At 39.0% G+C, this 60948-nt stretch overlaps 1 protein-coding gene across 4 annotated transcripts; it reads right to left on the reverse strand.

The window, feature by feature from the left end:
- Positions 1 to 14705: 14705 nt before the first annotated feature.
- Positions 14706 to 53858, reverse strand: LOC115921002 (protein Aster-B-like). 4 transcript variants are annotated; one of them, XM_030977887.1, is made up of 20 exons: positions 53739 to 53858; positions 50027 to 50662; positions 47480 to 47518; positions 41123 to 41285; positions 33361 to 33445; positions 32341 to 32444; positions 30180 to 30275; positions 29324 to 29404; positions 28272 to 28412; positions 28052 to 28111; positions 26443 to 26551; positions 25597 to 25743; positions 24887 to 25005; positions 23460 to 23605; positions 22494 to 22597; positions 21665 to 21805; positions 20161 to 20251; positions 18676 to 18789; positions 17397 to 17517; positions 14706 to 15035 (listed from the first exon to the last, which is right to left on the reverse strand). In XM_030977887.1, exons 2-20 carry the CDS (start codon positions 50638 to 50640, stop codon positions 14907 to 14909), a joined length of 2604 nt encoding a protein of 867 aa, XP_030833747.1. In that variant the 5' UTR covers positions 50641 to 50662; positions 53739 to 53858; the 3' UTR covers positions 14706 to 14906. The 4 variants fall into 4 exon arrangements, with proteins under 4 accessions (XP_030833747.1, XP_030833745.1, XP_030833746.1 ...); XM_030977885.1 differs by lacking the exon at positions 28052 to 28111 and having other exon boundaries at positions 28212 to 28412; XM_030977886.1 differs by lacking the exon at positions 28052 to 28111 and having other exon boundaries at positions 28212 to 28412; positions 53734 to 53858.
- Between the last annotated feature and the right edge of the window lie 7090 nt (positions 53859 to 60948).

Consider the following 60948-nt stretch of genomic DNA (forward strand, 5'->3'; position numbering starts at 1 on the left):
CCTACATACTCCGAAATTGAACTTAGGCTGTGTTTTGATACCATGTACCTTCATATTAAATTTTATTAAAATCTGTCAAACAAGTTATCGAACGGAAACCAGATTTGTTATAGAAGTACGAAGGTACGAGCGGACAGCACGGTTACTATATTCCCTCCGACTTCGTCGGGGAGGGGATAATAATAACAAGGAAAAGAAGAACAACAACAACAATGTCATTAGTTGCGATACGAATTGGTAGGTATTTGAATACCGGTAATACAAGAATTATATTATAATGAAAACAGTCACTATGAGTACATGTATAATTTCATATGAGAAAATCATTGCGTTATAATCCCGGGGGGGGGGGGGCGGGGGGAGGGGGAACTTTGATTTAGTTTTGATGGGGTGTGCCGTTTTGAAACCCCTACCCATTTTTAAGGATCATTAAGGGGAAATTTTTCTCAAAAAAAGGCCCATTTTTGACAATTTTCAGGTGTTTTGCAATTTTGCAAATTTTTGACGTTTTGAAAAATCAGACCCATTGTTAATGGTATTTTTGTGAAAAAATGACCCATTAGAGCAGCACGCCCCCATATGTCTTATCTTAATATGTGAGTTATATTAACTTGCCAAATAGAGGACATTATAAATTCCAGACAAAACCTAACTTCCAACAGTAAGTGCCCCCCCCCCCCCCCCCCCCCTCATCAGCCAGTCATTACATTATATATTTTAACTCACCTTGGACAGGTTTCCTTCTTTAGCAAGAACTACATAGAAGTTATTGTGGAAGGATGTAGATTCCAGTGTAACATCCTTTAGAGAGGGCGCAGAGCATATAATCTTTGCCACACCATGTGATATAGATGGGCCACATTCTCCAGCTACCCCAAGCGACTTCTTTAAACAAAAATAAAAACAAAAACAAAAAACAATAAAACAAGAAAGTCAGATTACATTGCTTAAGTTTAAGACCACCTGGGATTTTGTTGATGCTTCTGTCACTGGACCTGCACCCTGATTGTCTCATTGAAAGATTACAGAATGTGTATTTTTAATTGTCCACATCATCAGAGCAGTGCTATGATCCTTTTTTTTTTGCAAAGAAAGGTCTTGGATAACATTTTGTACATGTATGTAATGTAGCATGGCAAGAAAATATGCCTATACCATTGATGGGTACATGAAACTATATTGCCAAAGTATTATCACATTGCCTAACCCCCCCCCCCCCACAAACAAAAACAAAACAAGTAGCTGGTCAATACCATCATTAGTATTGAGCCACTTGGAAAGATCATTAGTATTAATTATATCTCAGATTATCAGGTACAAGGCAATAGATGTTAGAGAATGGGAAATATGTATATTATTAATCCATTAACTCATATCCTGCTACAAGGCTGCATGCACGCTACTATTATAGTGCTTAATTCACGCGAGCGAGCCACAGCTTAGCTGCTTCATGCATGCTTGCTCGCATTCGTAATAGCAGTTATTGTTCATGTTCATTGTACTGTGCTGAGTGCTTTGCAGGTGCTATTGATCGCACCATCAGATTATCTCAAAATAAACTTGGCACAGGGGGATCTGTGGCTTGGCACAATGGGAATTGGCCCTGTGGCACTGGGTTGTATTCATTATGGCAGGATAAGATTTAATAAAACATGTGTGTCTATAGATACACAATGGATTTGTGCTTACTTGTTAATGATTGTATACATGTACTTACCATATCTAAATGTATTCCAGTGAACAAATAACCTGCCACTGTGTGTGCTTTTATCCTGCTGGTAATGTTCAGATGTGAAATTCCACTCCTCACCAATGCTGCAGTATCTAGGTCCTGACTCTCCAAGGATACATCAACCAAGAAATCCAAATCCAATTGGTATTGGGTGTTACCTGGTACCATGCATTTCATGACATGGTTTGCAATGGTTTTGTCCTGTGATACAGTGAAGTACAGGAGATACCTAAACTCTTCCCTCCTAGGTAGCACTACTTGCTCAAGCAGCCTGTTGAATTCACTGTGATCTAATTCATACAGGGAAGCAAGATGGACCCCAGCCATGTACTCTTGAAAGAGCTTGTGTGAAAAGAAGAAAGTAGACTGTAGGAACAGATTACTCTTATCATATGTAGAAGACAACTTTTTCTCCTGAGACAACACCCCTACTCTGCAAGCTGTTTCCATGGAGCCTAAGCACTGTACAAAAGCATCTTCTTTGAAAATAAGGGTGTTTTCTTGGAGCCCGATGAAAGCAACTTTGGCAACTGGTTCCATGAGCTTCTCAATTTGAGAGAGATAGTCTATGAATGATGTGCTGCCTAAATCTGTGATCTTTTTCTGAGCATAATGCACCTTCAAGAATTCAAACATTTCATCAAATATTTGAGAAAAGCATTGAAATGACTTAAACTTTTCTCGTTTTTCGTCACCAAGTTCTCTCCACATGTGACAGAGCATAGCTATGTAGATAGGATACGGGGCCATATTCTCAGATATGATGTCATTGTCTTTGGTTAATTGGATAAGCTCATCTGCTGTGACCACATCTTCTTCAAAGTACTTGTGAATGTAAACCTCTACATTCTCCTTGCTAAAACCTTCCACATGAATGAAAGTGTACAGTTTCCTTAGATTATCATCCCATCTAATCTCTGTGACCTTCCATGGACGACTTGTCACCAACACCGGGCAAGTGGCAATTTCATCTGATCTAAGAATGTCTCCCAGTACAATTTCACCTCTCTCGGAAGAACTTCCTCTTGCCTTAGTTTGATCTGCCGACTGTGGCTGGAGACATTCTGACTTTGAACTAGATTCAAGCTGTACAATCTTGCCACCAAACTCATCTAATCCATCAAACGCAATGAATACATCTTTTGGATTTGAACGGATGTACTCAGTGATCTGGCAGGCTGTTGCTGGGTTGTCCTTGGAGAGATACGACTTGGCAATCTCACCAATAGTGTATTGCTTGGCCTCACGAAAAGGGACAACAAGTACCCACACAAACTTTTGGAGAGGAGGGCTGTCATTTATCCAGTCCCAGGCAATCTTAGCACAGAATGTTGTCTTTCCAGCCCCAGCCTCCCCCTCAATCATGATTCGCTTAGGGAACTCTCCATTGACTTTAAGCTCAAAGAGATCCCTGTACTCAAGCGGTCGCCACTTGCGTTGTCGATATTCCTCTTCCAGGACAAGGTTTACATACATGTCGTCAAATTGCGCAATGGAATCAGGGTCTAGAGGATCAGCTCTGATCTTACAGAGAGTTGTCCGGTACTTAAATTTGAAATCCTCTGCACATCTCTTGATCAGGTCAGGAGGAAGTGGTTGGGTGTGTGATCCTGGCATTGTAGCAGGTGCGTCTTTTAATGTAATAAAATAAGCGTGACAATTTTGTGTGAATATCAAAATGTGTCATTTGATGATATTCATAACATACACATGAACATATAAACAAATTTCTGATGTAATTATTGTTTGTCAACTTAACATTTTCATGTTTTTAGTTCTGCTCTTTGAGGGTGTTAACAATGAATGAATGAATTAGAGCTTTAAAAACAAAGTGATCAAATAGAAAGGACTTCCGGTATTCTTTCTCCATGTTTGAGCTGACATAATGTCACAAAAGATAAAAACAACTATATATGTAATGGAACAATTTTCATAAATTAATTGGTCTCAAAGGATTAGCACGACTTGAAGAAGAAAAAAGAAGTCAGAAAATGGCTGGGCTTGAAATGCCAAGGATTTGAATGACAATCCTTGCACAGCTTCATGTAAAAGTAACTTTAATCATATCCCTCACACAGCACAAAGTAAGTGGGACTGTAACCAAGTATTAATGACCAGATCACATGAGACAGACAGCCCACAAGACACAACACAAGCGAACATTCTGAAAAGTTGTCAGAAGACCCACAAGACCAATGAACCGTGGACTGACAGCCCACACGACTGACATGTTGGTCTTGTGGGTGTTCTGACAACTATTTTGAGAGTTCACCAGACCGGCAGTATCAGTCTTGTGGGCTGTTCGTCTAATTGGAGGTCCTGCTATAAGTAACACTTTTTGAACCAAATAAGAATTGTTGGTTGCCTGCAAGAGCACATTACTATTAATGGCAGTAAGGGCCTTCTTGCAGGCAGCCGACACAATTTCCTTCTTATTCTCACCTGTCCGCTTTAGGAGTAGACTGCCAGCAAGCAGTTCGCCAGAGAGAGACCCTAAGTCACTTCTTTCTAATTCCTCTGCAAGAAGAGCCCTAATTTCTGTGCCTGGAGGGTGTTTGTCTCTCCATCTCGTGAACACTGTCATCAATGCATCACTGGTATTTTGGCTGCATTCCTTGATTTGACCAAGCTCTGCAATGGAGATGTCCAGGTTAATTCCCACATCTTTGTAGTAGCTAGGCTCAATTTGCTTGGACAGCTTCAAGAATTCCTTCTCACTGACAATTCTGTAATAAAAACATATTTTATCAAGCATCTCTCAGAAATCTCTTATCGTGTTGTAACCCCTATTGTACATTAATTTAAGCATTGACTGTTTGTAATTTAGTTTTGAAATATCAAATTTATTAATATGTGATTAACTGTATACATTTTAAAATGCACTTTATTATAGTTCTGGAATTCAAAGATTATATTTCCTTTCTGTGGTCAATGTCCGGGCGTTGTTAGATCACGTTAAATTAAGCTTTGTACGCACTGTACGTACACTGCAAATGTTCATTCAGACTTTCTATGACTGCATTGTGTACGGTTATTATGGTATTACGCGCGGTACCCCGAACCCTCTCCGATGTACTCACTGAGTTTCCTTCGGGTGATTATGGCGGTGTCTGTGTGCTGCCCTCTATATACCCAAGCTTGAACATCTTTGAGCTACATGTACTAATAAGTTTAAAGACATATTGACGCAACCATGTGCCCTTGAGTATGAAAGAAAATTGGCATTCAAGCTTTGATAATAAGAAAAGTACTTCATTATCCCTACTGCTCATTAATATTGCATTAAAGAAAAGAGGAAATAAGCTTCAAATACATATAGACTGACCTGTCTGGTCCAGGGTTAGTTTCAACATCACCAGATCTCATCAGGAGAATCATGAGCAGATAGAGAAGGTAGAATCCATCCATGGCACTAGACGTCCTTCTCATTTGACAGAAATTCAGTCCACTGGAAAGGTACATGAATGATAACACCAGCAAGCCACCCTGTAATTGAAAAAAGGGGGCTTCTGTTTACTATGTAAATACAGTGTGCATAGAATGGTTCACTGTTTCACCTTTTTTTTCCTCATCTAAATATTTGCCTCTCCACTTAAATTGACTCGCATGATTTAATACTGAACTTTTATTCCAAAAAAAAGGGGGCTGAAATGTATTGTAAAGATCTAGTTTATATCTGGGAGGGGGAAGCTAGGGGTGTCCTCATTTCTTTTGCACACTGACAACATATGTATTTAAAGGACTTACGAATCAAAGCTAATCAAAGATCACATTTGGAATATTCTGATTGTGTATAGGGTGTATATATATTAAGAAATAATATAATAGGAATTGACACACAGAGCAAGGTGGTTGCTGATTAATTCTTGTTAAAATCTTTAGTAGATATGAACTCACTTAGCTTACCTATGGCCATCGCCATGAGAGCCGTTTGTATCATCAGGATATGTATTATGGTGCATTAAGGCGGTAGGCCTACTTCGTTATTTATTTATTTGTTATTTCATTTGTAAAGACTGTTATGCAGGACTACAGGACTATAGGTGACATCAAAAAATGAATTCCATATAAATTCTGAATGGTCACGTTCCAGTCAACACAACATTGCCAGCCCACAATTTCAAATATACAAAGTGAGAATGTAAGTATATTTTGGGATGATTGTAAGTATAACTTTTCAGCTGTTGTGATTTGACATGCGATACTATATCTACCAGAGGCAGAGGCGGCAGAGCGACTCCTGTCTCACTCGACTCATTGTCACCCAGGAAGCTCGGCCAGGCTAGGACAGTAGCTAGGCCAATGCATGCCCAAAGTCCACTGCAGTGGCAAAGCCGTGTTGAGCTGTGGCCATATAGCCGTAGATAGTATTGCATGTCTTACAGAGTCTATACTAGCTAAAATCACAACAGCTGAAAAGTTATATCTATAATCATCCCAAAGTATACTTACATTCTCACCTTGTATCATCGATAATCTGCGGCTTGCTGAGCCCGGCGCTGATCAAGGGGGGTGAGCGGGCCTCCCCCCCCCCCCCACAAAAAAAGAAGAGAGAGAGAGAGAGAGAAGGATGGAAAAGAAGGGAAAGAGGAGAGAAAGAAGAGGAAGAAGAAAAGAAAACGGGAAAAAAAAGAAGAACGGGGGGGGGGGGGCAAAAGGGCCTTGCCTCCCAGCTGTTACCTCTCCCCCCCCCCCCCCCATCAAAAATAAGAGAGAAGGAAGGAAAGGGAAAGAACAAAGGAAAAGAGGGGATAAAAGGAAGGAAAGAAGAGGGGAAAAAAGGGAAAGGAAAGAAAAGAAGGGGGATATCAGTTGCAATTTTCCAGCCAACAACAAGTTGTAGTTGGGGCGGGGGCCCAAAAGGGATAATAATAATAATAATAATAGCTCACATTTATAATGCGCCTAATACTACGTTTCTAGGCGCGGAACATATTATTACCCCGGTCATCGGATCCAGGCTTACCCGCACACAAGGTATGCACATTTTCCACTCCCTGGGGAGCATTCCAGGCGTTTGTTGGAAAATGGCAAATTCATGAAGAAAGAAAGAAGGACTAGTAACCTGCCTTTGTCACAAAATAATAAGGTGTCAAAATTTGCTCATCTGCCCCCTGAACCCAACCAATGGCCCAAAGGCGGGCCCCCTGGATGCTCATCTGACCGTAATCTATTGCCTAAAACCCTGGAGCCTCAGGGGGCTCCGCCCCCTAGTCCCACGCCAATTTGTGACCTGTCAGTGTCACGAATAAGGTATCAAAATATGCTCATCTGACGGTAATTTAATGTTTAAAAGCCCTGAGCTTCTGGGGGCTCCGCCTGCTGGACCCAACGCTAATTCGTTAACTGTCAGTCTCACAAATAAGGTATCAAAATATGCTCATCTGACGGTAAATTAATGTATAAAACCCCTGAGCTTCTAGGGGGCTCCGCCCCCTGGACGCCACACCAATTTGACAGTGTCACAAATAAGGTATCAAAATATGCTCATTTGACCGTAATTAAATGCCTATACCCCTTGAGCATCTGGGGGCTCCACCCCTTGACCCCCACAGGGGCTTTGCCCCTAGACCCCACGCCAATTTATGCAACGCTCTACCTGATCCTAAATACCTACCCACCCCCCCCCCCTCCCCACCTACTTAGAGAAACGTTCAGCAGGGCCTGCATGTAAGAGTGGGGTGGTGCGGATTTTGCACAGCCGAGAAAGTCTCGTAGTCAACATGATTCGTTGTCATCCATCTTGGTTTTAGTTGATGAATATTCATATTTTCTTTTTGAATGTCCAATAGCTCTACGTACGAGTCAGCCTTCGTTCCGGGTTTGCACAGGAGACCCTATGGTCGACTTCTGTCTCTAAAGAGATTTTTTTTTGGTCTAGGGCCTAGGGCAAAGCCAGCCCAATTAAAGCAAAGGTAGACTCTGATATAGACGGTTGTTCCTCTGAGATTGCATCTAGCTCCTCTGACCACCTTTATACATAGACTGAAGTACAGCCTATGGGGACTGTGCGGAACAAAAAAATAAAAAATAGTGCGCAAAAAATAGTGGTAACGCAAAGTGTAGACCTATGCGATTTTCATTCACTATAAACCGTCACTTCGTGAAAATAGGGACGAAATGTCAGTTTTATTAAAGAAATGACCCATATCATCAGATGGTTATTTCTGTCTAGAATAAAGCCAGCCCAAACTTGCCAAAGGTAAAATAGAATAGACCTAGATTCTACCCAAAAAACAAATTACGGTTTACGAGGTTGCATGGTAAAAAAGCAAATACTAGGTGTAGCATATAAGGTTGACAAATGTTAGTTTGAGGAGAGATATCGCCTTACTTACCAGATCATAATGGTAAGTTTCTGTGGCTTTATCAAGGTTTTGGAGACCACTCGTTCGTTGATCCATATAGTATACACTTCACTTGTGTGCTGAGTCTGGGATGGTGTGAACCGTGGGAACAGGGAATGGATGATGCAGCGCTAGTAGTAGTAGTACTAGTACCGTAGTTATACTGTCTATGCGGATCGATCGGATGGTGGTCCTATCACGATAAAGCTGTTTCTATCAACAGCTGCACGATGGCAGCTTGTATGATAGAAATCAAAATTCTACGTCAATAGTGAGAAATTAGCTGAAAATACGATGCAACGTGAGTGACTGCGACATTGGAAATGTGCATCCCGCAATGGCATATGCCACCACGCCCTATTAACATGCGTACCGGTACTACACTACACTAGTATACGTCGTGCGCGCGGGCGGGCGCCCGCTTAATTACCTCACGGGGAATCCCCTAAAATTGTATGGCAGCGCGTGCCAACGCTAATTCGCGGTTGAACTTGAAGCGTTGAAATGAGTTGAATCCCCCCCCCCCCGCCCCCCCCCCCCCCACTCCGAGAACGGACGGACCCCAAGGGTGTTACCAAAATGTCCGGTAAAGGGGTAGTTTCGTGCGACAAAGTCCAGCCCAATAATTGTTAAAAAAAAAAAGGGATGTATTAACTTTACACCCGGAGATTTCTTTAAAAAGGGGGTGTTTTTTCTTTTTTCTCTCATCTCTTTGGACTCCTGAAAAATTGTTCTGAATTTAGGGGGGTACATTGAGCATTATTCATGATTTAGGGGGGTCTCCAAGGCAGGAAAAGCCCGCAAAAAGCCCGCGAAAGGGGGGTTCGGAAATGTTGGCAGTCCTCAGATAGGGGGTGCTTGAAAGAGGGAACCGAACAACTTTTATGCATACCCTAAATAACACTGAGTGGGGGGGGGGGGCGGGGTTGCTGAATGAATATTAGAACAGACCCGCGCTACGGCGCGGCGGGGCTCGGGGGACTTGAACCCCCCCCCCCCCCCCGCCTTTTTAAGAAAAAAAGTATGCATGTAAAGAGACTAGAAACCAACCAAGCAAGGCACCGACGGAAGACGAACTGTTCTGCTAATCTGCGCATATAATTATGCAAATTTTACCGAACAAAATTAGTCTCATCAATGGCTGATTCAGGAGGGCACAGGGGGCACGTCCCCCCCCCCCCCCTCCCCCAGTAAAAAAAAGGGGAAGGGGGAAATAATTAAAGGAGAAAAAAGGAAGGGGAAAAAAAGAAAAGGGAAGAGAGAAAGAAGGAAAAAAAGAGGGAGGAGAGAAAAGGGGAGAGGAGAAAAAGGACTCGGGGGGGGGGAGGAGGAAAGGGGAATTAAGAGAGAGGAGAAAAAAGGCGGAAAGGAAGTAAGGGGGAAAGAGGGAGGAGAAAAAGGGTGGAAAAGGAGAATTATGAGAAGGGGAAAGGGGGACGATATTATAAGAAGGTGTTTTTGTGTTCCTGGATCCGCCGGTGCCGAAGAACATCGTTTAATTTTAGTGTCACTGTCACTTACACAGATGGGTCATAATTATACTGTTACAATATGGACTGTTTGGATGTGTAATTGAAATTATATTCAATATATGACGGATGCGAAAATTGATTCTCGTCCAGCTTCTAGAAACCAACCTGGTATAATTTTTGCAAAATTTGTGCGTGAAATTTTTGTTTTTGGTGCGTCCAGGACGCAAAAATTAACGTAGCACTTGTGTCTGCGAGTAACCCTATCCCCCCCCCCCCAGACGAGAATCGGCGGAGCCGGGGGGCATATGGCCCCTTTTTATTTCTAATATTATAGCTAGTAGTCCGTTCCACATTCTTATGCGTGCCTCTACCACCTAGCTCTGATAATTAAGTGCCAATTCATTTATGAAAATTGCCCCTATTAGAATCTGAGAGGTGCTCATTTTACTTCAACCAGTGCCCTATTCTCACCTCTGATTAGTGCCCCTTCTTATTTTGACATGTGCCCCCTTAATTTTTATTTCTAATAAGTGCCCTTTTTTCCTTCTGATAAATGCCTCCTTTCCTTTGTAATACAAGCCACTTCTCCTTCTCATAATGCGATTTCTGACATCCCTGATAAGTGATAGATGCCTCCATTAAGATCTCATAGTAGATGCCCATTTTCTTTCGACAAGTGCCCATTTCCCTTTGTATTATGTGCCCCTTTCAATTCTCAGGTAAAAGAAGTGCCCTTTACCATTTCTGATAAGCGACCTGCGGAGATCAATGCTTGAGACAATCACGAGGGCTGAATAAGACTAGTATCAGGGGCCGATCCATCACCATCATCTTCATTATCACCATTCATCACCATCGCCATCATCCTCATTATCATCATCATCATTAATTAGCATCATCATCATTGTCACCATCACCATCATCATCATCACCATCCTCATCATCACCATCACCATCATCATAAGTTAGTATCATCATCATCCTCACTCATATTACCCTCTTTCCAAATATTCTAATCTTCTTCCGGCCACCCCCTCTCACTCTCTCTCTTTCTCTCTCATAATTGCTTGCTGTGTCTGTATAAATCACAACCACAACATAACTAAGCATATGAAACTGTATAATGTGGACATGCAGCAGGAGAATGTATTACAAGTGTACAAAGGAAAAGGGTGGAAGGAGTGAATTTGTCATTTCATTCGTATCTGATTTGATTCGATATCAAAGTAATATTGATCAGTTAATGTCTTGTTGGCTCTCAGCGCAAATTATTCTAATAAAAGCAAGTCATTCTTATGCCATGTGTGATGAGCATGAAATAGTTAAAACCATCCCAAACTCTTGTTCATATATGACAAGGCGAAACCGTAGCGATTTTTCATGATGACGCAAAGTGTAATACTCTTCACATATCTGTTAATTATAACACAGAGCTCTATAATTGGCTAATTCAGGGTGGATCAATGCACGAATGTAGGTAGACAACAGGGGCGGACCTAGGGGGATTAACCCGCCCCCCCCCCCCCTTGGGCTGGCCGGAAAAAAAAAGTTTTAGATGTCGGGGGCCAATTGATTTTTGTGTAGTGCCTTAAACAAAAAATATTGGTCAGCACTTTTTTGAAATTCGGGGGGCAAACTGAAGAAAAAAATTGAGTACCCCCCTGAGCAAAAAGCTACATCCGCCCCTGGACAAAGAATCAGAAAAGCACACTCTCTTTCGGTTTACCTTTTCATAGCAATCAAATCAAGAAATACCTTTGTAATGTAGTCAACTGTGAGTCATGAATCTCAAGATCCTAAATGTATATTTAACAAGAATGCAAAGAATTTATTTAGACAAATCAATCTAAGAGGCTATTTCAATAGCTTCGAGCGTTACTCTTGAAATGTGTGAACATAACAATGGTTTATTATACAATCTGAACATGATTTCAATATGCAAAACAATAAGCTTGTAATCGTAGTGCCCTTAAGTTAATTTCTTGACAGTCGTTGTGATAGTATAATTTGTACCACATAACGTCGACTGTGAAAGAAAGGGAAGTTCTTCCCCTTTAGCAGTAAAACATTACAAGATCTTTCCCCTTTAGCAGTAAAACATTACAAGATCTTTCTCACAAATAAAAACATCATTTCATAATACAGAAAAAAAAGGAAGGAAAAAAATTACCCTCGAAGCACAATAAACTATAACTACACTGCAGCCAGGTACACAATAACATATCTATATAGTACAATAAGACCTGACGTATATATGCTGTGTATATCATATTGCACTTTTCAAATTTATTTTGGCTCTGTCACACAGCATATACATAACAAAACTCTACAAATAAATCAACTTCAGAAACTGGATAAAGATTTATCTGGAGCGTAGATTTCATCTAAAACCCTCTGCACACCCCTCTGAATATAAGTCATTACATCAGAAGGTGTAATCATTAATAGAGAAACAGGTTCTTTAGGTTCATGTACGTGCATTGGAAAGCAACAAAATACAAAAATAAGCATTATGTACCTTATCCATTTTAACATACTATATAACTTATAATAATAATAATAATATACATCTTTAAATAAATTTTCATTGTCCTTAAGTTAAAGGGGAAGTACACGCTAATATTAAGTCGGTTTTAATAGAAGCAGAAAAATTAGAGGAAACAGTCAGTGACATATTGAGCAATATCCAATAAGGAATAGTAAAGTGTTCAATTTTTGAAGTTGCGATCAATCAAACACAAATTGGCAACACTTGCGAGGCACCTCTCCAATTTGCTCTGTACATAAAATATCATAAGATTTCCTTTCCTTTGTTATTGATGACAGAATTTTTTTTGTTTCCATACAGGGGTTGAACAGATACATATTTGTAATAATTATATTGAGGGTTCATGTGTGCTGATAATTTTCTTGACATGAAAATTATCTTGAAGGAAAATAACAATTTCTGATTATTTTATTACAGAGCAAAAGGGAGGGGAGCTTGCAAGATACATAACAGAGTTGCCAAATTGTGTTTGATTAATCTGTTAATTAAAACCTGTTAATTAAAACTTCTTATCAATAACCAGTTCCAATAACTGTTATAAAACTGTAATCGTGGCATTTGATTGTCTGAGACCTAATTTGTAATGGATTTTTTTTTGTTATTGATAACAAGTTTTTATGAACAGGGCACTGGAAGACGCAGTGAAACCTGACTGAGCGACTTCCAGTACAGAAAGACCAGTCTTTCACGACCAATCTGTTTTCCTTATACAGTGTTTCCCATTGAAATATGCACTATAGGAACCTATACATAGTGTCCACCTGTCTATAACGAAAATATTTTCAGTTTTCCTTATATAGTGTTTTCCATTGAAATATGCACTATAGGAACCTGTACATAAGGTCCACCTGTATATGAAGACCATATTTTTTGTTCCCATTGAAATATTCTCTGAAGGGACCTGTACATAAGGTCCACCTGTTCATAAAGACCATATTTTCTGTTCCCCTTGAATATGCACTATAGGATCGTGCGCATAAAGACCACCTAGAAAGAATGCATTTTTCTCGTATCCCACGAGCAGTCTTTATTTATATGTTTCACTGTACCTCTGATCAACTATTGCTTTAAGTTTCATATCACCTACATGTAAACTGGCATTCATATACATGTGTGTCATATAAAAACTCTTAAGTCACCGACAATATCTACTATTATGCCCTTTGCGCCACAGACGGCTTCATCTTCACGCCACATTTTGCCAAGCTACTTCATGATATGTTATATGTTTACAGCTATGCCACATTAGATGTAACGAGAGAAAATTAAAAGATATACTAATTTTTACAGAGCCTCTAATGAAGACATCGCCCTGCAACTATAATGCATGTTTAATAACAATTTTGGTTTACCCAGGGAAGCCTCATGAGCTTCGATGCTGTTCTTTCTGAGGGCCCTGCGATTATTATTACACCAGGGGGTGTTTCACAAATATCCTAAGTAGAACTTAACACTAAGTTGGACTTATAAATTATGGACAGCCATTGGAGCCTTAAAATGAAATGTATTCAAAAGCAGAAATTCAAGTATTTTAGACCTTTTATAAATTCCACATCCAGAACATGAACTCTCCTTGATGATAGAAAATATGAATGATTTGAATAAACAATTGATGCCTTTCAAAATAACTTATACAAAATATTTTCAAAGATGCTAATGGCTTTCCATAATTTTTAAGTCCAACTTAGAGGTAAGTTCAACTTAGGATCTTTGTGAAACACCCCCCAGCAATTACCAGGTACCCATTTACACCTGGGTAGAGAGAGGCAGATGTGGATTAATGTCTTGCCAAAGGATGTCAGTGCAGGGCTGGGATTCGAACCCTCAACCCTTGGATTAAGTGAATGAACCACTATACCATGATGTCTCCTTATGTAAATGATTTGTACAACGTACATCTTAAATGAACGAGTGCAGACAATTTAAATCAATTATCAATATAAATTATTATTGATTGTTGACAGTGAATTAATAAATTCAATAAATTAAAGCTGTCAACTAAATAGAGCATTCTATACAGTTACGACAACAAAAGATGTAAAATATGCATTTGTAATACAAACAAATTAACTGAAGAAAATTGTCATCAACGTATTTCATCCCCACTTTGAAAATCAGCGTTCAGAGTAATCGGTAACTAATTTTCATCAATGAAAGTAGTTATGCAAGTTAACTCTTGCATGATTGCTATGATGTCTAGTTTACGGCCGTCCCTCCGTTATTGAACATCGCATTTTCAATAAAGCATTACTATACAGTTTCCCTGTGCTAGCTATTGGGTGTTCAAAATTAGCTGTGGAGTAAAATAGCACCATGCATATAGTACTACTATCTTCCCTCTGATGTCACAGTCATGTTCAGTTTTACTGTTGGGCATTGTAGAGTGAAGAAGCTCCTAAATGTTAGGTATGATGAATATATTACTATTTAGTCGAGTCGAGTCGAGTGGTTTAAGCACTTGACTTGAAATTCAAAGGTCGTGGTTTGATCCCCGATACAGCACCAATGTCTTTTGGCAAGGCATTAATCTTCATTTGCCACACTCAACCCAGGTGAGGTAAATAGGTACCTGGCAGGAATTAATTCCTTGAAATGCTGTAGCTCTGTAATGGCAGCTAGGCTAAAGCCGGGGTAATAATTAATGCGCCTCGGAATAGAATTTCTAGATAGACGGCGCTATAGAAATGCCTATTAATATAAAATTAATATCACCTCTCTGCTGCTGAATGTTCAATTTACAGTGAAATAGTTCATGAATGTTGGTCATGATGAATATAATATTATTCTCTCCAAAAAGATAGGAATGACTATCCTCCATCTGCCGTTTGATGTTCAGCTTTGCTGTCGAGCGTTGAAGAGTGAAGCAGTTCCTTGATGTTTGGAATGGCATCAGACGGAGAGATTCCACTGTGTAATTCACCTAACGTAGTTTCCATCTGTAAAGACAACAACAATAACAACAATACCCATTACTGGCTGAGGCCAAGGAAAAGTCATGTGTATTACAGTTGTCAGGAAATATTAGGCAAATAATTACCGTTGGTGAATGTGATGGGACAACTATCACTTCCGAGGCGATCTGGATGTTGCTATCTTTCCGAAGGGAAGCTGAGGAAAGATAGCGTATACATTCAGATGGCCGAAGAAGTGATAGTTTGCCATCACCTGAAAACCTAAAGGTGATTATTTGCTCTATATTCCACATCGGAAACATTTCAATTCTTCCGTTATTTTAGAGCAACAAGTCATCAATTAACAGCTAGCAAACGGTGTACGAAACGAACTGTGTATGTAGCATGGGGTGTGACTATAATTCGCCCGTGACCAAAGTTTGCGTACTAACACTAAAAGCGCTTAAAGAGAGCAATACGCAATGGATACAATTAAAGTGCGTTGCACTGTGTAGACAGGACTTCTATCTTCAGTAAAAGTGCGTTGCACTGTGTAGATAGTACTACTATCTACACAGTGCAACAAACTTTTCTTCTCCCATCAATGATGGGCGAACTATCTTTCATCACGTTATTTACTTTTGACCAATCGTAGAGCAAGATTGTTAGTATATGGAATATAAAAAGTGATAACCTTCATCTTAGACGTATACAAATCTGACAAACAGTGCGCTCTGTAAAAATTCGGATGAACAAGATTCAGTAAGTCGTAAAATGAAAAGAATACATCGATTATGATATTAATCCTTATTATTGTTTTTATTTACATAAAAAATCAGAAAATTATGTAGGATAGAAAGATTTAGGCATTATGGTTTAAAAAAAACAAGTGGACTAAAAAATGGCCTTAACCCTATTTTAACTGGGCTATTTCAGACCAGGTTTTTACTGGGGAGGGGTCAATTTGACCCCCCCTTAAGATCTCGGCCGTTTCACGGCCGATCGCCGCGAAAATTTGCATACATGTCAAGTGAAGTGTATAGAATACTATGGTAATTTCAATTTTTTTTTAAATTCACTCATTTACATATTTATGGTAATTTATGCAAATAAGGTCATAAAATTCACATTTTTGCCCATAAATCATACATTATTGATATTTAAGCATTCTTTTTCACTACATATATTTGTAAGACCGTTTGGAATAATAATACAACACAAAAAATTAGAAGAACCAGGTTATTCCTTATGTTATCTCTTGTTTTGATAATTTCTTATGTATTTCATTGTTTTTTCAACTTATGTATTTTATTGTTTTTGTTGTTTTATTTCATTTATAACTACAATTCAACTATTTTGACCCCAAAACAAACACCCAAACTTTAAACAAGACTAAATAACCAATGTTTTATCTCTTTTTAGGAAAAATGACATTTCCATATGTTTTGTACACAAATCACAAAAATGAGCAATTTTCGGGCTGACATCCAACAACAAAATGTCACGTGACTCCGTAACTATACGTCCGATTTTCAAAAAAATTGTTTTAAAAGATGCGTAAGACTCGAAAGAAAAAAATCATGAAAGGAAAATTCTATATCTGCCGCGGTTTCGGAGTAGTCGCGAAATTTCTACAGGGGGGGGTCAAATTGACCCCCCCCCCCCCCCAGTTAACGTAGGGTTAAGTTGGAAAACAAGCAGTAAATCCCCTGCAAGGATTCAACCATAGACACAAATTTAAACATAAATAATCGGAACCTCACTGAATACTGATCGATCAACAAGTTGAAAATGGGGATTTATGAAGGAACATGTAAATAAATGTATACAAATTTTTATAAATGGATAAAAATTAACCGGTATATAAATGTATACAAATTTAGGGTTTGATACTGTGATAGTACTCCTAACCCCTCCGCGACTTTTGAACACACACACAGAGCATACAAGATTTCAAATGCGCGTTCAAGCCATGCAATTTACGCTGGGCCGCACGCAGTAACTGCATTGCCTTACTGCAGTACCTGTAAACAAGTACAGTATAGATTGGAATTCTGTATGTTGGATTTCTTTTAGCATTGATTTGAAACTGTTTTGAGCTTCAAAAGACTGTAAATATATAACTGTAATGAGCATAATCTCTTGATATTGGATTTATTTTCTAGACCTATTCATGAATCAATGAAAAGCATGAGATACCGGTATATAAAACAAATATGGACTGCTCTGTAATAATCGGATGGTGGAGGAAATTATCACTCCCTCGGCCATGTTCATACCGGCCCTTCTATCAAGGGTGGGTATGAACACCACCTTGGGACTGATAATTCCCACCATCATCCTCATGAGCAGTCAATATTTGTATACTATCTCTCTGGATAGGCTGTGGCCTGACCCATTTCATACCTGTTTTATAAGTTGTATACAAAGATCCACAATGTCTCTCCATTTCTGCATCTCTTTGGCATGCATCTGTTGTTGCTGTTGTAATAACACTGTCCAATCCTTTTCAGACTTTGGTAACTCCCTGAAAAAAATGGAAATATAATTAGGAAATCAATGATTGGGTTGCAGTTTGAGCATTTGAAATTGACAATACGATCGCTTAAAGGCATCGTTTAACAATGTTGAATCTGAGATGCACGGCCCTACGTGTTATCAGTGTCTGTGATATGGTGTAATATTGAAGCCCTAAAGAAATTTCGCTTCAAAAAGAGCAAGAAGTGCCTCAATAAAGTAGAAATCTTTGACTGACCGGTTCTACCATACTTGTTTTCCCCAATAGACTGTAGTGTTATGAAAACGCAAAATTTGATTTCGATTTCCTTTCATAAATATCTTGATAATCAGACGGACGGTCAGCTTGTAAAAATCATGGGGCTCCTGGCTGACCTAAGGGTTTATAATTATCATTGCAGCATGAGCTAAATACAGGGTTTTGTTTCAGAATCTGAGATAAAGTTACCCAATACCCAAGGTTTTCCATTGTTAAAATCCATTCTATCACAATTTGATGAAGAAATAAAATTGTTACTACTGTGTGTAACAGTAAAGTGTCATATTGTAGATCATTAATCTGTTAGAAATTGAAGGGTTTATATTTGGGCAAAAGGCAAACGCGTCCCCCACCCCACATGATGACGTTGTACCAATACTCCTTTGCACTGAAATTGAAAAAAATTGTCTGTTTGGGCCAGAAGGGTGTTAACTCTGTGTTAAAGTATATCAGTAAATGCCCTTCTGGCTCCAAACATATGACAAATGTTAATAGAATAATTGTTTTTAACTTTGAACCAATGTTCTTGCCTTTTTGTAAATATTACGTTATATAATTCTTTATCTTTTATTTTGTGTAAAATACCAAAGCTTTGTATTTAATCACAAAACATATTTACCCTAAATGTAGAATAGCTTGTAGCTTAAGTATGTATTCATAGATATTCATATTTATTCATTACATTCTCAGTCATTGCTGTGATACTTTTGTGTGTTAGTGGTACCAGACACGATTATCATTAAATGATATTTTCTGGTCCCATTCATTCTTTCAATGTTAACCCTTCACATTTGATTGTTATATTGATGTACTTTTGTTTGGATAATAAACTTCAAACTCAAACTCAAACTCAACTCAAACTCAACTCAAACTCAACAGACACAGTGGTGATGCAATGGTTGTGCTTACCCAAGCTTTTGGACAAACTCCGCGCTGGACCAGACCTGCTTTCCCGATGTTCCCTCTTCCAATGACTTCAGTTGGAGGAACAAAGATACATTGAAGACACATAATACAGCCAAGCTGTCACAAACAAAACAAAACAAAAAAAGACATCAAATATTGTTCAAATGGTTGAACCCCCTCCCCCCCCCTCCCCCTCCCCCAGCAAATTAATACAATAAATATCATCCTGAAAAAATAGTTGAGATTAACCCATCCATGCCAAGGGCGCAAACCCCAACCAAGAATATCATGTTTCATTAAAACTAAGACATAGTTATCCTGAACTAAAGGTTCATCCATGCTAAAGGTCGTTTCAATGGACCATACCGAAGGCTGAATTTAACAATGAAACAAAGAAGTACTTGTATACAACTCTAATTTGACTCTTGAAAGGTTATATGGGACAACCGTTCACAATAATAGCAGCACAAAAGGGGCTGTATCCTCTTGAGTTTTTGCTGACAGCAACGCACTACTGTTAGTTCAATGCTGTAAATGTTGGTACGTCGTTTTGCGCCTCATAGAGAATTTTAAACACACGAGAAGGAAAATAATTTACCTCCGAAAATATAACAGTGGACCCCAGCAATTTCAATAGGGACACCCAACATATAATTATTTTGAGAGAAACCTGGTGCATATATACAGATCACAAATTTTCTGCTCTACAACCCCTCATAAAATGCTTGAAGGTAATGAAAAGTCGTGCCACCTATTTGTCCTGGGGCATAATTCAATGTTGGTTTTGTGAAGCAACATAATAATAATGATAATAATATAAATAATACGTCATGTTTACCCAAGGTAGCCTCATCAGTATTCATACTGTTCACCCTGAGCGCCCTGCAATCATATTATTACCCCTGCTTTAGCCGAGCTACCATGAAAATGTGCTCAAGCGGTCAAGTGATTTCATTCAGGTCCCCATTTACCTCACCTGGGTGGAGAGTGGTAAATGTATAATAACATCTTGCCAAAAGACATTACTACCTCGAACCATGCGACCCACAGTCCGGTGACGTAATAATAATAATTATAGTGCTTATATAGCGCCTAACACTTACTTCATCAGAGGTCTCTAAGCACTCTACAAATAATGCAGCATAATTACCCTGGCTTTAGCAGTGCAGCTGTTACGCACGCTACGTTTCAAGGAATAAATTCCTACCAGGTACCCATTTACTTCACCTGGGTGTAGTGTGGCAAATGTAGATCAATGTCTTGCCAAAGGACATAAGTGCAGCAGCGGGACTCGAACCGCAGACCTTGTGATCGACACTCCGGCGACTTATCCACTCGACACCTCTATAATACAGTTTTTATTACAATAACTCCTGCTTGAAAGGCTCTACAGAAGAAAACTGCATCAAAGTGTATACAAATTGGCCAAGGCTACCAAACCGTACTCATATTTGTTGGTGGAAAAAGCAAGGAATTGTAAAGCCTTACATGATAGATATGAAAGCCATGGTGCTGTGTAGACTGAGTTTAGTCTCTGAGTTTGGTTGGAACCATACCGGAGTGAGGTTAGATAGGAACCCTGCAAGGAAGAGAGATGAATACTTCATTAGGAAAATAAATTTGTTTTTCAATTCAATTCAATTCAATTTTGCTTGCATTGGCAATAAAACGCATGACATATCAAATTAAAATACTTATATCCTCCTAAGTGTTCCTGTTGAGATGCCTCAAACATCTCTTTACCTTCCCCCCACCCACATTTCGCTATCTTTCTCCCCCCCCCCCCCTCTCCAGATCTTGCTCCCTCTCTCTATCTCTCTCTCTTCCCCTTTCTCTCCCTCTCTCATAACCCCTCCTGCTCTCTCTCTCTTCTTCTCTGTCTCTATCTCTCTCCTTCCCTCTCACAATACCTCCTACTCTGATCATTTGAAGTGTACAAGAGGCTAACACTCTTAAAACCTGTTAAATTCACAAACTATTTTTAGTACTGGATTGCGGTAATACCTTTGCTCTCTTTTCTTTTGTCTCCGTCTTCAGATGCTGTGATCATCTCTTTTCCCCCTTTCTTTCCTCCCCCCCCCCCCTCTCTCTCTCTTTCTCTCCCTCTCCATCTCCCTCTCCCTCTCCCTCTCCCTCTCCCTCTCCCTCTCCCTCTCCCTCTCACTCTCTCTCTCCTCTCACAATACCTCCTACTCTGACCATTTGAAGTGTACAAAAGGCTAACACTCTTAAAACCTGTTAAATTCACAAACTATTTTTAGTACTGGATTGCGGTAATACTTTTGCTCTCTTTTCTTTTGTCTCCGTCTTCAGATGCTGTGATCATCTCTTTTGTTCCCTTTCTTTCCTCCCCCTTCCCCTTTCTTCCTCTCTCTCTCTCTCTCTCTCTCTCTCTGATATCCCTTCTCTCTCTCTCTCTCTCTCCTCTCACAATATCTCCTACTCTGAAACGTTGAAGTGTAAAAACCTGTTAAATGCACCTCTTTTTAGTACTGGATTGTGGTAATACCTGTTCTCTTTTCTTCTGTCTCCCTCTTCAGATGCTGTGATCATCTCTTTTGTTCCCTTTCTTTCTTCCCCCCACCTCTTTCTCTCTCTATCTCTGATACACTTACATGTAAACACCTATATATTTACGAACCTGTTTGAGTACTGGATTGTGGTTGAACTTCTGTTCTTCTCTTCTCCTCTGTCTCTCTGTTTTGATGCTGTGATCGTCCCTTCTTTCCCTTCCTCCCCCCCCCCCTTCTTTCTTTCTTTCTTTCTTTCTCTCTCTCTCTCTCTCTCTCTTAAACACCTATATATCTACGAACCTGTTTGAGTACTGGATTGTGGTTGAACTTCTGTTCTTCTCTTCTCCTCTGTCTCTCTGTTTTGATGCTGTGATCGTCCCTTCTTTCCCTTCCTCCCCCCCCCCCTCCTTCTTTCTTTCTTTCTTTCTTTCTCTCTCTCTCTCTCTCTCTCTCTCTTAAACACCTATATATCTACGAACCTGTTTGAGTACTGGATTGTGGTTGAACTTCTGTTCTTCTCTTCTCCTCTGTCTCTCTGTTTGGATGCTGTGATCGTCTCTTCTTTCCCTTTCTCTTCTTCGGAGGTACTGCTATCTCCAGATGATCGCGAATGAACTTCACTGAAAAAAACAAAAACATGAAGCACCGATGGAGCGATTCCGTATTAGAAATAATAACACTTACAAAGATAAGATTTTCAAGTCTATTAATGATACAATTTTATTGGAAGGCAATATTGATCAACCGTCTCTTAGGGTCCTTCATCATTTAGGGGGTAATTAAATGGCAATTAGGTTCAGAACAAGCAATAAAAATACTTCCTTTTCCTATTCCTTTCATCAAATCATGAAATAATACACCTTATGCCCATTGACTTGGGTTCTGATATCACAATATAATATGCTCAAAACAATATTTCATCAAATACTTGAACGTGTATGGGTAATGGGCTAAAACTGTTTGTCAGAATTCATTTTTCTGAAACTACCTTAAATCTCTATGTATAAGTTGCACCATATTTTTAGGACCAAGAGACCCCCCCCAAAAAAAAAAAAACCTCTTCCCGGCCTTCGAATTAGGAACGTATATTAACTTCAAATAGTGGATCATACTCTTTATTCGCATTATGTAAATTCACGTTGAGACACAAAGACTTTTGAAAACGACTAAAAAGTAGCATTTTGAGGACTGAAATATCCTGTACCTGTGTATAAGACGCACCCCCGACTTTTTAATTTTTTCCTCGGCAAAAAGTGCGTCTTATACACAGAGATTTACGGTATATTGTCATACTGGTATCATACTTACCTAGTTCTCTTTCTCCTTGTTTCACACCTGACTCTACGTTTCTCTCAATGAAGTTCTTGACCAAGCCTAGCGCTGACTTCAGGAACTCTATCCTCATGATAAATCTGCAAAAGAGACGAACAGAAATAATATTAATGATAATAGCTACGTTCACATTGCAAACATATATATCGCAGGGATTGGTCAAGGTGCCTACAAAGTACTACTATTAAAGGCATCATTTAACAATGTTAAATCTGAGATGCACTGCCCTACGTGTTATCAGTGTCTGTGATATGGTGTAATATTGAAGCTCTTAAAAAATTGTGCTTCAAAATGATCAAGAAGTGCCTCAAAATGGGAAAAATCTTTGAGTGACCGGTTCTACCATACTTGTTTTCCCCAATAGACTGTAGTGTTATGAAAACCGTTTGGCAAACGCAAATTCAATTTCAATTTTTCAATCATAAATATAAATTGATAATCAGACAGGCGATCTGCTTGTTAAAGTCATGGGGTTACTGACTGACCTCAAGGTTTATAATTATCATTGCAGCATGAGCTAAATCAAGGATTGTTTTTAAAGGATCTAAGACAAAGTTACCGGATCCCTTTAAACGACAGCTGGTCGGGGAGATCATAGTCAGAACCTGGCAGGCGTAAACAAAGAAGCCGTTACAGAAAGGAACATTCACACTTACCTTAATCGAGAGCTGGCCGGGGAGATCATGGTCAAAACATGGCAGGTGTAAACATAGAAGCCGTTACAGAAAGGAACATTAACCAGGGCTTAAATTGATCCAAGGCCACCAAGGCCATGGCCGTGGATGCCCCTTTGATTGGCCTCAATGCCCCTCTCATTGGCCTTGGAGAATTTTTGTGCCCTTTCCACTTCTTCCTATTTGTGCTGAAATATTAGGAATGTGCCCTACAGAAAAGTGGCCTTGCCCTAAAAATATTGAAATTTAAGGCCTGATTCACACTCACCTTAATCGAGAGCTGGTCGGGGAGATCATGGTCAGAACCTGGCAAGTGTGAACGTAGAAGTAGTCACAATAAGGCACGTTTTTGTTGTACACCTCTTTCTCTACGATGTAGCTCTGCCCAGTCTTACTCCAATTCTTTTGAAACATCTAAAATAAACGGATAAGGAGCAAAAAAATGTAATCAGAGTAGGACTCACAGTTAATCGATCAAACGTTTTTATGGTAAATGTGATCAGACCACTGTATACTACTATGATACAACTGCAATCCGATTTTAGAAGAGGATGCAAATGATATCAGGTATGGGAAAGTTCAACAGGTATGATCTTCTTTGGCTGAGCTAAAGAATAAAGATAAGACAACTCTACATTGAAATTTTGTGCATGTATAGAGTACAGGATCATCAAAATGTGATGAGGTAAACCATGCCTTTTTTTTTCTAATGGGAAGTAGACCATGATATTAAGTTGTTTTTAATAAAAAGCAGAAAATGAGAGCAAAAACTTAGTGACAGTTTGAGGAAAATCTTTGAAATTTGTTGAAGTTGTCATCAGTGATACAAAATTGGCAACACTGGGACATATCTTGCAAGCTCGGCTCCAATTTGCTTAACTTTCATTTTTCTTAGTTATTAATGAATAATAAGGAATAGATTTGTGTCATACATGGGTTGTATGAAAAAGATATTTGCAATAATTATATTTAGGGTGAATGTATGATTTTTCATAAGGGAAAATCTAAAATTTTGAGTTTATTTAGTACAGGGCAAATAGGAGGGGACCATGCAAGATACGTCACATAGCTGCCAATTTCTGTTTGGGGTTCCTGACTGACCTAAAGGTTTATAATTATCATTGCAGCATGAGCATACTCCAGGATTTTGTTTCAGAATTTGAGATAAAGTTACCAGTTCCCTTTAAAGTGAGATGGCAGTCAGTTTCCAAATGCAGTAGGTCATAATTTGCTCATTTTGCTGACACCACTCTTGCGCACAGCAAACCTACAGTCCCATCAACAAATACCCTCTGGGTCTCTGAGAGTCTTCGGATGATGGCAATGTGAGATACTCATAACTTTTCCATATGGGGCGATTGGTGGAAAATGCAGAGGGCCTCATAAAACTGAAGGCTAATCCTGATGATTGACAACGCCTGTTATTGGGTAAACACCCAAATGGTGTCAAACTTCCCATCAAAACCCACTACTTTGCGTCTTTAAAGCCTGTCTGTACTAGTTTGGCCAAGGGAGATTAGACCTCCCTGCAAGGTCACTGACAGGTGGTATCTCATCAAATCAGCTCTCAATTAACATAAGAAAGAGAGGATCATGGGGGACCAACAGGCACCAATTAGGCATTGTTTGCTATGTAGAGGGCGCAAGTAGCTATAGGAAGTGCAGTGGGTCTTTAAAATCTGCAAATATACTCACGTGATTCTCCTCCACACCACAAGCTTTGTAGCCAAGAGAAGTGTTGAGATGGAGCACATAGCTGAGCTTTCTTTTATCACGATCCGAGTCGTGTCTCGCCCAGTCTCCAATCTCTATGTCTGTAGGAAAAAAGGAAAAAAGGAAATGATCGGTAAGATTTAATAACACAACCAAAATATACATTATACATTTACATACAAATAGAAAGAGAAGGGGGGGGGAGAGAAAGAGGGAGAGAGAGAGAGAGAGAGAGAGAGTGGTGTTAAGGTGAAGCACATAAATGAGCGTTCTTTTATTATGATCAGAGTTGTGTCTCGCCCAGTCTCCAATCTCTATGTCTGTAGGAAGAATGAAAATAACAATTATCAGTCAAATCTTGCGACACAACAGACATGCGCATCGATGACAGAAAGAGAGATAGAAAGGGGGGGGGGGAGGAGAGGAGGCAGATATAAGAGTACAGAGAGTATAAGAAAACATGTTCGAAGGAGAAGGAGGAGATGGCCAAAAAGGCAGGTGTAGAGAGAGAGAGAGACAGACAGATAGAGAGAGAGAGAGAGAGAGAAGGAGGAAAATTAAGATATAAGAGTACAGAGAGTAGAAAGAAGGTGAGACAGACAAAAAGACAGGTGTTGAGAAAGAGAGAGAGACAGAAAGTGAAACTGACGGAGGGAAATTGAATGAAGGATGTACAATTTGTTGTTGTTTACCTGTACACTTCCTGTACTCCAAGAATTTCTTGCAGAATGGATGCTGGTTGCCGTAGAGGGCGGTAAACAGTCTATCCACAGGAATGTTGAAAGTTTCATTGATAATCTCCTTCCCTCCAAAGTCCAGTGAACTTAAAGGATCCACAACTGAGAGACACAAACAAATCAAAGAATCAAAAGTTATATTGAGCCAAACTATAAAATGTGGAATGATTGTCGCAAAAGGATTAAAGGGTATGGGTACCTTTGTCTCAGATTCTAAACAAAATCCTGGATTTAGCTCATGCTGCAGTCATAATTATAAACCCTTAGGTCAGTCAGGAATCCCATGACTCTTACAAGCCGATCGCCTGTCTGATTATCAAGATATTTATGATTGGAACTCGAAATGTCAAAATTCGTTTTCCCAATGATTTTTATAACACTACAGTCTATTGGGGAAAATAAGTATGGTAAAACTGGTCACTCAAAGATTTTTACTTTTTTGAGGCACTTCATGATCATTTTGAAGCGCAATTTTTTAGGGCATCAATATAGCAATATATCACGGACACTGATAACACGTAGGGCCATGCATCTCAGATGTGTACAACTGGAAACACTGTTAAGCAATGCCTTGAATACTGATGTGCCCACCATGGGTAAACAAAATGCAACAATATTCTTCTTAGAACTATACGCTAAGAAAGATAACAAACAGTCCTTTTCAGGACTACACACCCCCAAGAAAGATTACCGAGTCAGAGTCCTTTTCAGGACTCCTCAATCCTCTCTCTCTCTCTCACATGGTGCACCCGCAAGCCTACTGTATAACAATTATTCATTATGATTCCACCAGTCTCTTACATTCTCCGATGTCTTCGCTGGCATCTAATGCACCGTCAGGCTCAGCCTTCTTGTCCAGAGATGGGATCGTCATGGTGATACCATCCCCATCATCAGTCTGGGACTCATCCTTCAAAAAGAAACATAACAAATTCGAGATTTTCAAGTATTGTAAAATTGTGACATGAAACATTTCGTCGGTGGGGTGACAAAACCTTGTATCTCAAAAATCATGAATTTTCAGGAGAGCGAAAAAACTTTCCTGTCTCAACAAATTTAGTGCTGTGACACCGTCCTTTCTTTTTAAAACTGGAATATTTATACAATTTTTAATGTCATTATTGAAATACAGTAAAATAATTGTTTTATATTTGAAAGTGAGTTACAAGGTTTTTGTGTTTATCTACATTGAGAAACGAGTTTTTAGTTTGTATTCAAATTGAGATACGAGTTCTTACTTTCAACTCTGAATGAGTTACGAGGATTGGGTTGAATAAGTTACGAGGATTTGAATACACTAACTTCGGTACTGTTAGGCCGTGTGTGAGTTACGAGGAAAAGGAATTACATGTACGTATCTCATGTTACAAGGTTTTGTCAGTGCAGTTTCAAAGGGGGTTAAAGTTACGAGGTTTAGTTTAAGGGTGTTTGTGTGGAATTTGTGAAAAAACCGAGAAGGAGGCGTTCCATGGATTTATCAGGTGGTGGCGTAGGCCATTAGGTACAAAATTATGCAAAAAAATCAAAATCTCAAAAAATTGAGATACAAGGTTTTGTCACCCCACCGACGGTTTGCAAATCTGGAAACTCACAAATTCAAATTTTAGAATATATTTAGAGATTATTATGTGATAAAAGTACATGTTTACATACAAATGTGAAAGACACAACGATTCCAATGTCATTTACTTATGTCAAGGGGAGGTGTTGGGGGAGGGGGGAGTTTTGCCATTCAGTTTCTCTTATTTTTCTGCTTTCATACAAAACAAATTATTACAAGGGTTGAATTGCCCTTAACTTCTGAACCCAGTATCTGTAGAGATGGTGGCCAGCAGTTGCCCCTTGGAGGGTCTTAATAAGCAGGTCGATAGGACTTGCCTTTGACCCATCATAACTAAGATCTTCTGATCCTATACTTTGTGAGATATCCTATATATTATTCGCCTTCAATTACATTAGGCCTAAAAAAAAAAATGTTTTATTGCCCTTTGCGACAGGCCTAAAAAGTCTTTAAATCTACGGTCGGCTTAAAAAAACTACTGAACAGTTTTTTTTTAAACCCAAGAATTATCAGCCCAAAGAGGATTTTTTTTTTTAAGTAAAAAAAAAAATTAAAATTCTGACCGATTGTCCCATGTTTTGGCACCTAAAGGGCAATACATCATCTTTTTTTTTGGCCTTAGGGGCAACCTGTCTATAGTGGTTAGTTTCAAAGGAGTGGTCTTTATAGATAGGTTTGATTGGACTAACCTTTGACCCCGGAAAGACTTCATCGTAGCTCTGGTCTTCTGATCCTAAACTCTCTGAGATGTCTTCCGTACTATCCACATTCAATTACATTAGGGGCAACCTGTCTATAGTGGTTAGTTTCAAAGGAGTGGTCTTTATAGATAGGTTTGATTGGACTAACCTTTGACCCCGGAAAGACTTCATCGTAGCTCTGGTCTTCCGATCCTAAGCTCTCTGAGATGTCTTCCGTACTATCCACATTCAATTACATTAGGGGCAACCTGTCTATAGTGGTTAGTTTCAAAGGAGTGGTCTTTATAGATAGGTTTGATTGGACTAACCTTTGACCCCGGAAAGACTTCATCGTAGCTCTGGTCTTCCGATCCTAAGCTCTCTGAGATGTCTTCCGTACTATCCTCATTGTCCAGGTTATCCAGACCCTCGGCTTCAAGGAAGTCCGCCGGAAGCTCCTCCCCCTGGATACCGAGGTCACTCCCATAGTTACTGTGAACCCAGCTCCAGTACTCGGATGAGGGCATCGTCTAACAAAATAAGATGAAATTCAAAACATTAGACTAGTTTACACACACATATTTTAGGTCGACACTGATTGAAAAAAATACATGAATAGGCATAAAATATGGTAACAAAAAAGAAAATAGAAAAAAATGAAGACTTTTCAATGTTGAGAAAATGTGAATTTCTGTATTAATGTACTACCAACCCAAAGATTCATAATACATATTTTCCATCAAAAAATTCCTGGCAACAAATATTAACAAGTCAACGCAAAGCGGAACATCCCCTCGCCGGTTATAAATGGCTTATTTTATGAGCTGTGATCTCTGACCTTTGACCTACATTCTCTGAAACCGAAATTAGGATGTATTTTGATACCATGTACCTTCATATCAAATTTCATTAAAATCTGTCAAACATTACCCAAATTATCAAACAAAAAACAGATTTGTTACAGAAAGACGGACGGCAGCATTATTTTGAGTATATCCCCTCAAACTTCGTCGGCGAGGTGATAATAAGGATTGCATGAAAATAACTACATTGTGCCGAAAATTTACTCTGTCTACTTTAGCGTATAGTACGATGCTTCCTTCACTTCTAAGTGCACAAATCTTCTATTTCACTGTATGGGACTTCTATAATTTTAGATATAGTAAATACAGAACTTCCACATGCATGAATCTTTCACAAATTTTGAAATGTTTTCTTCTAAACAGTGACTGAATAACTGACTTTTTGGTCTGAACCGGGACTGCATTTTCAGTCATTCACGAAAGAGTTTGGTCATGAAAAAAGCAGGGGATAAAAATTCCCCATGCAGGATCTTAACTTTACAAGGTTTCATAACAAGTAAAGAACACTTTACGAATATGGACCTAAAATAGAATAACTGGGGCCAGCTTCGTGAAACGCTACCCTTTTAAATACTGACCTGCTCCAACAAAGCGTTCTGCCAGATTCTGAATAAAAGCAGGAACGACTTCTCTCTCGACATGAAAGAGGTGAAGAAAAACTGAACAGGGATGAAAAGAAATAAAACACCAAAAGGTTGATAATGATGGTGATCTCACATTTTCTCCAATCGTTATTTGTGAAAGACGTAGAGGTGCAATTTGGTTCAGGGGGGTGCTTCACAAAGACTAAGATCGACTTTAAGTTGGACTTTACTATGGCAGGCCATTCAGGCCACTGTTTGCTCTCACCATTTACTGGCATTGCTCTCACCATTTACTGGCATTGCTCTCACCACTTACTGGCGTTGGTCTCTCAAGAGATGTACAAATCTACAGAATTTACATTTTTTGATAATTCATTATTGAAGGAAAAAATATTATCTAAAGGTCATAATGGTGAGAAAAAACAGTGGCATGAACGGCCTTGCCCTAGTTAGGTCCAACTTAAAGTTGATTTTAGTCTTTGTGAAACACTCCCCAGGTTACATTTAGAGTACCACCCAAGAGAACCACCATCAACAAGATCACAGAGGTCACCAAGACGACGACGATGATTACGGTAAGGGTTGAGGTTAGGTATACGACCAGTGCAGAAAACCTTGCCAGAGCACAGGTCTTACAATAACATTAATTCTGAGGGTGATAATGCTTTGACACTAAAAATCCAAGTTGTTAAACACAGCATGATAACTATTAAAAAAATGTAATTTTTCTCTCAAAATGAGACTTTAAAATTATGTAGGCATATATTCTTAACGGCATTCAACAAAAGAAATCTGAAAGTACATAAATGTGTGTTTCCTTTTTTTTTAAAGGAGTAAGGAAGCATCTTACCTTCTCGCTGTCTGTACTGACTTGTATCGCATTTGGAATGAATCGTATCGTCCTCTCTTTCGTGATTGCCGTTACATCCTTGAAACGTATTGTCAACTGAAATACAGGCATTGTGAGACATGAAAATTAAATAGTTTTAACAAAAGATTGGCGAATGAAAATACACTGATGTATCATTTTAAAACAATGTGCACAGGTCGTAATTTCACAGGAATTATTGCCCATCATGGTTTCCAACTCGAATACTACAGCATAGAAGCACAAACTACACTTTAAATTTGTTGGCAAACGGTTTCTCATTTGAATTTGCCATAATAGAAGGTATCTACAAGTACATTGCAAATCAGGGCCAACAGTGCACACACCACCGTTTTCCTTTTGAAGACGTTGGCGAAGAGTCACAAATACACTTCCAAGCGTCATATACAAATGATTACAATTTCATTTAACTTGTCTTTCCAATCGTTTCAATCTCAAGTTACCTTGGACTTGAAGTATTCAATGGCTGAATTATGGCCTGCGATGAACATATTGACCTATTATTCCAAAATATTAAGACTAGAAATGGTCTACAAATTAAATTATGGCCTATAAAAAATGCACATACCACTGTCTCCCGTTTGAAAACTGCCTCGCTTAGTCGCTTGCTTAGTCATAGTGCCTTGCCTACTAAAAGTACTATGGACATTGGCAATCTTGGCTCTAGATTTACTTGTAGGGCTACTTCTGTTTTTGGTAATTTGTAACATGCTGGTACTATCGTTACCTGTCAGCCTATCAAATGGGTCCATGTATGCCGTATGGTGGTGTGACAAAAGTTCACGCATGACGTAAGTTCGCTATCTCACAAAATCGGTAAGATTTCAAAAATCTGATATTATCAATGGAAACAGGAACCTAACATTACTCAGATCGGCAAATTTTGCAATCTTTTGTGTAACTTATCGACAAGGGTCTGGAAATCTTTATTTTGAGACCAGATGTCATCAAAATTGTAAGTAGAAGGTGGTACCAACTGATTGTATGATAGTTTGCCTTGCAAAATATGCAATTATCTTATATTTGATGGATCGCTTTTTGTGATAAACCAGGGGTAAACTCCTGAATTAGAATCTCACTTTTGTAATGACTCTTTCTTGAGTTGGAGCGCATACAGATATGACATTAAATTTTGAGATGGCGTTATCTCTGAAATTCTTTGACGATACATTTTCTAGTTGCACCAATTTGTAATGGAAAACTTTGCAGTCAATTTGGTAATAATTGAACTAGATTAATTTGTATGAGAATATGAGAAATCATGGATCGAATATCACACTTCCTAATATCTTTAAAAATCTCTGCGAACTTTGGTCACCCTATCATACCCTTCTGCATCCCTTTTCCTCAACTTGTAGTCCATTTTCTTCTTTCTGTGCCTTCTCTTTTAAATATATTACATATACACTGTAGTTCTCTTTTCCTTAAAGGGAAATTAATGTCTCGAACATGACACTTAAAGATAAAGACCAGTTATGGGCATGCGATTGCATTGTGAAAGAAACGGTGTGGAATCGATCAGAAAAGGTTGATCAGCATCTAGCATATACAGTAAGTATTGGTGTGTACTGCAAGGTTCTGGAATCATCAAAATGGTGGGAAATTTGGCCCAGTCTTGGTAAAGTTACAAGCACTGTACACAGAAACATGTTTATAGGACTATGCGACACGTAAACGACACATGCGCGATAACTATCAGGTCCAAATAGATATAATAATTTACCAAATATATCAATTAGTATGCGATTTCCCGGCAAAATTTGTATCATCACGTATTTAGTCAAAGCATATTCTTTCATATGATTGGTAGTAAGAGCTTCCATTTCATTTTTTGAGAGGGGGCGTTTCCAAATATGGTCTATACCTTTAAAGGCTATAGAGTGGTGAAGTGTGACGTCATCAAAAATCTATTTTGGGAATTTCTCAATTTTTTTCTTCATTTTCCATTATTAAGATGGTCATATCTCAGCCAATACTTAACATATTCAATTGGTTTTCGACATTTGGACATCATTTTTGATGCTCTTTCGAAAAATGGAGACAAAATTAAGAAATTCCAAAAATAGATTTTTATGATGCTTTGGTACTCTACAGGTGAATTGGAAGCTTATAATGCACTTACCACAGTTTCCCATTTGAAGATGTTAGCATAGAAGCACAACCAGCCTTCTGTGATAAACATGCGCCCTTGGACAAGAATATCCTTCTGAAGGGCACAGGAATAATCTGTACAACAGAAGAAACAAAATAATGCAGAGAAAATAATTACATTTAAGCCCCACTGTACTACTTATATCTACTCCCGCCCTCTATATAACAAACAATGCATAATCAGTGACCATTTGTTCCCCATAGTCCTCTTTTTTTATATTAATTGAGAGCTGAGTTCATGAGATAACCACCTGTCCTGTGACATTGCAGAGTGGTCTAGTCCCTCCTGTACACTAGTACAGATGGGCTTTAAAAAAAAGTAATTTGACATAACATTCAAAGAGTAACAATTTGATAAGACAGAACAGTAGTAATATACATAAACATCTGGGAGATGTTTTACTACAGGTATGTATGAATTGGTTGGTATTTTACTTTTTCTGTAACCAAGACTCAAACAACAAGGACTTAATAGGCAACAGTGTGCACCCCCCTCATCCTCCTCGTTTGGTTCCGAACGGGACGTTGAGGAGTACCGAAGAAGGGGAATTTTATTAAAAAAAGGAGGAGGCAGGGCATTACTATTTACTATTTTGCTATTTTTTGCTATTTTTTCCAAGATGGCTCCCATGCTAACTATAGCTGGCCAAGCCTATTTATTCACATATGTTGCGCTATGTGAGTAACCTGATGCAATGTATGACAGCAAAAAATGATTTGTATCACTTTAGAAGCTATTTAAACAAAATGTATATCACAGGCTTTTGGGGGGATTTCTTTCTTCTGAATAGTAAATAGTAGGCCTAATAAAAATGGCCAAAAAGGAGGCAGACGAAGAAGAGAAACACTTCATTTTTGTTATTTGGCCTTACAGGCTACAGGTATGAGCTTTACATGAAATTTGTTGAACTGCATTATGAATAATCTTATTAGCTACATGTCATAAAACTGAAATACAGTATTGTATGTCAAATGGAAGTGATCGACATACCCATAAGCAGCCTTTCATTGCTTGGAATGGTTTTGAAGAGCTTTCTGAACTCCTCACACTTTGACTTGTAGGTTGAGGCAAGCACCTGTAAGAACAAGAAAGATATCATGAGGTGTGTAACAAGAAAGAGAAAGAGAGAGAAAGAGAGAGAGAGAGTGACAAGGCAGGGGGAGAAGAGATACTGGACAAAATAGATACAGTAGAGGAAAAGAGTATAAGGGAGAGAGAGGGGGAAGAAGGGGAGGGAGGGAAGAAGGAGGGAGGGGAGAAGGAGGGAGGGAAGGAGAGAGGGAAGGAGGGAATGAGGGAGGGAAGGAGGGAGGGAAGGAGAGAGAGAAGAAGGATGGAGTGACAAAGACAGAGAGAGAGAGAGAGGGAGAGAGAGAGAGGCAGGGAGAGAGAGAGAGAGAGAGGCAGGGAGAGAGAGAGAGAGAGAGAGGGAGAGAGGGGCAGGGGGAGAAAGAGAAGAGATACTGGACAAAATAGATACATAAGGGAGAGAGAGGGGAAGGAAGGGGGGAAGAAGGAGGGAGGGGAGAAGGAGGGAAGGGAGAAGGAGAAAGGGAAGAAGGAGGGAGGGGAGAAGGAGAGAGGGAAGACGGATGGAGTGACAAAGACAGAGAGAGAGAGAGAGGGGGAGGGAGGGAGGGAGGGAGGGAGAGGCAGAGACAGACAGACAGACAGAAGGGGGGCAGAAAGAGGGACAAAGACATAGACAGAGAGGCAGTGGTAAAAAGGAGAGAGAAGAAAGGGTAGAGGGTGGATATTTAGGACGGAATTAATCAGAGGGAAATAAAGAAAGAAAGAGCAAGTGTTGAATTAAACAGTTATAAAGGGATAGGAAGGAGGATAGACACGTAGTAGGTACAAGAGCACCTTGCCAGACATTTCAACCTTGACGTTATATCCTGACTGATGGATCCTGTCAAGTACCGACGTAGAAGTAGAAGAAGTAGGTAATAATAAAGAGCATATAAATGGACATTGGAAACAGATTGAACAATTGTTAATATATGATAGGAAATATGTAATAATATTTACACTGGACCAAACAGACCATTCATTATTTGCAATAACATTGTGTACATTTCAATTATTTCTGACTACATTAAAGTACTTAACAAGAAGACAGGCCAGATGAGTGGAAATAACAGAAAACGACAGGAAAAAAGAAAGAAGAAGAAAAAAAATGGTATACTGAATTTCTATTCTTGCATGCTTTTCACCTGTTTGGTTTGAAGCTCAAATTCCTCTGACATTTTGACTAGAGCCTTGAACGCAGTGGTATAACGCATTCTACAAAAATCCTGCATTACAGTACATGTACATGTACATGTATATGTAGGTCATTCTTTAATATGGTTTTCCTTGCTTTAAAGAGAAAAAAACACAGCACTGGGAATCAAGTGGCAAAGTCAATGGTCCTGATGGATACAAATGTTTCTTACAGCCATTGAAAGTGAGAAGATTCAAGCAGTGACGTCTCAGCAGAAGTTAGAAGTAACAAAGTTTCCTGAAAACGTTAAAAGCCGGAAGAACTAAGAGTTGCTCCACATCATTGAATGAAGAAAAAAAAATTATTGCAGCTCGAGTCTATCAGTCTTTAAAGAGAAAATCCACATGATCCAATGTAATGCAAGATTTGCAGAGCTGCGATTCAATTTATAATGAGACCCGTTGAGATAGTCACTTAGGCCTAAATAAACAAAGATGTTGTATTGTCCTTTTAATAGTTTGATAGGTGCCAGCACTTGGGTCGGTCAGTCAATTTTCAGAGGTAAAGACGAGAGGAATCCATTACTAAAGCTGCAGAAGCTTCAAAAACTGACAAAATCCACAGTAAATCTGTCATGTGAACAATTTTAAATGCACAATGGGCCGAGGAGAGTAAATTATCCCTCCACACTTTTTATCTCTTGACATGAATCCCAGCATCAGATAATTAAATAATCACAATCCATGAAGTAGAAGAGCAAAATGCTGCTGTAGTTCAAGCAATATATTCTTAACAATCCGCACAAACTATATAACCAGTGAACATTTAGAGAAGCAACGTTAGAATGACTTGTTACAGTGAAAGTAATCCATCAAAATGATTCCGCACAATGATAACATTGACAAGGAAAAACAACTTGAAATTCTGGCTTCCTCTACTCCGACATGCAAGAGCAGTTCATGGCTAGCCAGCTGGCAATCACAACATCAAAATCATTTCTGATTGGTTATTAAGTAGGCCAACATGTAGTTTATGTCATCTCTATGGCAACTAAATGATTCATCATGCATATTCATGACCAAGAGCAGTTAATGGCTCACCAGCTGGCAATCACAACATCAAGATCATTTCTGATTGGTTAATAACGAGGCCAATGTGTAGTTTACATGTACATGTATATCATCTTCATGGCAACTAAATGATTCATCATGCATATTCATGACCAATGGGTATACCCTCTCCTTGGGTTGAGTTCTGGAAAAAGTGGAAAATAATTTATAAGCTTTCTTTTTCTTTTTATGTCAATTTGGGAAAATTTGATACAAGAATTGCCCCCTGAAAAAAAAAGGATTGCGCTTCGAATGCACTCATATTTGAAATACTATTAGAAACAGATGAACAGTTTGGATCAAACTTTCATAACATGTGTTAAGCGAATCTCTCTAAACTTATCGGACAACTGTAGTGCCATACGTTGAGTCTGTGTTTGAAGATTGATAGCAGAATGCAGTACCTGAGCCAACAAAAATGCGATCAAACGCAAGTTCTTTGAACTCTGTGTTACAACGTCGTCAATCTCCGAGCCAATTTTTGTCAAGATGTCACAAGTAATGACCTGGGAGTGTGTTGATAAGCCAACAATTGGCATTGGTGATTTGATGCACTGAATACCCTATTCTTTGTGAACCTGATAGCGAATTAAATACACGTGTGGTTCATGAAAACCTGTACAACTTAATTAAAGGTAAAGATCAGTTCTGGTCATGCAATTTATTGTATTGTGAAAGAAACGTTGTGGAATCAATCAGAAAAGGTTGATCATCTGGTGTGTACTGCAAGGTTCTGGTCTTCTGGAATCATTAAAATGGTAAGAAATTTGGCCCAGTCTTGGTAAAGTTACAAGCACTGTACACAGAAAGATGTATATGGGACTATGCGACTCATACATATAACACGTGCACGATATCTATCCGGTCCAAATAGATATAATTCTACCAAATATATTAATTAGTAGGCAGTTTCCCCGCAAAATTTGTATCATCATGTACTAGTCAAAACATATTCTTTCGCTTGATTGGTAATAAGAGCTTCCATTTCATTTTTTGAGAGGGGGGCATTTCCGAAACTGGCCTTTACCTTTAAAGATTACATTTTTCTCGAATGGATTTTCAAAGCTATGTTAATTGTCTCCTACTATCGTTTTTTACTCAGGATTAAGAGTCTTTGTCTGTCTGTCAACCCCCTCCTTCCTCTCCCTCTTATGTCTCATTTAACCTCACACGCCACCCCCCCCCCCAAAAAAAAAGGACATTAACTCTTTGTAAATCAGAGTTAATGCCCTTTTGGCTCCAGAGTCCAAACACACAGTATGGCCTTCGTTTGGATATCAGACGGATCTTTCATTGACTAACACAATTCAAATACAAACAATACAAGGCAAATTGGCAAAGTCTGATTGCACTTTATTACATTGTCAGCTGTCCAATAACAACAGACAGAGGAAAGGTGCTTAGTTGGCATAAGGTATCATAGTGTTGAACATCTACTGTAACTGTTACAAGTGCAAGATTGATTTACAAGTCACATTTACAAGTACATGTACATTGCATGTTCTGCATTGCATGTTCTGCATTGCATAACTATATTGTGCATCATCATGTACATGTATAAACACAGACAAAAAACTAAATGATTCATAGTTTCATACCCTTAACACCAAGTTTTGTACTGTATTAAAGACCGTCAATACTACTGGGCCAGAAGGGATTAGACCACACACAAGGTCACTGACAGGTGGCTATCTCATTAACTCAGCTCTCAACTAACATAAGAAAAAGAGGATCATGGGGGACCAACAGGCACCGATTGGGGAAGTTTTCTATATAGAGGGAGCAAATAGCTACAAGAAGGACAGTGGGGCTTTAAGTCAGCATTTTCCCTCTTACAACTTTACAAATTACATGCAGCTAATGGTCAGATCTCCTCCCTCTTTACAAAATGTCTGATCCAAGCCCATACAGTCGCCTCCTTGCCAACAGGTTTCCTTTTACTAATTTTAGTATTTGGTAGTTTGGGCATCCAGTCGATTGTCATAAATCTTGATCATAATCCTGCCCATATTTTGAATTTCCTAATTTCTTAAAAATTCAAGAACTTCCTGGGGCTCCACCCCAAGACTCCAGGCACAAGCTCACCCACTGGACTCTACCCATAAAGATAGATAGAAGTGGTTCCCAATACAACCTTTTGTTGTAACGAATTGGGGAGAGTGTGAGTTATACTCAAAACTTTTAACAAACACTCCCGTGGACCTTTTATTATTTACACAATTTCTCAGAAGTTGCTGTCTGCTGCCTCGAGATCACTGGAGTGAAGAAATGTAACTATGGTATCCCTATTCACTATCAGTGAAGGATTAATCCTTTTTATGAAGACGGATTATTGACCAGAAGTGCGTTTTAAACTCAATAATGGTGGCATCAGGCGGTGTCACACAGAAAAATTCCTTAAAAAATCCCTTGAAAAATCCTTTCAAGGGAGAATTTTCTTCCTTCGTTAGAGGATTTTTTATGGGATAATTGATGACAGACAGCAATTAAGAGGGTAACTAAAATCCGGATTTTTGGCCTCTGTGTGACACCGCCTATCATCTGATTGAATGTTGATTACAGTATTGATTTCGTAATCTACTAGTACTACTGAACGAGATGGAATGCCTACTATGAGGGCTTTTTTGTACTCTTTAAAAAGAGCACACAATAGGGGCACTGCAATTTAAATTTCAAGGGATGGATTAGAGTTTTTATTGCTCACGACGGCTATGTTAATCAAGGAGTTTTAAGAGCTTGAGGCCCAACTGGCAACAAATTATTTCAAGCAACTGGTGTTTTCTAAGGTTGCACAATAGAATCTACATGTGTGCTGTTACCTTTGATGTCCGAGGTTCGAAGCCACCAACATCATTGGAAAGCTTGAGTAGTGTTTTTGTTCACAACAAAATATCGTTTATATCTCACTTTTTATTTGAACTAACATGGGGAAAATCGAACAGATGATGAAATATGAGTACAAAAGCCTAACTGATTCCAAAATTTGCTTACATTGTATTACAGCAGTTTAAAAATTTTGTGAAAAATAGTAAAATTTTACACTCCTAAAACCTGCCATTTGACACTTTTACGATTACGTCCGGCTCACGAAGATAAAAAGTGCATTGTTGATGTACAGTTCTTTATGATGTTATATTTCATATTAGTGCCCACACATGCCCAGTCGAGTTATTTTGATTAATATTTCAGGAAATGTTGCTCCTAAGGTAAGCCCTGTGTACTGCTCGTATTATCAGACGAGTGGTAGCGAAAAGTAGTTATCATTACAAAAGCATATTTCCCTTTGAGAGTGGCCCGTTAAATTGCTGCTAGGCAGGAATCTTTTGTCTAAGTATCTGCAAGAGAGATCCAGTTAAGCACATGCCTGTCATATTTTCTCCTGGGGGTATCAAAGATTGTACAAAGGAAAATGAGCTAGATATAACTCCATCTCTTAAAACTTCATGGTATAACCACTGCGAGCTTTCGTTGTTTGTATACATGTACATGTACATATAGATGTGGGGATGGGAGATCTTACACATTTTATATGATACAGGAAGATCTTGCGGCGAATAAGCGTACATTACATGTTACAATATGGCGGCTTAGATACCGACAAATTCGAGCGAGAATCCATGCACGCTAATCTAACTTCCATAGTTCCATTTCATTGGTTTAAGTTTTGAAAGTTGAAACTTAATATTGTGTGAAAGTTATAACAGAAAAGATAATCTTTATTTATATTTCCACGAGGGCGATTTTTAATTGTGCAATCGCCCCCGTGAGAAATCTGATGGAGGCGATTATGTAGCTCACATGTATTTTGAGCCTTGGGTACATGTACATGTATGTACATCACAACAGAATATGTTATGCAAAAACAAAATACAATGTATCGTAATCACTATTGTGCTCAATTTTCTTACCGGCCTTTCCTCACGAGGTCTTTCTGCCATTTGTCCTTAAATTTCTCTCCTTCAATATATCGCGCAATTTTACTTGGTTTCTACTTTCTGCGGCTAACTAAAACTTCAATGGATCTCCTCTGTATAAAAATTAAACGCTGTTCGCAACAACTGTCGGAACAGTAATGCTTGAAATAAAGTAGACAAATACCACCAAGGCACACCAAAGTCTATGGAATAATACATGCAGTCACGCGTGACACAGTGTGAGACTGTCTACTTTCTTTCAAGTAATACTGTATATAAATTTGAGAACATCTACATTGTATATGGCATACAACGATCTTCTGCAATGGCTCGTGTATTACGGCAATCAAACTTTAATTAAGCTGCAATAAAATTCCAATGCAATTCTAGTTTCAGTGTATTTCCTCATTGTATACACTCTTCCGGTGCAAAAGCACTTTGCGGTTTTGAAATAAACACCATCCAAGTCTCATATTAAAACAAAATGGGTCTTTCCTGGAAAAACATTTTCAACCCCATGAAGGTAGTGCAGTATTTATGAAGCAAATGTAGTCCAGCTAATGTGTTTCATAATTTAATCACAGAGACGGAGCAAACTCTTCCACAAAATTTGTCCAGAACGATGGTGAAATGTTCAATGTAACATGTACGTAAAAGGTTAATTGCATAAAGTACACTTAGAAAGACAGAGCAAGACCTCTCTCAAGAAATGTTTGAAGGATAATAAACAAACAACAAGTGTAATCCATGTCTTTATGAAACAAGTCAGAAAGATAGAGAACAACCTCTCAAGAATAATACAGTATTCTGTATGTGCCTTGACCATCCCCTGGGTTGGATATGTATGCAATATAAATGTACATGTACATGTAGCTACTGCGTTTGAAAATGATCAAAATTGGCAGGTAATACCCTCAAATGACACCCTGTTTCTCAAAAAAAGGAGATAAAAAGCTCAAATTAAATAAATTCTTCTCAAAAGATAACAGGGTCCAAAATCCATCTGTACATGTACCTAAGACTTTGCTAATTACACAGATAACCTGATCATTTCAAACTACAGCCAATGGTTGCATAATTGAATCCATGAGTGGAAGAAGTTCCCAAGTCCGCCAAAATGTGTTATTTTTTCAGTTATTACAAAAAAAATATCAAGATGACTTTGATTGAAGGATGTTTTCGGCTTCACAGAATCATTGATACACAGGGAATAAAATTAATATTTAGTTTTCGGGGGCTACTTTTCAAGCTTGCCTGCATGAAAATAGCACTCTAAAATTTGTTTTGCATTGAACTCTATGCAAATTTATGAGGGCTCTTTTCTGATTTTCTGGGGCTGTTTTGGGCATTTCGGGGGCGAATTTGCCCCAAGCCCCGTGTATTTTTTTCACTATTGATACATATCCAGATCCTTTGAATTATAATAGTTGGAAAGCCTTCAGCACCATGCAGGGTGGATATGTGCGCTTTATAATATCCAATATTATTATTATTATTATAATGATAAATTTGTCTTTACTTACACTGTACCAGGGAGATGATTTGGGTTTCTTTTTGGCCGACTTGGGCGAGCGGTCTTCACGGCCGGCAGGGGTTTGGTAGTCTGAATAGGGGGCTTCACCAGGCTTGAGGAACATGGGCTCCGACTGGGACGGGTGCATCGGGTCAGGGGTAGAGCTTGCCCCTCTGTGGTGGGAGAGAAAGAGGGAGAGAGAGAGGGAGAGGGGGTAGAGAGAGAGAAGGAGAGAGAGAAGGAGAGAGAGAGAGAGAGAGAGAGAAAGAGCAAGAGGGAGAGAAAGAGGGAGAGCAAGAGAGAGGGAGGGAGAGAGGGAGGGAGAGAGGGAGAGAGCGAGGGAGGGAGAGAGGGAGGGAGGGAGAGAGAGAGAGGGAGAAAGAGGGAGAGGGAGAGAGAGAGAGAGAGGGAGAGAGGGGGGAGGAAAGAGAGTGAGAGATGAGTAGACATGGAAGTAGAGAAAGACAAAGAGATATTTGGTATTAAAGGGAAAGATGTAGAAAGGGGAATAAGAGAGGGAGAGGGAGAGAGAGTGAGAGAGAGAAAGAGTGAGAGAGAGAAAGAGTGAGACAGAGAGGAGGGAGAAGGGGAGAGAGAGAAAGGGGGAAGGGAAGATGGGAGAGGGAGAGAGAAAAGGGTGGTGCAATGGGGAGAGAGAGAAAGAGGAAAGAGAGAGAGAGAGAGAGAGAGAGAGAAAGAAAGAGAGACAGAGAGAGAGAAATCAGTCTCTGAACAACATATACAACTCTTCCTAGCAAATTTGCACTTTTAAAAATCAAAAGTATAAGACTATTCCTGCTATTTTCACAACATACAAACATCTTTCATGAACTTACCCCCTTAAAAGGGGAAAAGCGGTTGTGACTCACTTAAATATTCTGTAACAAATCTCAACCACCCTTGAAAATGTCATGCAATTGAAAGTAATTGAAATGTAATTAATAAGACAAAACAATGACACAAAAGGAAGTTATCTAGAGAGTGGATTACTTTCATCAGACGTAACTTTATCAGTAAGTATTAAGAGCAATTTCCTTCATGTACACGCCAATGTATAGAGTACTTTGTTATTGTATGACGCTTTGTGACAAAATTAGGTGAAAGTTGATATGAAGCATGGGGTGTGGCGACTGAAAAAGAATTATAATGTAAATTAGACAAGATACATATGAATTCTGATTGCAGATCGCTTTAAAGTGTACCAAACTACCAATGACTTAAAACATTTTTTGCTCTATACCGTATTTGCCTGCGTAAACGGCGCAGTATTTTTGGAAGAAAAAATATTTAAAAGTCTGGGTGCGGTCTTTGCGCAACAACTAAAAATTCAGCGGTCAAAACAGCACGTCCATTTGTACATATGGGACTACAATGACTATACAATGGTACAGGACATTTCTAGAATAACTCCACACATCTTATTGACAATTTTATGTTGCATTGTTGACATGAAGACAAAAAATAAACTGCATAACTCATTTTTCTAACAACATAAAGAAGCAAATACTGGTACCGGGTACTCTTTTTCTAATTTGGTTGATGTAATACTGTATTAAGTCTGAGAGATGCATTTTCTAGGATGCTATAAATCATTTAATCCTTGAGACTTGTATCACCATCAAGAGCTTTACAACTAATCTCTTAACATCCTCAAACACAAAACATGCAGTGAGGTTCACTCGAAAGTTTAGATTGTGGTTTTAAAGATAATACAAAGTTTTGGGAAATTTTGAAAATTTGCTGGATAGTGATTCTTTAATACAATTTTAATATATTTGGATGCCCCTTTGGATGTATTATAAGCACTAGAAAATTTAGCCCCTAAACACTTTTTTTAAATTTACCGGTGCTCCCGGTAAATTTTGATGAATTTCAAATAACGCCTATGGACCATACAATGGTACATGTAGAGCTCTGCGACCATTAAAATCTCAGAATATGCAGTTGTGATATATAATTTCCAAACAGGAATTTTATCGGTCGATTTTAGTCAAGAAACATTGTTTTATAGCTAAATTAATATCTTGACCTTGAGAGGGAGCTATAAAACACAAAGAGTTGATTATTTACAATTTCATCACTTTAGACTTGATTTCAACCGCGACAACGATCACTGAATATTATAAGATCGCATACAGTGTACATGTATGCTTCCAATATGTTCATTTGAACCAAAATTCATGACCCCATACCAAAACTTTGTATTAATTACCTTTAAAGTTATTTTGTAGTTGGGGACTTTGCACACACGCATGGTTATGAAACTTTAAGTTACAATGATGTAAGTTGACTTTACAAACAGTTATTATATTTCTATTTCCGGAAGCTCTTTAAGGATTTGGTGTTTCAAGTGCATTTTCTCATGGTGAAAGTATTACAGTATTTTATTCATTATTTTTATGAGAGCTCTTATATGGGTATTTTGTGAGCTTTTGAGAGATAAATTCGCTCAACACTCCCATGGTTTTTCTTTTTGCTAGTCACAAACAACAACACATCTTAAAGGGCAATCCAACCCAAATAGACAACTACATGTACATGTACTCTAAAAGAAAGCAGAAAAATCAGAGAAGCAAACTGATGAAAGTTTCTATTAAATCTTACTAAATATATAAAGAAAGCTGTAATCACTATGTACATGTACATGTATATGTATGGGCACTTTAAATTGGCTGAAGCAGTAATGTCAATGCGATGTAGTGCTGGACCACATACTGTACTTTCCCATCTGTTCCAACATATAAAATGACTAAAATACTAACATTTAAATTTTTCTAAAAATGTCTAACATTTATTGCTCAGGATGGTCTATTGTACCGTTAGTGCCCCATGGGAGAAGGAACTTTAAAAACAAAAATTAAAGATATTTTTGTACACGGCAACAACGATGATTGAATATTATAAAATTATGCCTCCAGTTCATTTGAACCAAACTCATGACCCCATACCAACAGTTTGTATTTACTGGTAGTGTTTATGAGCTACAGTATCTACACAGAGTACATGTTAGTACCGTACATGTATGAGTCATATTGCTCCTTATTCCTTGGCCTTTCTTAGGAGCCCATTCTTAGGAGCCCATTCTGGAAGTAGGGTTACAGAGCAGGGATATCTCCATATTCTCATATGTCTCACATGCAAAGCTAGAGCTGGGGTACGGGACATGACCCCACAAGTGTGTTTGTGAAGAGGCTCAAATTCACAATTTTGCCTTCACCATTCGCTGAAAATACAGTGGGATCCAATTAATTACAGGCAGCCAAAACCGTACACAGGAACGGTGAGCAATTTAGCTCTTAAAGATAAAGACCAGTTATGGTCATGGATTGCATTGTGAAAGAAACGTTGTGGAATCGATCAGAAAAGGTTGATCATACTGTAAGTATTGGTGTGTACTGAAAGGTTCTGGAATCATCAAAATGATAAGAAATTTGGCCCAGTCTTCTAAAGTTAAAAGCACTGTACACAGAAAGATGTATATGGGACTACACACACATGCGCGACACGTGCGTTTATCTCTCACAGTCCAATAGATTTATAAACTAATTTACCAAAAATATCAATCAGGAAGGCGGTTTCCCGGCAAAATTTGTATTAGTCAAAACTTATTCTTTCACATGATTGGTAATAAAGAGCTTCCATTTCATTTTTTTTTAAATTGGGGCGTTCCCAATACTGGTCTTTACCTTTAATATCACTGTGAGAAAATAGCACTTTCATAGTACATGTACATGTACATGTATTGTATGTACAACACCAAATCCTAAAAGAGCTCCCGAGAACATAAAAGTATAATTTTACACCGAATACAGGTCAATTCCCATAACATTGTGCTTCTTTTGTATTATCCTGCCTGCATGTTAACAATTTTTGTACGGTATACATGTATCTGACTTCGTGAAATGCTATTGCCAGCATGGCCATGCACTGTGCTAAAAGTACAAACACATAGAGTATCTTTTATTTTATACTTGGAATGGAGTCAGCCAAAGCACCTTGAAACCTTGAAACCACAAGTTGGCTACATGAAAAAAATTGGCTCTACAGTCCAGTGTCCACACAATAGACACAACCCACCAGATTATTATTTCACAAACTGTACATGCACTGTACATGTACATTGAACAATGTACACATGTACATGTAATTGCTATAATGTAATTACTTGGAAGTCGAATTAGTATCTGTACCAGGATTAAGAAGAAAATGTCATCATAAAAAGGATGTGTGTTTGTGTTTAATATTGCTTGCTACTGCTAGTTTTTAAAATCATGATAACTATGAAATTATAACATGATTAATGCTTCCTACTAGCTGCTACTTGCTACTGCCTTCAATCAGCTGTTACCAATCATTACACGTCATCAAGATGGCTATCATTTCTGGCACCATTCACTGTTTAGTTAAAGAATGAGCTTCTACAAGAAATTTGTCAATCATTTTGAAAACTCAATTGCATGCTATTTCATGCTACTATCTTCGAGCAGCTGTTCATAAATCACCACAAGCCATCACAATGGCCACAATTATTCAGTCGCTAATCACCATGCATGCACCGCAATTTTAGTTCGAGAGTAAACATTTACCAGAAATGTTAAATCATGATATTGTGGAATTTTGATTATCGCTGACTAATTGATACTGCCTGAAAACAGCTGTTTAATCTCTACTGGTCACTTATTACCATGGCCATAATGACTAAAAAATACCCAATCACCATGAGTACTGTAATTTCAATTCAAAATTCACTATCTACAGTACCAAAAAAAATTGAAAAATAACAATAATCTTGAAATCATTAAAAAAATCATCTTGATTAATTAAATCATTTGTTGGCAAGCAACTCAAAATACATGTACCTAATCACCTTATAAATTCAGGATTTCAAAATTAATATCTTCCAGAAAATATTGAAAACTAAGTAATAATCTTGAAATCACTCAAATGTAATCTTGTTTAATAAACCAATTGTGGGTAAGCAGCTCAAAAATACTGTTGAATCACCTTATACTGTCATTTCAGGATTTTAAGTTTACCAGAAAATATTGAAAAATTATAATAATCCTGAAATCATTACAAAAATCATTTTGATTAAATCATTTGTGGGCAAGCGGCTGTCTAGCAAAATTTAGTAACAGCTGTCACTCTATTCCTTAAAATTCTTTATTCTTTATTCTTTAATCATCCTTCATTATCAATCGATAATAGCTCCATTTACACTGCAAGAAACAAACTTTTTTTTTTCCTTCACATTCCAGATTTTCGTCAGAATTTTTTAGGCGAGTAACCGTAAACACAAATTTAAAAAAAAACACCTCTAGAGTGTTGTGTTGGCTGAAGCTCCACAGGTTTTCGTAATTAATATAATTTACGCTCGCGCTCAAAATACCGGTGAACTATTTCGGTTTTTGGTCACAAGACTCTCCTCCCTTCAGTGTTTTAATGCATGCAGTGCATCGACAAGTGGCACATGCGCACAACTCACTTTTTATTGGGTTTTCGCGGTAGTGTACATGTAAATGGTAGTTTTTAAAAACAATGGTTTTGCAACTTGGTTTTTCACCAGTGTAAATGGGTCTCATATGAGGCAGGATATCATCGTTGGTTTGCTGTAAAAGCCTGTAATGCTACTGGTAATCCTTGGCTTTGCGGCTTTAGGGTTTCACCAGAAATTTGCTAAAAAGATATGCTGCAGTTGAGTATCATATTAGGCCTGTTTTCATCAGCTCGAGATTGCCAAATATCCCCCTTTTTTTACTATCCCAATCGCAAATTATCCAGTTAATTTGAGTCTTCATCAGCCCGAAGTTGCAATTAGTGGGATATTTGGTCGAGATAATCATCCCAAGATATCTTGGGCTAGTTTGCAAAATATCCTGGTATTTATCCGGTGCGTCTTTACCAGCCCGAAGACTCACACTATGCGTGAACGCTGAGCAAAATATCTCAAGCTAACTTCTTGAGCTCGAGTTTCAAGGTCAAATCTTGAGCTGATGAAGACGCGATTTGCAACTTTGGGATTATTTCCCAAATCAGAAATAGCGGGCTCCACGTATTTGGCAACCTCGAGATGATGAGGACATGCCTATTGTGAAGGAAATATCTGGAAGCAGCAGTGAAAGGTAGATTATAATGTAGAAATTACATGTAATTATTGGTGTAGTCTAGTCTGCAAGCTGAGTCTCTAATTTGACACTTGACCACAATTCATACAGCCTTGAGCAAAGCCTAGATCTGTCAGTTTCTGGCTGTGTCAATTACGTGTACGTGTAAGAGCAGCTTAAAGTACAGTACAGAGCCGACATATCTTTTGTTCATTTGAAATACAGAATGATAAGGAGCAGAGAGTTTTAAATCATTCCCTTACCTTGGCGGTTCACTCTTGATAGAATCATCTTCCTTGGAACTAAATCAGAGGAAAGAAAAGAAGAAATTATGAATAATTCATTAATATCAAATATTGTAGGAACATTAATCAACATTCAGTACATGTACAGTACATGTACATGTACATGTGCATGTGCAATTTTAAAGGAACCTGTTCCTTCCAAAAACAAATATGTACATTTAAATCAATATTCTGGCTCACTCCGTTTTGTTCATGCCTTTAATAGGGGGCATTCTGAGAAAACAAAAAAGAGATGAATCTACAGTGTACATGTCTCTTCAGTAACACATCATCAATACTGTAGGAACAGTTATCTTCCAATGGCAAAAAGATGTACCGGTACAGGCAATAATTAATTAATAATTAAATAAATCCCCTCACTCACTTCATTTTCTTTTTCCGCCCACTACAAACGAACATTTAGAAAGATGCTACATGAAATCAATGGCCAAATCCACATGTGTGCTTTCAGACTGTGTACCTCCGTCATCTGGACAACCAATTTTTTTTCTACCTACATGTACAATTATTAACATTGGATAAAAATAGGCTACATGTTGGCAATATCGCAGGGTAAAGTCCACCATTATTAGATAGGAGATGGGAAGATAAGAACCCTCTGCTTTCTGAAATAATATCATTAATTAGTGATGATAATAATAGACAAGCTAGTTAATATTTCATTGATCATCCGTTAATCTTGCCTGGAAGTACAGAATCTTCTACACAAACTAGTGAATTATTTTGTTCATGCACTGCATGAGTTGTAACTGATATAAAGTAGGAAATAAAAGGGAAATAAACACATTAGAGGGATTTTAGCAGAGCAATAATACTAGAATAATATGAAAAGTTTCAGTTTTATCAAAGAATGTAGGAAAGTGATAATAACACCTCTAGTTGAGAATCTTGTGAAACCTGGCCTCTGTTTCATAAAACTTGTGAATTGATAATAAGTTACAATGACTGTTATAAGCTACTGAAATCATGGCATTTGATAGGCAAAGAGCAAATTTGTCATAGAAAATTTTTCATTTGTTATTGATAACAAGTTTTTATGAAACAATGCCCTAGACACAAGCTCACATTGACAAATTGATTGAATGGTTCACGTAGTACATATGACATGCAATACAGTACACACAATGAACTCATTGTATACGTACATGTACACTGTACATGTACAGTACAGTATGTTTTACCTTGAATGTTGCTAAATCTAATTTCCCTTGATTTTCATTATTAAATTAACAAGTGCACAGGTGCATGTACATGTACATTATGTGTACTTTATGAGTGGGAAGGAGGGCACTTGCCCCCTGTATCCACCAATGAAGTAATTTGGACCAACATGTACACATTCATACAATTAACAACTAAATTATTCACACCCTTACTAGGTTTTTTGAATTTATTTAAGGATGTATAAAACAACTGACTTGTCCTGGCAATTTATGTTTCTTGAGAGTGTTACATAAAAGCTCTCATCTTTAAAAGTCAAAGGCCCTATAAATTCAACCAGTTTACTTTTCCTTCTCGAATTACAAAAATACAAACAACAACCAAGGAGTAATGAATACATGTACAGTAATCTTGTACTGTACATGTACATGTAGGCTTAACTACAGGCGGCACTGTAGACAATGACTAATGATCCATAACACTACAGAATTAATAAATAACACTATTTCATGTAATTAAAAATTTCCTGATATTCCATGTAGGGCTGCGACGAGTAGTCGGATGCTTGAGTACCCACACTGTTGACAACTACTCGAGTACGATTTGTTGTACTTGAATATTCGGCTGCAAAAAAATAAAAAATTAATAAATAAATCCCGGTCACCTGGCACTGATCAGGCCGACGCTTACCCGTACCAGGGAGAGCGCCAGACGCCGGCATGGTACCGTGGGTACATGTACAGTACATGTACAGTACTTGCACTGTTAACAACTACTCGAGTACAACTTCTCGTACTCGAATACTCAGACGCCAGACGCCATTTTTTTGGCACTGTCCAGGCTGACGCTCACCCGTGCCCAGGAGGCAGCGCAGGCATGGTACCGCAGGTAGAAATATTCCAGGTCCGTCTACGAAAACTCACGCTAATTTACTTTGAGTTGCGGTTGAAGGCGCCGATTTAATAATAATAATAAAAGTAAACAATGCTGTTTTTAAAACTAAAGATGACAGAATACATTTTCCTCCGAGCCCAAACAGAAATTCAGACATTTGGTCCCAGTTTCTGAGTGGTGAGTTGACAGTGATTGAGCTGGGAAACATTTTAACCTGCGGTACCATGCCGGTGCTGCCTCCTGGGCACGGGTGAGCGTCAGCCTGGACAGTGCCAAGCGCTGGCAAAAAAAATTGTGTCCGAGTACGAGAAGTCGTACTCGAGTAGTTGTTAACAGTGCAAGTACTTGAGTATTTGACTACTCGTCGCAGCCTCAGTACAGTATGTGCAGCTTTTAATACTAGTGAAACTGTACTTGGTAAAAACCAACAAAAATCTGTCAGAAATTTACCTTCCATCTTCCCCGCTGGCATTAAGCATAGAACTTGTAGGCACTGTGCATCCTGGTAAGGACCCGAAGGACTGATCATTAAGAGGAGATCCAGGCAGAATCCCCGTAAAAACAGCTCCACTCATGTCTGATGATGACGATGATCCTCCCCTTGGTCCAGCACCACCAGATCCAGGTCCCGCTGGACTAGGACCAGGACTCAAGCTGCTCAGGTAGGACATACTGGGCGGGGAAGACGGGGATTGGAGGACAGACATGAGAGAAGGGGACTGATGCTCCCCTCCTGACGATGAGCTCCCGCCCCCTGCCCCGCCCGCTTGGCTGCCATCTCTTCCAGTTGCCAAGGGTATATCAATACCCCCACTATTTGACGATGATGGCGGTTCATGAGTCTGAGACTGAGGTGTGGAGGGCCGAGAGTCTGGCAACACCTGGATAGCCTCCTTTGAAAAGGATGAATTCCGACTGACTTGCCCTTCACTGGCTTCAACCGGATTTGTACTGTTTGGACTGGATGCAGGAACGTTGGCCAGGTCTATTAAACGATTTTGGCCGACGCTTCCAGTAGAGTCTCGTTTTGTAGAGCTTGGCCTGCTCCTCTGTGGGTTCGACATTCTGAAGTTTGAAGTCAGTTGCCTGAAAATGGAGTACAAAAATTACTTATATTTAGCTGCATTGTACACATCAAAGTGTTGTATTTCTCACAAAAAGAAAACTAAATTCAAATCAAGATGTAAAATGAACGGTAAATTTTGTCAACATGAAACTGCCAACGTTTTTGGTAAAGATAATGCAATGTCTGGGTAAGTACAGTACATGTGTATGTACTGTACATGTACATTACATGTACGTACAGATGCCAAGTGTGACATGCAACAAAGAAAAATTAATTTCTGATATGTTCATTCAATAATTATCGGAATTCTTGATGGAAATACATGTAGTGTTGTGGGTTGTTAAATTTGTGATCAATTATGAGTGAATTGGCGACAATGAAACCTCCACGAACATAACTGCTCATACAATCTTTTCATTTTTGTTTGCAATTTCAAAAATGACACCACCGCCACTTTGTTGTGAAAATAACAGTTCTTATTCATAGTCTTACATGTACGTCTAGTCTTACATGAATTCAATGAGATCTTTTTGGAAACTTAATCTTTTGAATATTAAGGGCGCTGGTCCGAGAGTAAGGATATCCCGCATGAGCAAGGATATTGTCTCTGTAAACGCGGACAGACGCATCCTAAAAAAAGGGATTCCGCGATGATGCTCCTTCATGCATTTCACATTCACTTTGCACTGAAACTTTCACGTTGTAAACGATATATCCTCTGATCATGGGGGCATTTTCTTACGCACAATCCGTTTCTCACATTTCCAGCGCGTGGATCAGAAACACTACACCCCCAGACTGAGCACCAAAGGAAAAAAATGTCCGCATTTTTGTGGACGATCATTATTTTTTTATGTTTAGGACGTGATTTGTCCGCGTTTACGAGGATTATCGTTGTTGATGAGGACGATCTTAATTCTCGAACTAGTGCCTCCACTGTCTGTACTGATGAGGAATTCTAAGTCCGATCGTGTGTACGGGCTGTAGGCAGGTAGGTCTATCAAAAAAAAGTCTTAAAATAAATAAAAACAATGAGACATAGACTCAAGCCTTTTATTAACCGGGCGCCGGGCGATTTTTACCCTACGGTCCCTGACTTTTGGCGCCCGGTAAGACGGGGAAAATGAGTACCGGGCGCCGGTCATTTTTTATTTCTGGCGCCCGGTCTGGGAGAATTAACATTTTCTGTTTCATAAACTTCCACATGTCTAGCACTAAATGTTCACAAATGTGACAAAAACTTACTTGATACAAGTTAAACGTGGACTGAATGAACCCTAACAAATCATTATAATGAGAATCCTAATTAAAATCGCCCAGAAACAATTGCAGCACGAATACGAGCGGCCGCTATTTCCTACTCCTAGCGGAGAACGGAGCACACTACAGGGGATGTACACCACTCAAAGACGAGCGCATTTCCCCAGCCCAGGCCATGCATACACACACAAATGACATCAGTGCTGTACTGCAGTACACACACAGTGTCAGTACAAGAAAGTCTCGATGTAACTTCCAAAAATCCATCCGAAAAGCCAAATTTTGCTGTCAAAAATGCGGAATCGGAGCCATATTTCCAAAGCTCACGGGGGTTAAGCTCAGTTTTAAGAAACAGTTTCATCAAAATAGCGCTAAAAATCAAGAAATCAGCGATTTTGTTACCAGTTTTTTTGCCTATCGCATGCCCTTTGAATGTAATGGTATCTTCAAAAAAGCAAATGAAAATCAAAACACCGGATCTGCTGATGCATTGACTTTATGTACAAAGTTGATTGCAACTCCAGACTTGCCTTGATTCAGCGGCCCTCGTACTCATTGACTAAAATTCTGTGATGTTTTGAATAATGGACTTTTCTGATAAAATAGATAAATATATTTAACAAATCTTTTTTTTTAAATTTTCTAATTATTATTATATTATTATTATTATTATTTTTTTTTTTTTTTTTTTTTTAAGTGACAGGTCGGTCGTTCTCAATGATTAAATGCGTTTTTATTCAAAGAAACATGAATGCAATAGCATTTTATAGGGAAAATAACAAAAACGTAAAACAGGCATAATCTTTTTTTTTTCACCTAAAATATGTTTTTTCAAGCTGAATAATATGTTTTTTTGAAAGCGACAGGTTGGAAGCTCTGCATTGTCATTATAGATCTGGTTTTTCTTAAATATTTTTTTATAGAAATAATTTAATTCCCCCCTTCCCAACATTTTTAAATTTTTGACATTTAACGGCATGAAAATAGTATTAAACATGAACTACAACAACTACAAATGACAGATTTATCTAAGGTATGAGTGATTTAATATTAGAGTGCTCAAAATTTAAACTAGAAATTAAACTACCGTATGTATAAATAAAAGGTAACGTTTAACAAATAATTTAAAAGAAAACGGTACATATTTTCATCAATTTTGGAAACGGCTCCTGGTCCTGGAAAACGGCTCCCGGTTCTCTAAAAAAAATAAGGACCGGGAGCCGCTTTTTCAGATATTTGGCTCCCGGTCTGCTTTGACTTAATAAAAGGCTTGCATAGACTACATGTATTATGTAACTCACAGACTTGACAGAGGTTAAAATGCGATCCATCAAAAATAAGGTACCCGGTAGACAAATTTATAACTTGCACAGCAAGATATCATAAAATCAGTCTGTACCACTTATTACTTACAATTTTGAGGATATCTGATCTAAAAATGAAGATTTCCGGTATTTTCGGAACAGACACAATTTTTTTAATGACCGTAAAATTTGCCGATCTTTTGTCAATATTTTCAAAATTTCACACCCGATTCCAGAGAAAATTCCCACTGTAGGTAATTTTATGTTCCTCTTTTCAATGGTGATATCAGATTTTCGAAATCTTATCAAGTTTTCGAGATAGCGATCTATGCCTGGTCACACCGTGCCGCCGTAGGCCTACATGCTCCCTACACTGAATTAGCTGTGCACACTAAACAAACTGTTTTGCTGTGCAATTTCCCAATTGCCAGCGAATAAACCTTACAAAGTACAATTTAAAAAGTAAATAACACTTAGATACGACAATTTCATTAATCTATTGTGAACCATACTGATTTCTTACATACCTCACCTATTGAAATCTTTCTTTTGAGTCCATGAATGATTTGTAGTGAGGAATTAGCGGAAATCCTACATCCGTTTTTACGAAAAATATTGGGTTTCTTCAACGATGACCTTCATAGTTCTTCTCGTTGTAAAATCTCGTTAGTTCATCGCGAGATTTTCAACGAGACAGTGAAGAGCTAAGTTTGCTTTTCATTAAAGATGAGAGCATTAAAATAGTCCTATCCTAGCATGTAATATCTTAGAAAGTTCTCATCTGTGATGTTTCCGGTCAACACACAATCTTCTTCTAACTCGTCTATTGGCACGAAGTTGGTTCTGGGCAAAAAATATTGCCGCCATTATATCACCACGAAAGATACAACAACCCCCTACCTGTTGTAAATATTGTTGTAAATACCATGCAAGATAAGATAAGATAAAAGATACAACAACTTTCAGAATACCAATTATCTCGACATATTATCTCCCGTGCGCATATGCAAATGAGAATTAAATGCCACTTTATTAATAATACGCACAATTACAAGCGCACCAAAGTATGAGCGCAGGCGCGGCCAATAATACCCTTTTCACATCTACCAAATATTGCTTAACCCCGGGAAATAGGTGGGGCTAAGGGGGCTCTTAGCCCCACCAATTCCTTCCTTAGCCCCACCAATTACCCGGGGTAATTTTAGCCGGCTTTCTGTTCACATTACGTTTTGCCAAAGTGGGCTAACCCCACAAATAGTACGGGACTATCTGGCCCTGCAAAATAGCAGGGTTAGCCGGGCAATTGCGGGGTTAGCCGGGCAATTGTGGTGCTAAGCTGCGTAGTGTGGCGGACTCGATTTCGCCACCTTGGCTTGACACGGAGTATTTGTCAGGATGCCCGTATCTGGCCAGGCGCTCTCCGTCCGTTTGGACAAAATATATGCCCGTAGCTTAATGGCTGGAGTTATTAACTGCTCACACGTATCTCAACAATCATTCGTCCATCGACTACAATCGGTCACCTAAACGTCTCGTTCACAGCATCAATCAATTGAGCATCCTTCGAACAATCAATTTCCCTTGTCAACACTTGTCACAGGTTCTCGTCCCTTGGTTTCACTGCTCCAAGAAATCAAACCAATCATGATGTGTAGGTTGAAAGTCTTTATTGCGATCCATTCAACAGTCGGGTAAACCCAGTACAAGTACAGTGCAAACTATGTGAGACTTAGCTTAGAGGCTTAGGCCAGGCCAACTATCAGGCCGACTATCAGGCCAACTATCAGGCCAACTATCAGGCCAGCCTCGGTGAGGCTGGCCTGTATCGGATACAGTGCAGTGGAAAGCCCTAGATGCACAACCCTGACCATCGTAACAATTTCCCTATACATAAACGTGTAAAAGAACAATTATGTCCTCGTTAGTAAAACAACACTTCAACACAATATTTCTGCTAATCCCATAAAATCTTCACATATAATCTTCAGTATAACCCCTTATTCCTGATTAGATCACTACTATACAAGTAATATCCCCAAAAGAAACACGATAATTGCATCACATGATCAAAATATGTAATTTATGCTCATTTTCCTTCAGTTTGGTAATTGCTAAATCAACGATGCACCATATTGCTATAGCGCATGCTCGTACAACAGAAAATGCTTAACCTTCGTCCAATACTAAAACCCTGATTTGTTACACGATTCCCTTCCCTCCCAAGCTTGGTCCCCAAGCTAACTTATCTATAACTTATGCAACAACAACAAAACATATCAAAACTAAAATCCAAGTCTTTTCTGACAGTTCAAAATGGCTCTTTCCAAAAGTGTTCAACTGTTCAAAAGTTAGTGCGTTTCCTTTCCTTCTCAGCATCCCTGGGCTCATTGTTCTTTCTCTCCATTGTCGTTCCGCACTTCCGTCAGCTCGACCAGTTGCAACACCGTCAATGCTACCTCCCGTCGTCCCCAAGCTCCGTCAGCTCGACCAGCTGTGACGCAGTCAGTCTTACTGCCCGTTGTCCCCAAGCTCCTTCAGCTCGACCAGCTGTGACGCGGCAGTCTCACTGCACGTCGCCCCCAAGCTTTATCAGCTCGACCAGCTGTGACGCCGTACGACCTACTGCCCTTCGTCGTCCCCCAGCTCCGTCAGCTCTACCAGCTTGTGACGCCGTCAGGCCTTCTGCCCGTCGTCCCCCAGCTCCGTCAGCTCTACCAGCTTGTGACATCGTCAGACCTACTGCCCGTCGTCCCCCAGCTCAACCAGCTGTGACGCCGTCAGCCTTACTGCCTGTCGTCCCCCAGCTCCGTCAGCTCTACCAGCTTGTGACGCCGTCAGACTTACTGCCTATGGTCCCCCAGCTCCGTCAGTGCTATTGCGATCGTCCCCCAGCTCTGTCAGCTCGACCACTCCACACCATCAGCTATCCCACTTCTGACACCATGTGTGGCGGACTCGATTTCGCCACCTTGGCTTGACACGGAGTATTTGTCAGGATGCCCGTATCTGGCCAGGCGCTCTCCGTCCGTTTGGACAAAATATATGCCCGTAGCTTAATGGCTGGAGTTATTAACTGCTCACACGTATCTCAACAATCATTCGTCCATCGACTACAATCGGTCACCTAAACGTCTCGTTCACAGCATCAATCAATTGAGCATCCTTCGAACAATCAATTTCCCTTGTCAACACTTGTCACAGGTTCTCGTCCCTTGGTTTCACTGCTCCAAGAAATCAAACCAATCATGATGTGTAGGTTGAAAGTCTTTATTGCGATCCATTCAACAGTCGGGTAAACCCAGTACAAGTACAGTGCAAACTATGTGAGACTTAGCTTAGAGGCTTAGGCCAGGCCAACTATCAGGCCGACTATCAGGCCAACTATCAGGCCAACTATCAGGCCAGCCTCGGTGAGGCTGGCCTGTATCGGATACAGTGCAGTGGAAAGCCCTAGATGCACAACCCTGACCATCGTAACAATTTCCCTATACATAAACGTGTAAAAGAACAATTATGTCCTCGTTAGTAAAACAACACTTCAACACAATATTTCTGCTAATCCCATAAAATCTTCACATATAATCTTCAGTATAACCCCTTATTCCTGATTAGATCACTACTATACAAGTAATATCCCCAAAAGAAACACGATAATTGCATCACATGATCAAAATATGTAATTTATGCTCATTTTCCTTCAGTTTGGTAATTGCTAAATCAACGATGCACCATATTGCTATAGCGCATGCTCGTACAACAGAAAATGCTTAACCTTCGTCCAATACTAAAACCCTGATTTGTTACAGTAGTGTGAATCCGAACCGGGCTAAGGAGAAGCGGGGCTAAGCAACAGCCAATCACAGACAGCGTGGTCGTGTGGTCGTGAATTTGCATTTATCGCGCGCTATGCATGCAGTTCACGTTACGCATGCATGCTCTCTGTATTGACGTTTAGTCTTTTACGAGGCAGAGGTCATTATGAAAAAATCTTTATTATAAAATTGATTTAAAAAAATAGTGAAAGAACATGTAGCTCATAATTTTTTATTGCATTTATCATTATCAGTCATATTTACGTAGGTAAATTTATCAAGTGAATTGGATGAAAAATGGGTAATTGATTTGTATCGGTAAAATAATAATCGATCGGAATTGAATTTATATTTATATTGAATTTAGCGCGCGGGTTTTTCCCCTTCATTTAGTCGAAAGGCGCATGCGCGGTAGCAAAAGCATTAATATTCATGAGCTATCGAATAGTCCGGGGCGCGTTATTTTTTTATGCGGCACAGATTGGGGCATGGCGCGTGTTAAACCTATGGGAAGTACGTTCTTTCCCTTCTGAATAGTGTCTGCACGTACGTGAGACTAGTCATGTTTATAGCTAGCGCATTAGCGCTGCGAAGAAGTTTGTATATCCATCGCGAACTATGTGTTTAGATAACATACCTCTTCGTTTAAATTAGTTAAGTTTTATTGACTAATTATTGTGATGTTCTCCTTATTGACGTGCTGCCTCCTCTTCAGATTTCCAATTTGATTTTAATTGTTGATGTAATGATTTTCCATGCGGTAGTGGATTAAATATAACACTATTAAAAACTGACCTCTACTACTTATACTGTCTAGTACGCACACGACCAGTATTAGTCTGTAAATCAAGACCCCTTTAAAAAAAAAGCCCCAATCTGTGCCGCATAAAAAAATAACGCGTCCGGGGCTAAGGCGAACGTAGTGTGAATCGCGTGAAATTTCTTAACCCCGGCTAAGCACATAGTCCGGGGTTAAGAAAATAGATGTGAACAGCAAAAAAAATAGTATGGGGTTAAGGATAGTATGGGGTTAAGGATAGTCCGGGGTTAAGAAAAATAGATGTGAAAAGGGTATACGATGAGAGAAAAGATACAACAAAAGATAACACAAAAGTTACAACAATGTTCAGAATACCAACTTTATCTTATCTTCAAAGATACAACAATATTAGAGATAACACAGGGTTCAGAATACCGCCCCTGGAATGTCGGGGTGGGGTGCACTCAGTTGTATTCTTCCAATGGCGGATCGAGGGGGCGGGGCCAAAAAACAGGTAACTTTAACATTTAACAAAACAAAAAAGACGGGCCCCTTCCCCTGGCTAAAGGGGAGGGGGGAGGGGTATTCAGTAAAAAAATAAAAATAAATAAATTAAAAAAAGTGCTCACTACCCCCTCCCCCCCCCCCCCCGTTTAGGACTAAAAGCAAAATAAAATTGTGCTCCTCCCCCCCCCCCCCCCCCCCCCGCTTATTCGCCGCTGAATATTTTCTCACGTATTGGGCCCCCTATTGCTCTCTTGCCGCCGCGGCTGGATCCGCTCCGGGGGGGGGGGGGTGAGGATGACAAAGGGAGAGGGGTTGCATTTGAATGGTGAGCTGTGAGTATTCGTAACCATATGAAAGCCCCCCCCCCCCCCACCCTCTATCTCTTGATCATATCTCAGTGTTTTTTTAATTGAAATCATTAAAGTTTGAATTTGAATTTAAATCCCATCCCATAGTCTTGTCGGCCATGCGCATGAGATCGGGATCTACCGGCGATCAAGATTCGACTTCCATTAAGTAAACACATAATGCCATGGGTGGATCCAAATCGAGAAAAAAGACATTCTGTTAATACATATAAAATCATTGATTTTGATGTCATAATAACAAAACATTAAAATAGCAACAACAACAAATATATTACAAATCATAACATTGAATGAAGAAGATAATAAAAAAAAAATATTCTCCCTGCCCTGCCCACCCCTCCGGCATGCACCTGCCCAATAATCCTAGTATCCCGCCCCTGTGTATCCCACTTCCTACCCCTACACTGCTCACCCCTCCTAACCCCTCCTCCCTCCCAAACTACCTGATTTGCAAGGGTGAAAACACAAGGGCAACCGAGCGAGATCCGAAGTGGGGGGCCACCAACTAAAAAAGGGCACTTACCAAAGAAAAATCTCAAACTTAAAATATACCATTTTTTAAGACATTATTATATACCCCTATACATTTTGATGACATTATCAGGGATGGTTTTAGTATTTGTTTTTCTTTTTTCATCCAAAATACTTTGCAGTTGGGTGTGATGGTCTGAATAGTCATTTGCGAGTGAGCGAGGAAAACATTTAAGAGGTCATTTTTGTCAGTAGGGCTCAGTACTCAAAAATTGCAACATAAGGAAAAAACAATCCTGATTGGGTAATAGCATATTCTCACAACGGAAGACTGAACAGACCTTTGATAAGTACCATAATTATAATTAATGCGAGCGAGCGTGGAGAGCAAGCTTTTAATACGTTTGATGACGAGATGAAAGAGGGACCCTTATCTCAATGTAAAAGACACTTATTAGAAAAGAAAAGGAGCACGTGTCAAAGTACAAAGGGTAATTATCAGAGGTGAAAATGGGGCACTCCTTACACTTGTGAAAAGAGGCACTCATCAAGGATGAAAAAAGGCATTTATGAGAATGGGAAATGGGCATTTATCGACGGAAAGGGGGCAACCATTAGATTTTAATAGGGGCATTTGTAAGAGGTGAAAAGGGGCATTTATGAAAAGGGTATGGGTCCCTTATTAGAAAGGAAAATGGCACGTATCCTTGGTAAAAGAGAAATTATCAGAGGTCAAAGGGGGATTTATCGCACTTTGGCAGGGTCACTGATAAGATATGAAAAGGAACACTTATAAATAATGAAAAAGGGCACGTATAATAAAGGAAAATGTACATTTGTTGAAAGAAAAGGGTCACCGTTCAAATTTTAATAGAAGCATTTATCGGAGGTGAAAGGTTTTTTATATGAAAAGGCGGAAGTGGCTCTTATTTAAAAGAAAACGAGACACATATTAAACTGGGCACTTATCAGAGATAGAAAGGAGTCATAATCGGAAGGGGAAGGGGCACTAATTATTATTATTATTTTATTTTGTTTGCCCTCGAAAATTTAAAAATCGCACCCCCCCCCCCCTTTGAGTACCAGGGGAGGGGACCCGTCTCCAAATAAAGGTAAAAATAACGTGTTTTTACCTGTTTTTCAGGGGGTTATTATCGGTGGTGAAGGGGGCACTTAGCTGAAGTGAAAAGGAGTTACTTCTCGTTCCTGAAAAGGGGCATTTACTACAGAGTAAAAAGGGCACTGATGAGAATTGAAAATGGACACTAGTCTTATGCACCAGTCAACTGGAGTCAGGCGCGTACGCAGGATTTTTTCAAGGGGGGGGGGGGGGGTAAGGTCGCCTTTTTTAGGTCAGCCATGGGAATATTTTTTTTTAATATTATTATTAAAAAAAAAAAAAACCCAAAAGGGGGGGGGGGGGTTGGTTTTTTTTTTAGGGGGGTTTATACACCTAAAAATATCAAAGGGGGGTTAACCCCCCAAACACCCCCCCCCCCCCCCCCCCCCCTCCCCTGCGTATACGCGCCTGACTGGCGTCTTGAACCTACCCTCAAGACTTCACTCTTATTCACTTTTGGTCTTGAACGTCCGACACAAAGATTCACCTCTCATTCACCTTGCTTCGTAGCAAATAAGGTCGAGATTCACTATTCCAAATTATTTATAAGGTGCAGATTCACCCATCTCCAAGAAAAATAGGGTGCAGATTCACCTCGCCGCTAAAAATATTAGGTGCAGATTCACCAGCACCGCTAGTAAAGGAAACATAGATTGATCATGAGTACTTGTGGAAACAATCTGTTTTCTGAAAATGGTAGCTAG

This window comes from Strongylocentrotus purpuratus, unplaced genomic scaffold, assembly GCF_000002235.5.
Source record: "Strongylocentrotus purpuratus isolate Spur 01 unplaced genomic scaffold, Spur_5.0 spur5_scaffold_1, whole genome shotgun sequence".
Lineage (NCBI taxonomy): Eukaryota > Metazoa > Echinodermata > Echinoidea > Camarodonta > Strongylocentrotidae > Strongylocentrotus > Strongylocentrotus purpuratus.

Excerpts from the sequence above, each read along its gene's own strand:
- LOC115921002 (XM_030977887.1), bottom strand. The coding sequence starts at position 50,640 with ATGTCGAACCCACAGAGGAGCAGGCCAAGCTCTACAAAACGAGACTCT. Across the intron at positions 25,744-26,442 it reads CAGCGAAGACATCGGAGAAT|TTGTGGATCCTTTAAGTTCA; the intron begins GTAAGAGACTGG and ends TGTGTCTCTCAG. Across the intron at positions 21,806-22,493 it reads ACAAGGAGAAAGAGAACTAG|TGAAGTTCATTCGCGATCAT; the intron begins GTAAGTATGATA and ends TGTTTTTTTCAG.